The sequence below is a fragment of the Mustelus asterias genome, chromosome 18 (assembly GCF_964213995.1).
Source record: "Mustelus asterias chromosome 18, sMusAst1.hap1.1, whole genome shotgun sequence".
NCBI lineage: Eukaryota > Metazoa > Chordata > Chondrichthyes > Carcharhiniformes > Triakidae > Mustelus > Mustelus asterias.
The window spans coordinates 73,624,436-73,696,524 of record NC_135818.1 but is presented as its reverse complement, the minus strand read 5'-3'; the positions used below and the strand labels follow the sequence as shown (position 1 = coordinate 73,696,524).

The 72,089-nt window shown below is 42.6% G+C and overlaps 1 protein-coding gene and 1 pseudogene across 2 annotated transcripts; both read right to left on the bottom strand.

The window, feature by feature from the left end:
- Positions 1-5,765: 5,765 nt before the first annotated feature.
- On the bottom strand, positions 5,766-5,917 carry LOC144507428 (U2 spliceosomal RNA; annotated as a pseudogene).
- Positions 5,918-32,454: 26,537 nt separating this feature from the next.
- On the bottom strand, positions 32,455-69,660 carry sel1l (SEL1L adaptor subunit of SYVN1 ubiquitin ligase). Of its 2 annotated transcripts, none has more exons than XM_078234296.1 (22): positions 69,422-69,660; positions 62,628-62,665; positions 61,655-61,868; positions 58,222-58,389; positions 56,168-56,273; positions 55,301-55,463; positions 53,253-53,306; positions 52,779-52,838; positions 52,031-52,112; positions 49,599-49,753; positions 49,213-49,269; positions 47,570-47,638; positions 47,405-47,482; positions 46,435-46,497; positions 44,450-44,537; positions 43,071-43,219; positions 40,724-40,889; positions 39,469-39,543; positions 37,849-38,021; positions 35,518-35,646; positions 34,217-34,421; positions 32,455-33,076 (listed from the first exon to the last, which is right to left on the bottom strand). In XM_078234296.1, exons 1-21 carry the CDS (start codon positions 69,501-69,503, stop codon positions 34,239-34,241), a joined length of 2,352 nt encoding a protein of 783 aa, XP_078090422.1. In that variant the 5' UTR covers positions 69,504-69,660; the 3' UTR covers positions 32,455-33,076; positions 34,217-34,238. The 2 variants fall into 2 exon arrangements, with proteins under 2 accessions (XP_078090422.1, XP_078090421.1); XM_078234295.1 differs by having other exon boundaries at positions 34,253-34,421.
- Between the last annotated feature and the right edge of the window lie 2,429 nt (positions 69,661-72,089).

Here is a 72,089-nt window from a genome sequence, read left to right as displayed (position 1 = left end):
TTTCTAAACGAAAGACCTTTTGCCTCTGCACGATCCGTATTGCTCTATTCCCTGCCTATTCATGCATCGGTCAAGATGCCTCTTAAACGTTGCTATTGTATCTGATTCTACCATCTCCACTGGCAGCGCATTCCACGCACTTACCGCTCTTTGTGTAAAAATTTATTGCACATCTCCTTTAAACTTCCCCCCTTTTACCTTAAACTATGTTCCCTAGTATTTGACATTTCTACCCTGGGAAAAAAGACTCCAACTACCCATGCCGCTCATAATTTTGAAAACGTCTATCAGGTCGCCCCTCAGCCTGTGACGTTCAAGTGAAAACAAACCAAGTGTGTCTAATCTCTCATCATAGCTAATGCAGGTTTGATTTAAATTTGACCAATTCCACCAGCAGTCCTTTTACAGAGTAAAGGATGCTTTTTACAGTTAGACAAGAAGCGCTGGATAGGATGGGAAAAAATATATTTTGAGGCCTTGACCTGTGAGGCCCACTGTCATAAAAAGAGAGTCAAACAGAACTGACAACCACATTTCAAAACTGTATTATGTATTTCAGTTAAACCAGCCCTAATAAAGATATGTTTACTGAAATGCAAAAGTTAACTAGTGTGTGGGTCTCATTACAACATTTATGTTTCAATAGTTGAACGGGAGTCAAAAAGGGCTGCAGTATGAACAATGTTGTACATCATAGAATCATAGAATCATACAATGCAGAAGAATCCCTTTGGCCCATTGAGTCCGCACCAACATGCGAAAAACACCTGAACTCCCATCTAATCCCATCTATCAGCACTTGGCCCATAGCCTTGACTGTTATGACATGCCAAGTCCTCATCCATGTACTTTTTAAAGTGACAAATAATTTATAGTGTGACTAATAACTGACAACAATAACTACTAATGTGACAAATTGAACAACAAAAACCTTGAATGCTGGTTTGAAGGCCGGGGATGGGCGTTTACAAGACAGCCATAAATTCTGATGATAGGAGGCAGGGCAGGATGTAATAGGAGAACCCTAACTGATCGTGGTTTCAGAAACTTGTGGAATGTGGGTAATGTCAGGGCGGGCTTTCACCCCATGGTTTAAACAAAGAACCTGATGCTCCATTGCGTATGTATCAAGGAGAACTTTGATATGAAAATAAGGCCCCGTAATTGTGAGAATTCAGCTCCACCCATAAAAAAGGTATAAAAATGTTACAAAAATAGCATCGTTTACTGCAGTGAGAAGGAGGTGACTTGGCCAGTCACCTCATTTCTGAGAACTGACAATCAACAAGGATTGATCATTCATTGGTGACTGCATGTATGGTTATCTCTTGTAACATTATTGATAATTCTGCTCACATTGTAGTGTTTTAAACCCAGCTTTAGATAGTGTGGCGTGTTGGTTTTGAGCCTTTCTGGAAAAGATAATTAAATGTCTGGTCCTCATGTATAATTTCTCATGAATCTCAGGCACAAATCAGAAACCTACAGGCCTAGGCCTGAGGTCTTACAATGGGAAATGAACAGATGCACACCCACTATGAGGCTGTAAATTCTCCTGAATTTACAGATCTACTAGGCCACCAGGAAGCTAAGAGTTGCGTAACTATTGCAAGCTTGTTTTCTCCTCTTTCTGATAAAGAATCACAGATGAACACAATGCAAAACCACAGAGGCCTTGATTTGAATTTGACCAAATCTTACCAGCAAGCTATTCAATGCTAAGAAACCTTTAAAATTAAAGGCTACATTTTCACAGCTAGACAAGGACTGCTGGACTGGGGTGGGAAAAAAATATATTTTGAGGCTCATCCGAAGTATATCACTACATACGTGTATTTGATTTCATTTGATTTGATTTATTACTGTCACATGTATGTGTACACAGTGAAAAGTATTGTTTCTTGCACGCTATACAGACAAAACATTTTGATTTGATTCATTATTCTCACATGTATTAGCATACGGTGAAAAGTATTGTTTCTTGCGTGCTATACAGACAAAGCATAGCATAGAGAAGGAAAGGAGAGAGTGCAGAATGTAGTGTTACAGTCATAGCTAGGGTTTAGAGAAAAATCAGGGTAGGTCCATTCAAAAGTCTGATGGCAGCAGGGAAGAAGCTGTTCTTGAGTCAGTTGATATGTTTCCTCAGACTTTTGTATCTTATTCCCGACAGAAGAAGTTGGAAGAAAGTATGTCCGGGGTTCGTGGGGCCCTTAATTATGCTTAAATATACTCACTAAAGTCTAAAACTCCACTAATCACAAACAATAAAATGGTGTTTCAAAAAATAGATTTTGTTTTAATGCAACTTGTCAAGGCTCCAATGAGGAGCAGTTATTTGGGTGCTGGCATTATCATGGCAGAACTCAAATTAGCTGATTAGGATTGTGAAGTGCATATGAAACATTTGAGATTTTTATAAAGGAATTGCACTGTTAAGCAAAGTTGAATTCCATTTTGCGTCACAATACACTTCAATATTCATTCATACGAGCTTCTCTCTCTACAATTGACAGAAAGCAAAAGTTTAAAGTAAAGTTAAAGTTTATTTAACAGTCACAAGTAGGCTTACATTAACACTGCCATAAAGTCACTGCGAAAATCCACTAGTCACCACACTCTGGCACCTGTTCAGGTACACTGAGGGAGAATTTAGCATGGCCAATGCACCTAACCTGCACATCTTTCAGACTGTGGGAGGAAACCGGAGCACCCAGAGGAAATCCATGCAAACATGGGGAGAATGTGCAAACTCCACACAGACAGTGACCCAAGTCAGGGATCGAATCCAGGTCCTTGTGCTAACCAGCGTGCCACTGTGCCGCCCCTCCAGCAATGTGGGTTGGAACACAACTCCAACAAGTGACAATATGTGTGTTTCTGCCCAAATAATTGAAAACGACCATGGAAAAGTCACTTCCATAGCTGAACTCCAAACTTAGCACTATCTGCCATGCAAATAAGAACTGTTGTATTTCATATCGAACTGGATTTCATATTCGGCAGTAAAGCAAAGGTGTTCACAGCTGAGCTTGAAGAAAGCTGTTCACAAAGATCTAGCAACATATCGGGCATGGATTTCCCCTTTCTCAATGTCAGTTTTAATCTAGAGCTAAGTCAGGGCAATCTCCAGAGGCTGGATTTTCATTGTCCCAACAAAAACCAAACCAAGAAGGGCAAGAGAAAGAGTTGGCTGCTGAGTGACGTGCGCCAGGAAGGCCTGCCTCCGTTTCTGCCTTTTTGCAAAGGCGAAGGAGAGAGCAGGACCCAGAACAAGCCTGTCCCTATTAAGGGAGCGGTTAGCAACATTGTGGCTTAAGAACAGAAAATGCTGGAAAAATTCAGCAGGGCTGGCAGCGTCTGTGAAAAGCCGAATAAGGGGAATAGCATCCACCTGGTCCAAAAAGGGTGCAAAAAAGGCCTCGCGCCACAGTACAAACATGAACTGTCATTAAACGTATTGGTATTGCTGATGCAATAAACTGTTACTCGGTCACGCCTTTACGAGACAGACAGCCGGTGACAATGGAGGTGGATACTGGAGCTGCAGTTTCACTGGTACCAGAAACTGTTCACCAAGAAAATGTTTGACATATTGCCTTGAAACCCTCAACAATAGCGTAAAAAACCTACACTGGAGAAGTGGTTCCATTCAGAGGCCATATTGATGTGCAGCTGAATGGACAGTCTGCAGACTTGTTCTTACACATTGCGAAAGAAAATTATCTGGCACTAATGGGATGAACCTTGCTGCAAAAAATTAGATTAAATTGGGCCGAGGGAAATCTCAATAGATTCCAAAGTAGGTCTATCGAAGATCTTGAAGAAACATGCCGTTGTTTTCAATGGTTGAGTTAAAGATTAAGGACAGAAGTCAGGCAAAATGCTTAAAGGTTAGGTAAGTGTGGCTACATCATCAGGCCTAAGGCAGAGGCAGGATCAGTGCGGCTGGTCAAAATGAGAATCTTCGAGCCTATTACTGTGAGTGATTGGGCCACACCGATTGTGCCCGTGATGAAAAAAGACAATTGGTACACATTGTGGTGAACGTCACTATCTGTGCAGAGCAGTACCCACTGCCTCTGAGTGATGACATATTCATTGAGTTGGCTGAAAAAGTGCCACTGCTTATCATGATGAAAATGACACAACCAAAAAAAAAAGGCAAATTCTGCCCAAGATTTCATTTTGATGACCTTTCTCAGAATGAGGATTGTTGATTATTGCCAGCATTTTTTGCTTTTATTTCAAATCCTTGAAGTTTCTGTTTCTAATTTCAAAGGCAGTTTAATTTTTGATGTCATATTGCTGCCCCATGGTTCAATTAAAATTAATCACTTCCCATTCACACAACCGACAGATTCAAGAACAGCTTCTTCCCTGCTGCCATCAGACTTTTGAATGGACCTACCTTATATTAAGTTGATCTTTCTCTGCACCCTAGCTATGGCTGTAACACTATATTCTGCACTCTCTCCTTTCCTTCTCTATGAACAGTATGTTTTTTCTGTATAACGCACAAGAAACAATACTTTTCACTGTATACCCATACAATCATAAATTAAATCAAATCAAAATCCTGCCAAAGATATGAATATCAGACCAAAACGACAATTCTTATTTCATGGCTATTTTGGGGTCAGGGAAATGCAATTTGTTTCCTTTCATACTCACGGGAAATGTTCTCATTGTGTCGACCAGACGTCTTGCTTGATTAGGCAACTGGCTAGAGAAAAAGCAATGTTAAACTGAGTGTATGTGCAAGACTAAAACTCAAATTAATACACATGACTGTTTGGCCAAATGGGAACACTCTCCCCTCCAAATGGTGAACAGAAGTAGAGAAATCACAAAGATGGTTAAGAGCTATAGAGTGGTGAGAATGAGGGATATCTTTTGCCCAAATGTCAATTAGGATAATGTGAGAGAAAGGGAACGGGGAAGAATTCCTGAAAATCATTCAGGAGATCTTCCTTGACCATTATTTTCTCTGTCCAACTAGGAAGGAGTCATTCCTGGATCTGGGATGGCTCAAGTGTCTGTGGGAGAACACTTGGGTAAGAATGATCATCGGATCATAACATAATGGAGAAAAACAAGGAATGGCATACAATCGAATATTCAAATTGGGAGAAAGCTAACTTCAGTGGGATGAGAAGGGGTCTAGCCAGAACAAGATGGACAAAAGTTTGACATGAAAAACTGTGTTGAAACAATGGGCGACCTTTAAGGAAGAGGTGTTTCAGGTGCAGGCGAGGTACATTCCAACATGAAGGAAAGGTAGGGAAACTAAAGGCAGGGTTCCTTGGATGATGGGGGAGATGGAGAATTTCATGAAGCAAAAGAAGGTGTTTGGTACATGTCAGGTGAATTCTTCAAGGAAGAACCAGGTCAAAAAACGATAAGTAGCAAGGGAAAATGGAAGGGAATACAAACATGTTCTACTGGCAAGTAGAGACTTCTAATACAAACACATAAAACTACCTGAGGAATGTGGCAGTTGCCCCACCACCCCCTCCCCCTTTCAGGGCAACTGCCACATTCCTCAGGTAGTCCTTTAACAATCTGTATCGCTGTTCTGCCACTCACGCATTCTGGTCACTTTTTAAAATATTTTTCCAATTCAATCAAATCAAGTCCAATTCAGAGTCTCAACAAGTTGAGACATTTCCGATCCAAGTTGACAAGACAGGGCCTCCACTCCTGTCTTGGGCCTGATCTACATGAGCCAAGCTGATTGGAGTAGGCGCAGGTCTTCCTCCTCCAAGGCTTCATCTCATTTGCATCTTAGCCAAAAGGCCGAGATGCCGCTTTTAAAAAATCGCTTCAAATGAAGCTTAAATGTAACCTAATGACCTCAACCAAGTGCAGCCTGTCCATACTACACTTGATCTTAGCCAAAAGGCCAAGAAGCGATGAACACTTTCTTAGCCTTCTTCATCATCATTTACATTTCCTTTGTCCAATTACAGACCCTCCCCCCACCCCAATAGTATAAATCTCGTCTGATTTTCTTTGCTCTTAGCCTTGACGAAGGGTCATTCTGATTCAAAACATTGGCTCTATTTTCTCCCCACAGATGTTGTCAGACTTGCTGAGATTTTCCAACATTTTCAGTTTTTGTTTCAGATTCCAGCATCCACAGTATTTTGCCTTTATCTAAGACTTTGCCATGCTGTTACTTAGGCAAACACAAAGCGATGGTGGTGTCAGCACTAGATAGTCATAGAGTCATAGGGGTTTACAGCATGGAAACAGGCCCTTTGGCCCAACTTGTCCATGGCACCCTTTTTTTTAACCAGTAAGTTAGTCCCAATTATCCCTATATAGAAGGATATAGAGGCCATATCCCTCTATAGCCATTTTACCCATGTAACTGTCTAAACACTTTTTAAAAGACAAAATTATACCCGCCTCTACTACTATCTCTGGCAGCTTATTCCAGACACTCACCACCCTCTGTGTGAAAACATTGCTCCCCCTTGACCCTTTTGTATCTCTCCCTTCTCACTTTAAACCTATACCCTCTAGTTTTAAACTCCCCTATCTTTGGGAAAAGCTGTTGACTATCTAGCTGACCTATGCCCCTCATTATTTTATAGACCTCTATAAGATCACCCCTAAGCCTCCTACGCTCCAGAGGACAAAGTCCCAGTCAACCTCTCCTTATAACTCAAACCATCAAGTCCTGGTAGCATCCTCGTAAATCTTTTCTGCACTCTTTCTAGTTTAATAATCTCCTTTTTATTATAGGGTGAGGCAGGTACACATAGATGAATAAAAGCAAATTACTGCAGATGCTGGAATCTGAAACAAAACCAGAAAATGCTGGAAAATCTCAGCAGCTCTGACAACATCTGTGGAGAGAGGACAGAGTTAGCGTTTCGAGTCTGGATGATCCCGACTTGAAATGTTAGATCTGTTCTCTCTCTACACATAGATGGAACTACTCACAGATGAGGTAGCTTTACACTTGGATGGCCATGGTGATACGATTCATATTTCTTCAAGATATCATGTTACTTACTATGTGTTAGCTCCAGTCACTGCAAAGTTAAATCCCGTCTGTTCTAGTGTTGGTGGTATTTGGTGGAAGGTTTTCCTTTTGGAATAACCAGTGATGTTGGGATTGAAGAGTTTTAAGATATCTGGAAATGAAAAAATTCTTAGCTTACTTTTTGTCATATGAAGTTTAGTTTATTCATTAGTGTCACAAGTAGGCTTACGTTAACACTGCAATGAAGTTACTGTGGAAATCCTGTAAAAGAAAGTACAAAATCTCTGTTCATTGTAGGCAGAATCTAGTCTATCCATGCAATGCACCATAGGAATATACATAGAACAAATATTGCATATATTTTAAAAAACACATATCCAATTGCATTAATTAGCTCTTTCAGTACCAAGCTGTTAAGGTTCTTGCTCCAATTCCGTTTATTCTCATTCTTGCTGCAAAATAACCCTTCCTTAGGCAAACCCATATTTCCTCAAGTAAGAAGCTTATCATATACAGAACATGCCGTATAGGGAATATAGCTTGCTCCAGGATAAGCCCACTTCCCCTTCCTTGCAGACTGGATTGTTTTCAAGGTTCCACTATACACAACACAGTTCAAGAAGATGGATAATATTAAACATGCCAGACTCCTTCTTTAAAAGGTGAATCCACTAAAAAGCTTTAGTTATGAGTTTTTTACAGAATCAAACAATGAGCAAGATATTAAATAGCTCAAAATTGAAGGAGAAGCCTGCATGGAGCATTCACTGAATTAGCGAAACAAATCAGCAAAACAAGTGCTTTGCATTCTACTTTCAGATCATGATGTGAACTACTTCTCAGAAGTATAACGACTTTAATCAGGCAATTGAGGTGGGCCTGTTAGAATATGAACTCCCTGATGAAGGGCCAAATTGATGGGCCAATCAGGGAGCCTCTTGCTTTGTATTTAACCAGGAGTGTCAGTTCCTCTGGGACTGATTGCTAACTGAAAGCGCTCTGTATGCTGTTGTCAGACTTGTAAATAAAAGGATTTTGGTGAAGGGACTTCTGTCTCCGAGGACTTATTACAGAAGAAAATGACGATTTTGTTCCTCAGCTATTTACAACCCAACAGATCCCATCTAATAACTATGTGTCCCTCCAAGACAAACCAAATTCCAACGTGCAAAATGTGCTAATTGTGACACCAGCTAATCCAGTGAAGGGCAGGCACTTGCGTTGAAGGCCTGTTAGGTAAAGATGATCAGGTGAGCATTTTTGATGCCTCCCTCCAGGTATATCGGCATAGAAAGGACTAACTTTGGGTAACAATCAGGCACTTTTCAACATTTGATTGTGGAGCATAATTCTAACCTACAATGGACATTCAAAAATTATATTCTCTCTGGTTCAACGTAGTTTGATATAATCTAATATATTTTTGTGACCAAAAACAAGCCTTCTCCCTGAAGGGACAATCAGAATATTAGCAATATATATATTGGTACATAGAATCCCTACAGTGCAGAAAGAGGCCATTCGGCCCATCGAGTCTGCACCGACCACAATTCCACCCAGGATCTACTCCCATATCCCTACACATTTATCCGCTAATCCCTCTAACCTCAGGACACTAAGGGGCAATTTTAGCATGGCCAATCAACCTAACCCGCACATCTTTGGACTGTGGGAGGAAACCGGAGCACCCAGAGGAAACCCACGCAGACACGAGGAGAATGTGCAAACTCCACACAGACAGTGACCCAAGCCGGGAATCGAACCCAGGTCCCTGTTAGGAGCATAGAAACTAGAAGCAGGAATAAGCAATTTGGCCCTTCGAGCCTGCTACAGCATTCATGGCTGATCATCAAATTCAATATCCTGATCCCGCCTTCCCCCCATATCCCTTGATCCCTTTAGCCCCAAGAGCTGCATCTAATTCCTTCTTGTAATCACATGACATTTTGGCCTCAACTACCTTCTGTGGTAGCGACTTCCACACACTCACCACCCTCTGGGTGAAGAAATTTCTCCGCACCTCAGTCCTAAAAGGTTTACCCCTCATCCTCGAACTATGGCCCCTAGTTCGAGACTCCCCCATCATTCTGTTGATGAATTGAATTTGATAAGTTGGAAAATTCATATTTTAACAGGAATTCGGGTTAACTTCAGCAGAGGTTGGAGCTGCAAATCCTTTTCTTCACACTTACTTGGAAGAGTAATAACAGCCTTGAGTGTTCCATAGCCACCAATACTGTAAAAAAAAATCAAAAGGCTTAATCATTACTATTACACTCTTAAACATTGGTGAAGAAAATTCTCACTGGAATCACTTAACACCATCGTACATAGTTTTGTGAATATCAATTGAAACTTACCTCCAAGAAACATGCCTATATTCAATTGGTAGCTGCAACACATTTGTAGCATTTGCACCAATTGCAGTCTGAAAGAAAGAGATACCCTTTTATTCACTCATTTTCATGTATTCATTTTTGAATATGTATTATATAACAACTATGAGAGATTCCATTTGTGGATCAGTGCCTTCACAAAATCAGGCCTCCAAACTAAGAAAAAAACACTGCTAATAACACGAAAAGATAGATATGAAACAGAATACTTCTCTGTGCATTAGCTAATAGTTCTTTATGCTCTTTATGTTTTTATTCATAAGATTCAATATGTGTGAACGTAGCCCAGCCCATCACAGAAACCAACCACCCATCCATTGACTCCATCTACACTTCCCGCTGCCTCGGGAAAGCAGCCAGCATAATCAAGGACCCCACGCACCCCGGACATTCTCTCTTCCACCTTCTTCTGTTGGGAAAAAGATACAAAAGTCTGAAATCATGTACCAGCAAACTCGAGAACAGCTTCTTCCCTGCTGCCATCAGAATTTTGAATGGACCTACCACATATTAAGCTGATCTTTCTCTATACCCTAGCTATGACTGTAACACTACATTCTGCACCCTCTCCTTTCCTTCTCTCCTATGTACTCTATGGACAGTATGTTTTTGTCTGTAAAGTGCGCAGGAAACAATACTTTTCACTGTATACCAATACATGTGACAACGACAAATCAAATCAATATAGATTTTTAATACTGGAAATCAATTTAAATCAGCTCTCTTGTTGCCCAAACTAGTCGCTGGTGAATTTCAGCTGCAGTTTCTTTTTCCACTTCTCCTTAAAAAAAAATAAGCCGGGCAAGATTTTCTGGCCTCCCCACAGCGTGTTTCTCATGGCGGGTGGCAGTGCGCCATTTATCAGCAGTGGGATGTTCTGGGTCCACCGCTGTATGTGGGATTTCCCATTGAATCCATCCCACGTCACCGGGAAACCCATGGTGCGCCCTCAGCAGGACCAGAAGATCCCAGCAACACGAATGGCTGGAAAGTTCCAGCCTTTATGTTGATTGGAGATTCTACAGCCAGGATGGCTATGTTTTTGTTTGCTTTTTCAAGCGGATGTGGACACCACTGTCAAGGCCAGCATTCAATGTCCGTCCCTAATTGTCCTTGAACTGAGTGGCTTGCTAAGCCATTTCAGAGGATAATTAATAGTCAACCACATTGGCATGGACCTATAGTTGACATATATTTATTTAATTTATTTATTTTATTTATCTGTGTCACAAGTAGGCTTACATTAACACTGCAATGAAGTTACTGTGAAAATCCCCTAGTCGCCACACTCCAGCGCCTGCCTGGGTTCACTGAGGGAGAATTTAGCATGTACAATGCATCTAACCAGCATGTCTTTCTGACTGTGGGAGGAAACCAGAGTACCTGAAGGAAACTCACCCAGACACGGGGAAAATGTGCAATCTCCGCACAGACAGTGACCCAAGCCGTAAATCGAACCCAGGTTCCTGGTGCTGTGCCACCGTGCTGCCCCAAGGAAGGAAGGGTTTCCTCCCGAAAGTAAACCAGTTCCATTTGTTACGATAATCCAATGGCTTCATTATCATTTTTTTCCTCTTATCAGCTTTTTATTTCCAGAAATCAAATTGTTAACTGCCATGACAGAATTTGAACTCACATTCTTTGGATTACTCCCTCCGTAATGTAATCATTTCTCCAACTTACCCTAAATTTTTTTAGAAGGAAATAAACATTTTGAATATAAATAGTCTTAAATGATTCAAAATGTTGTTCTCCTGTTCTGCACGTTTTGTTTTGATTGACATTGATTCAGACTTAGTATTTAAAAGTCATCATCTTTGTTGCCCATCCATAGTCATTATGTAATAAAAATTAATGCATAATTTAATTTAAAGCCCTTTAAATTCCCTCATAATGCAGCTTTCCAGATAGAGCATACAAGGGGATGGTTTTCCCTTTAACGAGAGTCATTGCTTTATAGCAACTGAAGAAAACAAATGTCATTTTTACTAAAAAGGGGATTCTTGGATTTTTACCAAAGTTCTCAGGAGCCCACTCTGCATTTGATTTTGCCTGTTTTTCCAAGAAGAATTAAATGCAGTGGTCATGGCTACAGTAATGCCATTCACAATGAGGCAATATCATGGAAAGGCATTTCTTACAATAAAATAAATTAAAACCTATTTCTAGTTGGCAAACACATTTTTCATGGGGTTCTGGGCACAAGTCTTGTACAGGTGCCAAATGTCTATGTTAAACGGATCCTCAGAATACATGAAGAACACGTCCCATTAGTTGTGACACCAATACCTGCGCAGGTTGGATGCAGACCGTTGCATTGTTAAATTGGTATGTTTTGCACTCATTTTATGCCTGTATTGTGCAACCTCAGCCCCGACAACGACAAAGGCAGCAGACATCGCAGAATGTAACATCCAAGTTACTTCCAAATCACACACCACCCTAACTTGGAACTATATCAGCGTTCCTTCACTGTCACGGGATATAAGTCCTGGAACTCCCTTCCCAGCAGAACTGTGGATGTACCTGCACCGGGCGGACTGCGGCAGTTCAAGAAGTTGCCTCACCCACCACCTTCTCCAGGGCAATTAGTGAAGAGCAACAAATTCTGGCTTTGTCCGTGATGGCCACGTCCCACGAAAAAAATAAAAGAAAATGTCTCTTTGAGGCGACATATTGTCCTGGTCCTCAATGGTAAACTGTGATGACCATATTCCTCTCACCCACAATTAAACAATTATATATTTGCAACAGTGCAACTTTGAAATGTGGTGACTTACTGTTAGGGAGTCTCCCAGAGCAGCAACTATTTTAATATCTGCTGGCTTCAAAGTGTGAACTAAAACCAAAAAGAGGAAAACATTGAAATAAAAGTTCATTTGAAATAAAAAATATAATACAGTAATTTATTATAATCGCAACTTTCATTTTTCAGCTTTTATTTAGAGCTTCACTCTCCATCTGTTGTGCTATTTTGTTTAATTTATTCAATTCTTAAAGTTATGAAGGCAGTACACAGAGCGGAAAGTGAGAGCCCTTAATCCATCTCCTTGCTCGCTGCAAAAAACAACTTAAATTGAATCCTATTTGTGGTCCCCATGAGAAAGACAAACAAGATCCAAGCTGAAAAGAGAAGGCATTGCGCCCTTAAGCTTGATCTGACACTTGACCTGAACCAAAAGGCCAAGAAGCGATTTGCTATATCTGACCAATAAGTGTTCAGTTCCGACATTGGTGTCAATATTCAAAATGTCTCTTGTCCGAGACATATTTCACCTTTAAGTGGAAAAAGTAGATCTGGATAAAAATTTCCCAGTGAATCAATATACTACCAGTTATTGGGAATAAATATTAGGCTTTAGTGTGGAAAAGTGTATTCCACACTCCAGTGCAGGTGGAGATTTAAAATGGAAAAATCTGACAACCTCCTGCTCCCAGCTGCACATGTCACCATCAAAGGGTGGCACAATGGTTAGCACTGTTGCCTCACAGTGCCAGGGACCTGGGTTCGAATCCTGGCTTGTGTCACTGCTTGTGCGGAGTATGTACGTTCTCCCCGTATTTTCGTGCGTTTCCTCCGGGTGCTCCGGTTTCCTCCCACAGTCCGAAAGACGTGCTGGTTAGGTGCCCAGCCATGCTGAATTCTCCCTTAGTGTACCCGAATAGGTGCCAGAGTGTGGCGACTAGGGGATTTTCACAGTAACTTCATTGCAGTGTTAATGTAAGGCTACTTGTGACACTAATAAATAAACTTAAACTTATGCATTGAATTGCGGAAACCAAAAAATAATCTAAAATAAAAGCAAAATATTGCAGATGCTGGTAATCTGAAATGAAAACGGAAAGTGCTGGAAATACTCAACAGGTCTGGCAGTATCTGTGGAGAGAGAGAAAGAGTGAACCTTTCAAGGAAAATATGACCCTCAGAACTTCTTATTCAATCTACAACCATTACCGCTCCCTTTGCATTTTGGTCAATGATATCATTGTCATTTAATCTCTCTCACCCTTTATCCTATCCCAGAAGTTCCCTCTTATTCTTCCTTCCTTCCCCACTTTTATGGCATTAAACCCATCACATTTCTGCCTTCTTTTACTTCTGAAGATGTGCTACATTTGACGCCAAACATTAACTCTGACCAAAATTTTCCAGCCATTCCTGCCAATGGGATTTTCCAGTCCCGCTGATGGCAATGCCACCACCGCTGTTTCCCTAGCGGCGTCACATGCAATTAATGGAAAAAGTCGTTGACATCAGTGGGACAGGAAGATCCCACCACCGGTCAACGGCAGGCCACCTCCACAACAGCAAAACATGCCGAGAGAGGAGGGGGTGGAAAATCTCACCCTCTGTTTCTCTCTCCACAGATGCTGCCAGACATACAGAGTATTTCCAGAACTTTATGTTTTTTTACTACAAAATAACCAGGACATAATTAAACTGCTACAGTATTAAATTTGATGGTGTGTTCACCAAGGGGATAGTGTCAGTAAATCAATATCAAGGTACTTTTCTTTTATTTATTAGTATCACAAGCAGGCTTACATTAACACTGCAATGAAGTTACTGTTAACATCCCCTAGTCACCATACTCCAGAGCCTGTTTCGGTACACTGAGAATTTAGCATGGCTAATGCACCTAATCAGCACGTCTTTCAGACTGTGGGAGGAAACTGGAGCACCCGGAGGAAACCCACGCAGACACGGGGAGAACATGCAGACTCTGCACAATCAGTGACCTGAGCCGGGAATCGAATCCGGGTCCCTGGCGCTGTGAGGCAGCAGAGCTAACCACTGTGCCACCGTGCCGCAGAGATTCATATTTGTAAATGCCCATTAATATCACACACCTGGAGTCTGAATCACTACATAGTCAACCATTTTTCTTCTGCCCCAAATTATTCTGCAGTCCCTGTTCTCTCCAATGAATCATAGAATCCCTACAGCCCATCGAGTCGGCTCCAACTCTCCGACAGAATATCTTACCCAGACCCTCTTCCCCACGCTATCCTCGTAACCCCACACATGTAGCATGGCTAATCCATCTAATCTACACATCATGGGTCACTGAGGCTCAATTTAGCATGGCCAATCCACCTAATCTGCACATCTTTGGACTGTGGGAGGAAAGCGGAGCACCTGGAGGAAACACACGCAGATACAGGAAGCATGTGCAAAGTCCACACAGACAATTACCCACGGCTGGAATTGAACCCAATTCCCTGGTGCTGTGAGGCAGCAGTGCTAACCACTGTGCCATCGTGCCGCTCCAGCAGTGTTCCGATGTTTAAAAGAAGACTTCTCACTCCTGAACTTTTGACCTATCAGAATCAGGGAACACCACAGGAAGGCTGCCTTATTTCAAGTTCCCTCATATTCTGAAACCAATCCATGCTCAAGATTGCAGAGACTTGACATACGGTGCACTAATTCTTGCCAATGTCAAGCCCATGAATTTAGCAATAGGAGGACTGTCATGTCACTCAATGACAAGCACTTGAGTCCCACAAGCCCTGCCACATTATCACTCAGTAGCTTAGCATGTTTGTACACAAGCAGCTGTATTCCACAGTTCTGTGGCACGTATGTTGTTACGCAAACATCCAGGTTTCCTCACTCTGCCACAACGCACTGGCACTCAAACTGTGCTGCGTTGTCGACCCACAAAAGAATGTGCTGGATCCTAAACATTTGCGTGCTACCAGTCCGATACGCTGCTCTCGAAATCGATAACTGCTCCTGCCTAACTTTTCAGTGTCCTGATTTTAACTTGCATCATGACGAAGTCTGTTTTTATCCGAACGTGTTAAAGAAAAGCCATGCTTCACTTTACCTGAGATAGGTACCGTTTCTGATGGCTCCATATCGGGACAAAAAAATGGGGAACCTCGCGGATCCGTAATTTGCATGATGTTCCCATGGAAGCCCTTCGAAGTATACAAAGTAAGATAATTTACTTCTGGTGTTTATAGTAACTGTCAAGGTCGTCACAAAGTGCCACTGCTGAAGATATTTTTTTTTAATACTTTTCCAATTCAATCAAATCAAATCCAATTCAGAGTCTCAACAAGTTGAGACATTTCAGATCCAGGCTGACAAGACAGGGCGAGCGACCAAACCACCCTGTCCTGGGCCCGATCTACATGAGCCAAGCTGATTGGAGAAGGGGGAGGTTCCTCCTCCAAGACTTGAGCTCATTTGCATCTTAGCCAAAAGGCCGAGATGCCGCTTTTAAAAATTGCTTCATATGAAACATATGAAGCCTCAGCGTAACCTAATGACCTCGACCAAGTGCGGCCGACCATGGGCTGCCGACCATACTACACTTGATCTTAGCCAAAAGGCCGAGAAGCGAAAGTGCCACTACTGAAGATATACTGAACAGGAATATATCCCCTTAAACTGAATTTCGCATGTTCGATTGTGAATATCGTGTCAGGTTAATTGTGTGGATATCTGTTTGATGCACCTGGGTTTATTTATGCCTCAGTTGTGATTTATTTTGGTCCGATCTCGAATCTTTGCATTTGCAGCCATATTAATATTCATCAAGGAAAGTCAACAAAACATTTCAAACTAAGAACAATGCGTATGAATGAACTGAAAGCAACGGGGTTCGTCTCCATAGAATTGTATCCATCCTATCTGCATCCGACAATGCCACTGTTGACTAAGGCTGATGGTATTTGATTGTCACATAAGTCTTGCCATTGTGGCTACCTGACCTCCCATTGTTGAACAAACTACTCTGGGTAAAAATATCCCAATATCTGTAAATACAGATTCCCTTTGAAAGGCCTGTAAAATTAACATGCTGGTAAATAAAGGTAAGCGAAATCATCTTTTTGGAAAAAATGTGAGGGGAAGTTGGTTATAAACGCATGTGTTTGAATCTTGAGCTATTTTGCACCGTGGGCAGCACATTTTCAGTGTGTCCATTCCACTGCTTACTGCGATATTCAGGTTAAGCGACTTTACAGCAATGTGCTTGTGCAAGCTGGAGGAGTGATTGCCTCAGTCCAAAAGGCTAATCTATAAACCCTGAAACATGGGGAAATCTGCTACCCTGGCAAAGCCACATACCCACTCCTACTGTTTTGCTCTGCTTGGAGAGAGGACAATAATGTCCTTTTTGATTTGGTTTGATTTAATTTGATTTATTATTGTCACGTGCATTGGTATACAGTGAAAAGTATTATTCCTTGCGCACTATACAGACAAAGCATACTGATGCGCTATCAATAAGGCGAAAGACTACCGATATGCCAATATAAGTGTAGGCTTTTATTCACAACAGAATCAGGAGCAGATCCCAACAATTAACCGACCTGGACTGAACAAGGGGGAGGAGACAGCCACCTTTATACTAGGTGCTGAGGGGAGGAACCAAACTGGAAGGGGATGTGTCCAGGTATGACAAACACACACAACGGTGGTCCATATAGGACAAAGGCACAACTGAGGTCCACCACACATACCATACATAGAGAATGAAAGGGGAGAGTGCAGAAGGTAATGTTACAATCATAGCTAGGGTGTAGAGAAAGATCAACTTAGTGTGAGGTAGATCCATTCAAAAGTCTGATGACAGCAGGGAAGAAGCTGTCCTTGAGTCCGTTGGTATGTGACCTCAGACGTTTGTATCTTTTTCCCGACGGACGAAGGTGGAAGAGAGTATGTCCGGAGTGCGTGGGGACTGCAGTTATGCTGGTTGCTTTTCTGAGGCAGCAGGAAGTGTAGGCAGAGTCAATGGATGGGAGACTGGTTTGCGTGATGGACTGGGCTACGTTCACGAAACTTTGTAGTTTCTTGCGATCTTGGGCAGAGCAGAAGCCATACTGAGTTGTGATACAACCAGAAAGGATGCTCTCTATGGTGCATCTGTAAAAGTTGGTGAGAATCATAGCTGACATGCCAAATTTCCTCAGTCTTCTGAGAACGTAGAGGCGTTGGTGGGCTTTCTTAACTATATTGTTGGCATGGGGGGGGACCAGGACAGATTGTTGGTGACCTGGATACCTAAAAGCTTGAAGCTCTCGACCATTTCTACTTCGTCCCCATTGATGTAGACAGGGGCCTGAGGTACCACCCACTAATGTACAGTTAGTGTGCCAGACTACAACCCAAACATTAAGGTAGTGAATGCCTGTTGTCCTGGCAGCAGTTGAGATGCTTTCATTCTGTGCCAGTTCACACTGCCAGCCATCTTTGAGCCAGCACCTTGAATCAGAGGGTTGTTGCTTGGCGACAAGGACTATCTGTTGTACATGTGGCCAGAACTCCTACAATGAGGGCTATACTGCAATAGGAGTAGACAATAGGCTTACAGGAGCTGTTGTTCCATTACATAGACCACTCGATGAGAGCCCTCCAGAACTCACCAGAGTCTCTCAATTCAGGATCATTTGCTGTGTCCTCCACAGCCGTTAAGGGGTGTTTCAGGGGATTTTAGATGAGCTCATGAATATGTAAGGGATAGAGGGATATGGACCAAGGGCAGGCAGAAGGGAGCGGCACAGTGGCACAGTGGTTAGTACCAGGGACCCAGGTTTGATTCCCGGCTTGGGTCACTGTCTGTGTGGAGTTTGCACATTCTCCTCGTGTCTGCGTGGGTTTCATCTGGGTGCTACGGTTTCCTCCCACAATCCAAAGATGTGCGGGTTAGGTGGATTGGCCATGCTACATTGCAATTTAGTGCCGGGGGATTAGCAGGGTAAATACCTGGGGTTACGGGGATGAGGGCTGGGTGGGATTGTGGTCAGTGCAGCCTTGATGGGCTGAATGGCCTCCTTCTGCACTGTAGGGATTCTATGATTTGTTGAAGGGATTAGTTTAATTTGGCATCAGGTTTGGCATAACATCGGGGGCCGAAGGGCCTGTTCCTATGCTGTACTGTTCTAGGTTCTATGTTCTGACCTTGTCAACAGGGCTGTGATGACAATCTTGGAAGAAGGAAGAGGAATAGGAGGAAGAGAGGATGCAGCTGCTACACCTCCTGTCCGGATGGGCTGTCTGGGAGCAGCGCACTGCACTCTCATTCCCCCAGAGTATATCCGCAGATCCCTGTTACTCTACGTTTTCCCGATCAACCTGTACTCTGTCAGTGGTCTGTGCAATGGAGCAATGTCTTAGCCATAATCCTCAAACAAAAGACACCACAATGCAAGCATTCTATGCCAACACTATCCAATATCACTTTGAGTAATCTATACAATACTCAACTATTCACCCTTATGCATTCCAGGTGCATATCTGCGGCTGCCTTTCTCTGGCCTACTGCTCCGACACAGTGTTGTCCCAGGGACCCAGCACGGCTATTGGAAGGCTGCCAACTTTCAATGGGGGAGACTACAAATGGCCTTGTAGGACAACTCTGGGCCATGAGGGCCAATTTCAGACTGCACAATCTCAGCATGAGTGGCAGTAGTCTAGGCTGGCTAGCTGATGGGTTGAGGTGATAGCAGATTGGCAGTGTTAGGAGCATGAATGCTGTTATCCTGAGAGAGGACAGCAGGCTCATGCACCACGGAGCTACTGTCGCTCTCCCGAGCATGGATGTTTGGACTGATGTGAGACCCTGTAAGCTTGTATCTACAGCAATGAAGGCTGACCCTGACTGGCACCAAACAGTTTTTGCATATTAACAAGCATGGACCTCACCACCTCAGTCTGAGTTTCAACTGCAGCACGGAGACATAAGGTAACTTCAGCCAGTGCTGCAGTGGAAGCTGAGAGACCAGGCATCAGACGCTAAGCCACAGCTCGGTCACAAGTGTTTGCTTAGCGTTGGCCCCAACTGGAAAGGATGAATTCCAAGCGCTTCACGTCCTGTGCCATGCTGGTGCCATACCCCTCCGTGCTGCATGATATTGACAACAAGCTCCCTGGTGTTATGCTCCAGATAGCAAGCTGGTGATGGAAGAATCTAAAACTAGTCTTTACTTGGAATAGACTCATTCACAGAGTGAAATTTCGCCTGATTCCACTCTTCAATAAGTTAGTGTCTCTTTATATGTGCTCAAGTAACTATCCAGTCAATGTCCTCCACCTGTATGTACTTAACCTCAATTGATACAATTAGCCGTTGGCAGGCCAGTCAATGCAATAAACATTTCTGTCTGGGGTCGTGTCAAAACCCTTATCTGACTCCTCTATAGAATTTGTCAGTGACTTCGCCCTCTTGTAGACCAACACAAACCCTACACTTTGCCTGGCTGCATTCATGCCTGGTGACTCACCGCCTACAGATCCCACCTTAATATTACCCGTTAAGGCAGGGTGAGGGTCTTCAATCGAGGAACAGGTCTCTTCTTGAGGCTACTGCCTTTTTCGGTCTGGGTTGCTGACATCCTTCTCAATCTGGGCACTGAGGGGGTACTGGAGAGAGTGATATGGGTGTGCAGGACTGGTGTTGAATTTTTTTTCATTCATGGGACATGGGTGTCGCTGGCTGGCCAGCATTTATTGCCCATCCCTAGTTGCCTGAGGGCAGTTCAGAGTCAACCACATTGTTGTGGCTCTGGAGTCACATGTAGGTCAGACCAGGTAAGGATGGCAGATTTCCTTCCCAAAAGGACATTAGCGATCCAGGTGGGGTTTTCCAGCAATCAACAATGGTCATCAGTAGATTCTTAATTCCAGATATTTTTGATTGAATTCAAATTCCACCATTTGCCGTGGCAGGATTCGAACCCAGGTCCCTGGAGCATTGGCTGAGTGTCTGGATTAATAATCTAGCAATAATACCACTGGACCATCGCCTATAGAACTGGGACCTTCGATCCCATCAACTGATGGCAGCGGATGGATGAATCAGTGGCTGGCCTACCAAGTGACTTGGAGGGAAATGCGCTTGTGTATATTAATGAGCTTCCGAGGCAGAATTTGGCACAGGACCCCACCATTCTGGTCGGCGGGACAGGCACAGCCTGGGCCACCCGCCACCGCACCTTGTCTCAAAATGGGAGAATTCCACCCTCTATTTCTTGTCAAATGATCATATTTATGTTAAGTACATTAAGGAGTTATTTTTGTTTATATGTAAATTATAAATTTGAGTTGTAATAACAGTAAAAGAAAATGTAACCCAACCTGTAAAATTTCAGGCATTGTGATGTTGGTTAAGTCATCTTGTAAAATGTTCATGTAACATATATTTTAATGGTATAAGTTGTTTTTTTTTAAGTGGGGAGGAAATGTTTTATATTGCAAGAGCTGAGTATTTTATTATACTGCCCTCCTCTTGAAAAGGTGTCAATAAAGTTGGTTTGCTGTGAGTCCAAATGGTGGGTCTTCTCTCAGTTAAATACACAACTAAGTTCAATCACCAACGTGGCTCTTTTGGTCGAGATCAGCTAAGCCAACGTACATGCATCATAGGATATTGGTTCTTTATCTCTTAAGGCTACATTGGACATCTAAAGTACTGATTACTTTAAAACCCGGGTGAAAGAAGGCATTAGTATTAATTTTGTAATAATCAGCTAATTTATAGCCAATATGTCATTCCTTCATGCCCAAACTCCCCAGTGCAATGACTTCAATGAGGTCCATGAGCTTGACCTGTTGGAATATGAGCTCCCTAATTGAGGCCCGTTAAGGCTGCCCATTCAGGGAGCTTGACAGAGACATATAATGTGGAGTGTCTGGGTCGCTGGCACTTGGGGTGAATACCCTGTACTGGGAACTACCTGCCTGAGCATTGCAAACCATTGGTAAATAAATCAGTTTTGATGAAGGGACACTGGACTCTCTGAAGTTATTTCACCCATTCATTAGAAAGATAGGAGTAGGCCATTCAGCCCATAGAGCCTGCTCATGGCTGATCATCCAACTCAGTAACCTGTTTCCACTTTCCGCCCCATGTCCTTTGAACCCTTTAGCCCCAAGAGCTATATCCAACGCTCTCTTGAAAATATACAGTGTGTAGGCCTCAAATGCTTTCTGTGGTAGTGAATTCCACAGATTCACCACTCTCTGGGTGAAGACATTTCTCATCATCTGAGCCCTAAATGGTCTACCCCTTATCCTCAGACTGTGACCCCTGGTTCTGGACTCCCCCGCCATCGGGAACATCCTTCCTGCATCTACTCTATTAGAGTTTTATAACTGCTTCATCAAAATGTTTCGCTATCTACTGCTGGGCTATTTTGTTTATTTATTGTATTCATCACAAAAAAATGTGATATTTGGAGAGGGTTAAAGATTAATTTAATATCTACAATAATGGAAATGGGTTTGACAATTCTACCAAGGTCAAAACATGACCTGACAGTCCGTTCCAATCTATGTATTAATAATATTTCTGATCAATTCAAAAGAAACAACTAGGCTTGTGGCTCTCAATGTAATTACCGAACTAAACACATTTTTGCAAACAAATGCAATCCCTTTACACGATCCCAACTGTTGCGAAAAGTATTGGTCAAAAAGGACTAGTTATTGAAATGAAAATCTGATTTACAACTCAGCAAATGTAATTAAGTTATCTGTTGAAATTAATGATGTTGTGAAAGTTTCCAAATTGAATCTTTCTCAGCTGTTGCGACAGCATGAACCAGCTCTGAACACATTTGCACTGACATCGCAATGTTGCTCAGATTTGATAGTTTGTGTCTAACAGTGTAACACTCTACTGAATGTTAGGTTCGATTTCTGTGCTGTTACCAGTCCCCAACAGGCAGTGTGAAAGACAGAGCAGACATTGTCAATAATGAGGGCTTCACAATTGAAAACACAATGCGGAGCATTATACAATTCACAACACAACATACAGAAAGTCCTCAATGGGATAATTCAACATAAAAATTAAACGCAGCATCAGCTATTTTTAAGCTAAAGCAAAGACCTTTAAAGTCTGGATGCTGGACAGGCAAAACACACTTACCAGGGGTCCAAACTGTGAAATATAATCTTTGATCTCACTCTCATAATTGTCCCACCACTGGGAACCTGTAATAAAAATTGACACTTGGTAACTTGATAAGGTGTACACACTCAGCACGATCCAAGATGCTGAAGGAAGTGGCGGATGATGAATACCTTGTACATACGATCTGAGCAATGTACAGATGGACAGGAGCAGTGCTCTCTTTTCCATAGTGAAAGGCAGGCAGCAGCAGTCAGCAATTGTCTAGAGCTTATGGAAGAGAGAAACGATAGGACTGATTACTCACTCCTCTTTCATGCAAGTCCTCAGCACAAGCCTGGTGGTAAAGGAGAATGCAATTGATCACGAACTAGATTAACATCAGGATCAGATGGGGACCATGCACAGCTCTAGCATTTTTTAAAAGGGAATAAAGATAACAATCTGCTGACTGTTAAGTAGAGATGCAGTAGTTATTTGAATAAATGCACATTGCTTAACTCTTGGAGTACCAAGTTTCCTCTGCAGTCAACAAATATGAAAAAAAAGCCCCAAATTGAAATCAGCTTTTAATTCTGAAATTAAGAACTTGAAGGGTAGAATTACACATGACTCAATTCCTCCACTCCAAAGTGCGTCTTAAAACCCTCTTCTCTGTTCCCTTCAACACCACCATTACCAAAAATATGTGAGGGACCCATGGATTTCTTAGTTGTCAAGATAGGGAATGTATGTGGCACGGTGGCACAGTGTTTAGCACTGTCGCCTCACAGCACTAGGGACCCAGGTTTGATTCCCGGCTTGGGGTCACTGCCTGTTCCCGGCTTGGGTCACTGCCTGTGCAAAGTCTGTATGTTCTCCCTGTGTTTGCATGGGTTTTCTCCGGGTGCTCTGATTTCCTCCCACAGTCCAAAAGACATGCTGGTTAGAAGCATTGGCCATGCTAAATTCTCCCTTGGGTGTACCTGAACAGGTGCTAGAGTGTGGCGACTAGGAGATTTTCACAGTAACTTCATTGCAGTGTTAATATAATATACTTGTGACATTAATAAATAAATTTTATGCCTGACTTCCTTATTTTTGGATGCTGGCATCAGCTTTCTTGGACATTAGGTTAGAGTGTTCGTTCAGTCCTACAGGAGGTGCCAGTTACCTTTGGATCCTACATTTCCTGGGTAGACCCAGCCCACAAATCAATAAGTATGTTGGGACGAGACCCAGTTTAAATATTATTTCCCTTATACTGCCATACATCCAAATGAAACTCAAATGATCGCCTGTGTCTTTGCTTACAGGCTATAGCCTCAAATTCTGTAACACCTGATTGGCTTTATTAAGGAATCAAAGAACGGTCTTTAATTAGCTTTTTGTGCTAAAGTTTCATTCAAGCAACCTGAGTGACACGTGCCTGATAGCAAAAAGGATGAATGAACTCTTGTGGCATATTTTAGGTAAAATTTAACTCGATTTTGGAGAACTCTGAAGCATTTTTAGAGGAATATTCACCACACTATGACACCCTGCACCAAGTAGTGCGTGTCCATCACTTTATCATTATTGTACATAAGAACACAAGCAATAGGAGCAAGTGTAGGTCATCTGGCCCCTCATGACTATTCTTCCGTTCAATAAGATAATGGCTGATCTGATTGATTTGATTTGATTTATTATTGTCACATGTATTAGGATACAGTGAAAAGTATTGTTTCTTGCGCGCTATACAGACAAAGCATACCATTCATAGAGAAGGAAAGGAGAGAGTGCAGAATGTAGTGTTCCAGTCATAGCTAGGGTGTAGAGAAAGATCAACTTAGTGCGTGGTAGGTCCATTCAAAAGTCTGATGGCAGCAGGGAAGAAGCTGTTCTTGAGTTGGTTGGTACGTGATCTCAGACTTTTGTACCTTTTTCCAGATGGAAGAAGGTGGAAGAGAGAATGTCCGGGGTGTGTGAGGTCCTTAGTTATGCCGGCTGCTTTTCTGAGGCAATGGGAAGTATAGACAGAGCCATTGGATGGGAGGCTGGTTTGCTGATGGATTGGTTACATTCACAAACCTTTGTAGTTTCTTGCAGTCTTGGGCAGAGCAGGAACTATATCAAGCTGTGGCCTTAACTCCACTTCCCTCCCTGCATTCCTTCTCCATAACCTTTGACGCCCACACAGATAATAATAATAATGAAACATGTCCTCAGCCCGATTGCAGTGTCAGTAGTATCAAACAAATCATATATAGGCCAAGCAATTGGGGTAAGAGCATAGGCTAGAAATCGGTGTGGCCAGAAGTGGATGTAAAGTCCGCCATTGTTTGAGATCACGCTGTGAATGCAATCATATAGTGAGCCCAGCTGGTGAGAAACATGACTGCTGTTCGGTTTATTAAACACTGGGTCCAACGGGGACCCAGCAGGGAGCTCAGAAATGGAAGACACAGCTCTCTGAAGGCTGACAGCAGTTGTGGGGAGGCTGAGGGAGCTATTTTGAAGCCATCATTGTGGTGTGTTGTCATGGCCTCAGCACCTGGTGGCCATGGAAGGCAGGTGGGCACTCCACCCCCACTGTTTCTCAGACAAGTGCCTGGTACTGCTGTTCGAGGAGGGCAGTGCCAGGCAGCATATCTTATTGCCCAGTGGCAGCAAGAGAAGGCCACTCCACCTGGACAGGAAGGCCTGGAGAGAGAAGCCGCCGTCCAGGTCAGTGATCACGATGTGGTGCACCGCACGTGGCTTCAGTGCCTCAAAAGGTCCAATGGTCTTCTGCGGTTGGCAAGGGTGAGTGCAGAGAGAAAAAAAGAGAAATAAGTAAAAAGGAAGTTTTGTTGAAAGGAAAAAGCACTTTGTCTATAAATGAAGAAAAGAAGACAAATAGATGTTCTTGATTGGTAAGGAGGTCAAAGGTTACGGGGAAAAGGCCGGGGAATGGGTTTGAGAAACATATCAGCCATGATTGAACGGCGGAGCAGACTCAATGGGCCAAATGGCCTAATTCTGCTCCTATATCTTATGGTCTGATGGTTTCTTTAAACGCAAGAATAGGGGATAGGGCCTGGGTGAGATTGTGGTCCATACAGACTCGATGGGCCGAATGTCCTGCTTCTGTACTGTAGGGATTCGATGATACAATAACGACAATTTGATCTGTTCCCTGACAGCTCCCAGAATTGATACATGCGTTACCATCTCCTTGGAACATACATTACCAAGTCACTGAGTAACCCCAACAGGTGGGTGCTACGGTCAGTCACTCCGTTCCTGCCCCTGCATCCCGTCATCCGTGGTGACAATTCCACAACAGCTGTGGCAACGGATCGCTGAAACAATGTACGTTTGAAGGCACAATTCTGGCTACATTCAGCCTCTGGAGGCCTGCGGGGTAGCCTTTCCCAAAACAAATTTCAGCTCTTTTCTGTCCTTTTCACAGGGACATGCATACTTCGCAATATCCAAGTTGTTTAAACAGCTCATAATCACAGAATAATAGGATCCCTACAGTAGAGAAGGAGGCCATTCAGCCCATCAAGTCTGCACCGACCACAATCCCACCCAGGCCCTACTCCCGTAATCTCACACATTCACCCTGCCCTGACACTAGGTCAATTTAACATATCCAATCAACTTAACCCGCACATCTTTGGAATGTGGGAAGAAACCGGAGCACCTGGAGGAAACCCATGCAGATACGGGGAGAAAGTGCAAACTCCACACAGACAGTGACCCGAGGCCGGAATTGAACCCAGGTCCCTGGCGCTATGAGGCAGCAGTGCTAACCGCTGTGCCATCGTGCAATGATGGTGTCTCCTCATTTGCCATCAATCAGGTGTTATGTCCATTCATTAAGCTTTATTTTCCGCTGAGTCAGAAGACCACACCAAACAAGAATACTCAGCAACTTGGTCTGTAGTCCAGGAATCACCAAACAAAGGACAACGATCAGGATTCTCCGATCTCGGTCGCCCCATCCTGCCACCGTAGCCAGCGAGAATGGAGAAGTTCACGCTCAGCCAAATCTCCATTCATAGCAGCGGGACTGGAGAATCCCAGCCATGGGTGAGGTCAGAGAACTCTTGCCAACATGTTTTAGTATTCTAGCTTGAAAAAATGGAAAACAAAAACAATTTAGACTCAACACCAGCTTTTCAACCCAGCACGGAAAGAAAACAGGGTCTAGAAAAACAGGTCACTACTGATTATTATTGATTAATTAATCAAAGCACGATCATAGCTGGGATAAGCTCAATGTCTGTTGAGTATGAAAATACAAAATGACTTTCACATAGTCACACTAGGCTTAAAATCAAAGCAGAGCAAAAATAAAATGCAAAACATAATATTCCGCAGTTAGTGGTTGCATGTCTCAGGCATCAGGCATCCATAGTGACTATGATGATTGAATTGTCTGATCTTTTGCCTTTCTCCCCCTGATGTGCCATCCACAGGAGCTGCCAGCGACCCTGAGGACCCCTCCCCATCCTCTCTTTGTGATGAAGAAGACATCACATCTGCATCAGCATCACCCTGACTCACTCTGAGCTTGGCACCAGCGTGGGTACTCACATGTGGGTGGGCATTAGCTCTCAGCCCCATGGGTCATGCACAGTGGTGAGGGCACATCACACTTTTGTGATGAGCTGGCAGAGGCAGAGAGCCGACAGTGGGAGCATAGCTGGAGACCAGGACCATGCTGCCTCTGAGGAAGATGACGAACCTCTGGACTCATCCATGGGATCATAGAATCCTAACAGTGTAGATGGAGGCCATTCAGCCCTTTGAGCCTGCACCGACCACAATCCCACCCAGGCCCTACCCCTGTAACCCAGTGTTTACCATGCCTGATACTAATAGTTAATTTAGCATGGTCAATCCACCTAACCTGCTCATCTTTGGACTGTGGGGGGGAAACCAGAGCACCCGGAGGAAACCCACGCAGAAACGGGGAGGGCGTGCAAACTGCACACATATAGACACTCAAGGCCAGAATCAAACCCGGGTCACTAGCGCTGTGAGGCAGCAGTGCTAACCATTGTGCCACCATGCCACCCTAAATCCGAGATACAGCAGATGCTGTCTGCCCAGCAGAAGACCTGGCAGAGGGTTACCGTGAGGGTATGGGTGTCATGCTCCCACTCATGGAGGGGGTCCATGCGTAGCATGAGTAATGTGTTAATCCTTAACACTGAGCACATAGTCTCCACTGTGGAGAGAGAGTGGTGACTTTCATAGAGAGGCAGCTTCAGAAACAGACACAGGGGATCCAAGTGTTGCACACTCAACCCTACAAACCCATTGTCTCAGGAGGCCACTGCCAGATTGGGAGATGAATGAGGCACTGAGTCTCTCTGCTGGGTGCCCATCCATTAACGCTGAGCTGGGATGTCCAGACGCCCCCGCTCGGTGATTGACGAGTTGCTTGTCATCTCTGTTGGCTCCTCTCAGGGCCCTCCGGATGAGGTTACCAGCTCCCCCGCCCCTCTGCCAGCGGCCTCTGAATCTTACCACGCCGTGATGACTGAGGAGTGCCCAGCAATGGCGCTGGAATTGCCCTGCCAGGCGGAACCCATTCAGGCTCCAACAGCCAGAGGATGATCGTCAAGGTCATCAAGTCCACCAGGACATCAAAGTTAGCAGCTTATCTCTAATGGCACTGCTAGCGAGTGGAATGTGGGGGGGGGGTGGGGGAGGGGGAGTGGGAGTTGGAGGGGAGGGGTGGTGAATCACCATGGTTCATCACTCACAGATGCAAGTTGAAGGCAACTTGAACACAATGGGGGCGTGTCACAGGTAACATTATCTGCATTAATTATTCTGATTAGTGTTAGGAATGAATTTTATTTGATTTGATTTATTATTGCCACATGTATTAGTATAGTGAAAAGTATTGTTTCTTGCGCACTATACAGACAAAGCATACCGTTCATAGAGAAGGAAAGGAGAGAGTGCAGAATGTAGTGTTCCAGTCATAGCTAGGGTGTAGAGAAAGATCAACTTAATGTGAGGTAAGTCCATTCAAAAGTCTAATGGCAGCAGGGAAGAAGCTCTTCTTGAATCGATTGGTACGTGATCTCAGACTTTTTCCCGATGGTAGAAGTGGAAGAGAGAATGCCCGGGGTGTGTGGGGTCCTTAATTATGCTGGCTGCTTTTCTGAAGCAGCAGGAAGTGTAGACAGAGTCAATGGATGGGATGGACTGTGTGTGTTCATGTGCAGCAACATGAACATTTATTTAACTTAAATAGGCTGAGTCTTTTGGAGGGTTTTAGTAAGTGTTAGATGCAGCAGAGGTTTGCAAATGTATAGCATTGTGTGGTGTTGGCGTGCTGAGTTGAGTTCTTATTTATTATCAGCAAAGCAGACAGTGCCATTGCTTGATGAGGCATCAATGCCTTGGTTGCCTAGCTGAAGGCTCATTGGATCTAAGCATCTCTGTTGTTCCTGCCTCAATGAGGACTCCTGCCCATTGACTAGAGGTCCTCACACTTCCTCTGAGCCATCACTGGAGTCACGCGCCCTGGCCTGTGAAGCTGCTTTGCTTTCCTCAGCCTCCAGTGAGTCTCCCCTTGCCAGAGCCAGATATTCGCTGTATGCTGCCCCTTGCACTATGAGGGAGACACACACTGGAGAAAGCTGCAATGTTCCCCGATAGCTCCAAGTTTCGGAAGCGCATCTTGAGCAGCCCAATGATCCTCTCCACCACTGCTCTTGTAAGAGGCATGACTCCTGTTGTATTTCTCCTTGGGGGTTGGAATGGGGGCACCAGCCACATCTTCGAGAGATTGACTGTCACCCAGGAGCCATCCATCTACTCATTCAGGAGCCTTGGTACCGGCGAGGGCTGCAAGATGTAAGCATCAAGGCTATGGACCAAGTGCTGGTAAATGGGATTAGGTCGGAGGTCAGGTATTTCACAGGTATTGGGGCAGACTTGATGGGCCAAAGGGCCTCTTCTGCACTGTATGAGCTCTGAGGGTAACAGGCACAAACTTGGAGAATGTGTTCTGCAGTCACAATCAGAACATTCATTGAGTGCAAACCCTTTTGTTTACAAAATCTCCTGGCTCGCCTGCTGGGGCCCTGATGGCGACGTGAGTAAAAGCTATTAGGACAAAGGACGATTTAGGGGATGTTTTAAAGAACGAGAGAGGTGGTGTGTCGGTGGAGCAGAGGTTTGGGAAGGGAATTTGAGAGCATGGGAACAGGCACAAGGCTACAGTTGGAATATCCTATTCCCAATTGCTTGGTTTTACATTGTTCAACACTGGAGGGAGCTAATGAACAGACATCATTGAAATGTGCCAATAGTTGTAAAGTTTAAATTTAGTTTATTAGTGTCACAAGTAGTCTTACATTAACAATGCAATGAAATTAGTGAAAATCCCGACAAGCAATTGAAATAGCTTCAAAATGGAATGCACCTATCTTAATTTAGATGAAACTCTGCGGAAATTTCAATAACATTACGTTGAATATTAGAATTAGAAAAATTTCAATACAAAAAAGCCAGTTTGCTGCATTCTCATAAGATAATTTGCAAGGCAGAGGATGCTACCAAAATACAATATTTGATTTACGATTGTCACATGCATTGGGATAGTGAAAAGTATTGTTGCTTGCGTGCCAAAGCATTCTGTGCATAGAGTACATAGGGGAGAAGGAAATGAGGATGCAGAATGTAGTGTTACAGTCATAGATAGGGTGAAGAGAAAGATCAGCTTAAAGATCAGGTTGGTCCATTCAAAAGTCTGATGGCAACAGGGAAGAAGCTGTTCTTGAGTCGGCTGGTACGTGTTCTCAGACTTTTGTATCTTTTTCCCAATGGAAGAAGTTGGAAGAGATACAATGTTGACAAACTAAAACACTTGGATTTACATCGCACCTCAGGACATTCCAAAACTCCATACAGCCAATGAAGCACTTTTTGAAATGTAATAATTGTTGGAATGTAGGAAATATAGCAGCTGAATTGCCCAAGGCAAACTTCAATAAATGCTGATAACAACCAGATCATTTGTCTTTGTGATGTTGTGAGGGATAACTATCTCTCAGAAGACCAAGGATAATTCTTTGAAGTAGTGTTCTGAGTTTTTAAAAAAAATGTCCATCTGAAGGGACAGGACCTCAGATTAACACCTCAGCTCAAAGACAGCACCTCCAATAAAACAGCACTCCCTCAGCACTGCACTTCCATTTCTGTGTTTAAACCTTCAGCTTGCTGGTATTCAGAACCCACAGCCTTCTAACTCAGGTGAGAATGATACCAATTTGAGGCACAGCTGAGACATATGAAAGTGACAAAGGAAATAAATGGGTAGGTCAAAGTGTAACATAGTAGTAATCTGACTGAAGTAATCATATGTATTATAAATGCCACTCGAGAGTCTGCACTCTTAGAAAGAGCATCTTACCCAGGCCCATCCACTCAATTCCTGTAACCCCATGCATTTTCCATGGCTAATCCACCTAACCTACACATCTTTGGACTGTGGGAGGAAACTGGGGCAGACTTGAGGAAACCCACACAGGTATGGGGAGAACAGTCACCCAAGGCCAGAATGGAACTCGGGTCCCTGCTGCTGTCGGGCAGCAGTGAATTAAGATGGCAAATGAACAGAAGTGAATTGTTCAACCATCATCCAATCTACCTTTGATCTCCTCAAATGTAGGAGCAATCACATTGCAATCGTGAATATACTTTCAGCTACGTAAATTGTTGTTTCATCTGGAAGGTGTTTGTCGTCCTGTAGTGGGATAGGTGGTGGTGAAAGGGTAAATAGTGTGCCTCCTGCATAATTTAGTGTGCCGATGACAACAGGAATCAAATTCTGTACCTGCACCATCTTGGAGGGCTGCCCTGAACGCACACTAAAAATAAAACCTTGTGCAGATTTTGTCCCAAGTACATCCTCTTTATAAATAAGCATGATATAAAAAGCCTAAAAGATATCCTGATTCAAGATTTGAATCCACAAAAACAAATGCAACAGAAATATTCTCATCCAAAGTACATTAATCCTTGTTCGAATGGTCAATATACGCGAAATAGATTTGTACAGCCACCTTAAATACTAAACTGGTATATTTATTACAGCATAGTTAGGGCAAATGTCCACAACTTAGCTTTAACGATCCTTGTTGCATCCTGCCGCAAGTAGAAATCCCCTATACAACTGCAGTAAATCAAAAGCAACTGAAATTTAAGTTCCTCTCCTTAGATTCCAAACATGAAACTATTTAGCCAATCTAGTTACATCTGATTATAACCACATTTTCTAAGTTCAGGTGGGAGGTGGTCATTCATGGAGAACATAAACAAGGTGGCTCATATTAAAATGAGAATCCACTGCATTGAAGTTGTTTGCACATTGATTTAAGAGGTTTTCTGGTCCAGTGGGTAGTGCCTCTAGAGTCCCACCCCAGGACCTGATGGCCAAGGAAGGTGGGTTCATAATGCTGTCAAGTTTGTGTGTCAAATCTGCAAAACATTCTTCTAACATGCCAATGGCTGACAGTAAGAGTGGGAGAGATTCCTGGTCAGCCACACTTGATGCAGAGTGGCACCCCTCAAGTCAAGCCTCTGATGACAGACTGTTCCAGCAAGAACTAGCTCTGGAAATAGACAAAAGTCTGCCACTAGATGCAGGAAGGGAACTGGAATACATTGATTGATTCCACTTGAAAACCTGACGACTCAAAAAAATTCTATCCCAGCTCCCAAAAGAAAGTACAAGTTTCAAAGCAACCGCAAGTGTGGAATTACAAGTCATTACTGCGACTTCTGTTCCAAGGTTTAAAGTTAATAAATTGCTGAGTGAAGATCTGTAGACATACGATAAAAGTTCAGAAATATTTTGTAAGCTATTGACATTGAAAGACACCTCTCGTTCCTCATTTTCTCAAATTTATTTGGACACAACTTTCGAGCTCATTGACCAAGGACTAAAACAAGCCTGATGCAGTTTACAAATGTTCTGACAGATAGTACACAAGTGGGGAAGATGTAGGAACTAATGGCCTATAGGCCACACCCCATTCGACACTGCAATCTTTTTGATCTTAAAGGATAAAATGGTGGACTCTTCTTGTAGAATATTACCTTTGATTGTAGTCTGCATACACCCTGTTGTCTTTCAACAGAATCAGAACGCTATCAACATTCAAGGCTAGAGTACATTCAGAGCACTATTAAAATGAAAATAGAGTCTACAGCAGCTGGACGCTTTATTAAAATGTAAGCATAAATATACAGTTTGCTGGTTAAGGGGCTGGAATTTTCAATTCACAAAAGGTTACCATACATTAAAAAAGTCTGTACACCTTATTAACATTTTTTAAAACAATTTTACACAGCTTTTCTTATTGCATTTACAGTATAGTACATTTACAATACAACTAAGAATCCCGCTGCCAGTTTTAAAGGGGAACTTGTATTTTCAAAACGGAGCTCAAATGACTCAAAACAACCAAAGTGCAGCCAGCCATTCTAAGCTATCGCTCTCCCAAAGACATGGGGTGGGAGGGTGGGGATGGAAGAGGGGAGTGGGAATTAGTCTTTACTTGGGCTATTAGTCTGGCTTTTGACTAGACAGACGATCATGTTCAATCAGGCTGCTTAAACTATAAAAGAGGGAGCCCACCCCCACACCAACATCTGCATCTTGATAGCATCACACCATCAAAATAGGCATCATGAGTCAAACTGCGATTCGGATCTTCTGCTCGGCTATTGTCAATTATTCAAATCCATCATTAAACATCAGCGCTAGCCCACCAAGTTAAAACAGGCTTCACGAAAGCCCATTGCACATCTGCTTGCATTTCTACTTCCAGCTGTTAATAAAATTGAAACAAAATTAAATGCTGGAAACATGCATTTCAGACCGAGAGAGGGGAGGAGTTAATGTTTTGGTTCGAGATGCTGCCCAAGTGCTTCCAGCATTTATGTTATCTCAGATTTCTGGCATCCACACTATTTTTTGTACTGAGGTGATTTACCTTGTCCCAGGCTAAAGGTCAAACTGACTGCAAGCTGTTTCAGGTTTGGTTCCACACATTTAATCTTTCCAACAAAATAAAATCATCCAATGTAACAGAAGTCATCAGATTGCAAATCCAATATTTTCATGCTAGTTTCAGAATCTTTTGATCCTTTCTTTGCAAAATAAAAGTCAAACCCATGGACGTACTAATGGAGAGGAACTAAAATGAACCTCAAGATTTTATCTTCTAACGAGGAACTGAAACATCTTTGGACTGAAGTCAGATTTTAAAATATCCCTTTTAATTAATAACTGCTCCCAGATTTGGTAAACTAATCCCCAAATAGATAAATGCACCATTGCATTTATCGATTCTCCTCAGCATCTTTCTGAAACCAAAAAAAACACACCTTCCTACAAATGTATCCAGTAAAGCTCCACAAGGACATGTGGCTGTTGAGCAATGGTCTTCAAAACGGGGTCAGCTGGTTGATAAAATCAACTAAAAGGATGCAAGGTACAAGTTCTTCACAGAAGAGCTGAAGTACAGGCGAAGTTCTATTGGCAATTAACTGCAATGCTTTATTTATGTGACTGTGCAATATCATACTATGTAGTGGCATCTCTAGAAAACTAACCCTCATGAAGGATTTGTTAAGTTATGTACGTCCTCTAATGAAAAACAAATCAGCTTTATGCTCAAAACAGACAAATTTAATACATAACTGCTGGAAAATGCCAAGTAAATCAACAGTGTTTTTGTTTTAAAGTTCAAAAGACCAGAAGTTTTTTTTTTAAAAAAACTTCATATAAAACTATTCTTCTGATGCTGATCAAAATAGCTTAAAAACTCAGTAAGCCTGAAAATAGGCCTGGTTTTATTAAGAAAATGTGCACTTCATACAAGTCAAGAGTCCAACTTTTTTCTTGCGGCATCAACAAAACAGGTTCTGGGGGATGGGGGAGATGCTGGATGTGAGGGGAAAGACACCTGTACTGATCGCATCTCTGTGCTATTGTTGCTCACGTTGAGGTTCTGGCTGCTGGGGGCCTGGTGCCCGTAGCTCAGGCTGTTGCTGTCTTTGCCTGTAAGCGATCACAGTACCCAACAGCAGAGCAAGTATGGTCATGAGGTAAAGATCCCACTCGGGGCCCAGCAGCATGTCCAAGTCAATCTGCATCCACATCTCTTGGAACTGCAACCAGAAATCAGGACCATAGTAAATATTCTCACAAAGGAAAAGACTGTACTGGCATCCAACTAAATCAAGAAAATCCATTATCTGCACAAATATCAAATTCCAACAACATCTGTGCGTTTTTCTTCCCCCCCCCCTTCTCCAATGCACAGTTTGCAGATATAAACTTGTTACCCAAACTATAGCGATTGCAGATTTAAAACTTCCTGGCCAGTGCAAAAATCCTGCAGTAGGATTTTTCCTCCCTTTAATAGACCTTTGGTGGCAATAATGAAGCATAAAACCTCAACGGCAGTCAGAAATTTATTGGAACTCACTCAGTTGGAGTAAAGTCAGGATCTGGCAAGGAAACCTTGAGCTCAATGTTAAGAAACAGAAGGTGGTGAAGGCCACTTGGCCTTATTGACCAATAATCCCATGAATCTCAATCTTGACTGCACTTGATGGCCTCTGGGCAGGAGAATTCCCAAGATTTACAATCCTCAGGTTCTGTAGCAGCTTACAGGCTCCATCATCAAAAGAGGGGGCTTAGGGCAGGACAGACATCCCCAACAACAGGGTTATGGCTTTAACTACAGTTTGGAAGGGTTAGTCCCTTTACATTCTCATTTGAAACATATGGTTCCAAGGGCACCTTCATATCGAGGCACCCGCTCAACCCCTACCTAGCTCATTAGTGCCCAACTCTAATTGCTGCCAACAGCAGCAGTCTGCTTGCTGCCCTTATTTGGACGATGAGCTTGGAGGCAATCAAGGGGCCGTCTCCTGAAATATCCCTTCGCTGGTCTTGCTGCCAGCAAGCAAGAGCTCAGGAAGCCCATTTGGTAAACTAATTGGGATTAGTTTAGGGGTTAAAAACAAAAGGGCGGCATGGACAAGTTGGGCCGAAGGGCCCGTTTCCATGTTGTAAACCTCTGACTATGGTGCTGGATGGAGGCATGTAGATAAATGCAGCTGTAAATGTTACTCCGGGCTGTATCAGGGACGGCCATGCAAGATTCCTTGTAATGAGTGATAACTGGATAGAGCAGGACACCAAGAGAAAAAAAAATCAATCAAGTTCTGCCACCCTTTCACTTTTTTGTTTACTTACTTTGGTTTCACTCAAGTAGTCCAGTGAATACATCATGCCTAGTTTACAAAGTGCAAGGAAGACAGGGACTTGAGCATCAGGACTCGTCTCTGCAGCCATGTCATAAAACCGCTTTGCAAGATAAATGTCCTTTAAAAAGAAAAAAGGTAAGACTTTTCATAATACAATGTGACCAACTACATGAATTTAATTGGGAATACTATAGCAGACTGATGTTGTACAGAAATTAAACTCAGTACAAAGCTAGTGCCAGCCAGGCAATATCCCGTTTTCACCAATTCAATGTAGACGCCAAGTTCTGATGAAGGGCCTGAAACATCAACTGTTTCTCTCCATAGATGCTGCCTGACCGGCTGAGTATCTCCAATATTTTCTGCATTAATCATCACACTATTTGGTTAAAAAACACATTTCCTCTGCCTAAAGGAAATACATTAGTACATGCATGGTTACACATATGCAAAACACATCCCCTGGGGTTAAAATGTACGTGAGCAAAAGATTGAGGGAATTGCTGTCTGAAGCTTGAGACTTACTTTGGAAGCTGACTCACTTGTTAATTTTGACTTCACACAAAATGTTACTACAGTGCAGTGTCAAAACCTGGCTAATAAATTTTGCCCCTCTCGCACATAAATCTTCCCACATTTCGCCTGAAAACTAAGGGTGTAGGTATCTCCCACAATGTTAGCAGTTCAACCACATGCACCAGTGTATATATAAAATAACAGACAGGAGGAAACAAGTTCAAAGAGTGAAAAAGACAAAAGTAGTGAGAGCTGCCTTACATGTTCACCATTACCCATATGCTTGTTGACTTACTGGTTGTTGGTTAACACCTTAACTTTAAAACACTCATCCTCGATTTCAAATTCCTACATGATCCCACCTCCCCCCATCTATAATCCCCTCCGTAAGCCTCATAACCCAAATATCAGTGATCCTCTAATTCCAGCCTCTTGAGCATCTCAACTGTGCAACCATTGGCCTTCAGTTGCCCAATCCCCAAGATCCAAATTTCCCTCTCTAAAGATCTGCAGCTCTCTTTAATCCTTTAAAAAACTTTGATCAAAAACTTGTGGTCATCTGCCCCAATGTTGTTGTATTTTGTTTTATACCATCACTATGGAGTACACGGGAATGTTTTATTACATTAGGGATCAATGTAAGCAAATAGTTGGTCACGTGACAGAAACAAGTAGGCGTAGGCCATTTGGCCCTTTAAGCCTGCTCCACCATTCATTTTGTTTATAGCTGATCGAATCCAATATCCTGATCTCTCTTTCCCCCATATCCCTTTAGCCCCAAGGAGGTGTATCTAATTTCTTTTTGAAATCAGATAACGTTTTGGCCTCAATTACTTTGTGGTCGTGAATTCCACACAATCACAACCATCTGGGTGAAGAAATTTCTCCTGACCTCAGTTCTAAAAGGTTTATCTCTTATCCTCAAACTATGACCCCTAGTTCTGGACTCCCCCACCATTGGGAACATTCTTTCTCGATCTACCCTGTCTAACCCTATTGGAATTTTATAAGTTTCTATGAGATTCCCCCTCCCTCCTCTAAACTCCACTGAATACAATCTTAACTAACAGTCTCTTCTGAAGCCTGCCGACAAACCTGTTTTCTTTTTGTCTAACGCGCAACTGAAAGGGCCATCACGATTCCGGCCAGGGTCTTAACGGCCCCAAAGAATTGCCCCCAAAGAGTCTTCAAAGAAATTTGGACAATTACAATCCATCTAGCTAGTGTAGTATAATGCGAATGTGTTGCCCTGATATCATTCCAAACAGCTTATGTATAGAGCACGGAAATACAAAGGTGCGGTTGCTGGAGATTGAAAATAAAAACAGAAAATGCTGCACGTATTCAGCAGGTTTGGAGAGAGAAAGCTTTTCCAATTTGTGACCCTTCAGTACAGTTCAAGAATTTTCTGTTTTTATTGTGCATTTATATAGCACCTTATCACATCAAAATGCCCCAGCATGCTTCATCAGAACATCATCTCAAAATCTGACACCAAGTTACCCAGGGAGATGTTACAACTGAAACCTGGTCACAGCTGTCACTTTTAGGGAGTGTCTGAATGAAGGAAAGTGAGGTAAAGAGATGGAGAGGAACAGAGGAAACTCCAGAGCTAATTATGGATCATTAGCTCTACAGAGTGGCAACTACACTGCAAAACCAACAGCAGTGATCAAAATGGCACTTGATGCAAAACGTTGGCATATTCAAGGCAGCAGAGTCAAAGGAAGAATCAGTTTTCCTCTTCAATTTAAAAAGACAAACATTGAAAAATACAATTGACATGTCATTTTCGAACTCATACCTGTTTGATGCCCAGGCCCTTTTCGTGCATGTAGCCCAAGTTAAACATGGCCTGGGCACTATGCTGTTGCTCAGAGGCGAGTCTATAATGAATCACCGCAGTTTCATAGTCAATGTCTGTGCCGTAACCATAGAAATGATAATCTCCAAGTTTGATTCTTGCAACTGTATAACCTAAAACACAAAATATTTAAATGCATACAGAACTTGACATTCATTATGGATAGCAATTATATTTCCGTCATATGAGTCTTATTCTCCTAGTCTCTTCAGGAAAGTAATTAATGATCCCACAATAGACAGTTGAACACTAGACTTCTGGTGAGCTGAATTTGAAATGCAGGCTTTTCTATTGCAATTTACTATTCAGTCTCCTAGATGGCAGCATCTTTTCAGTTCAAGCTTCTGAATCATATCCTTGTCTCCAAGGCTATCGTAGTTGTTTTCCTTAATATTGTTCAAAACGCAAGTAAATGAGAATCAGCTCAGATCTATAATTCCATTTTTAAATAAGACTGGCTTAATTTTCAGTAATTTAGAAACTTGCTGTAACACTCACATAGGATGAGCAAGTATCATTTTACAGGAGTTTGAGAATGTTTTAAATTGGAGCAACTAGCTGTATAGTCAGTGGGAGAAAAAAGTAGCAGGAAAAAGGGCCATCTGAAAGATGGCTTTAAACGACACAGCATCCTCTCATTACTGTACTGAAGGAGAATAAAACCAGCTGTGCTTACCGCAAGTGTTTTGAAATGAAATTATTAATGATCTTTCATGATTATGAGTCACTGAGCACTGATCTGTTCTCCTATTCACACATTTTGCTATCATGCCCTGTATGTCACTATCAGCACTTCTTAAGTCCTTAATGCCACCAATAACACTTATTTTCCCTTGTGTCTTGATCAATCTCTCCTTAGCTCCGAGCTATCGCTGACTACCTATTCTGCCCCAGCTCCTTCAGCCCTGTCTCCAATTATATATAATTCATTACATTTCTATCCAGTTCTGTAGAAGAATCATAAGCATAAACTGTTTCTTTCTTCACAGACACACCTGCTGAGTCTATCCAACATTTCCTGCTTTTATTTCGTAATGATTTAAGTCTGGAAGCTTGCTTTAAGCATGAGTATCATTTTATGCAAGACCTACTTTTATCAAGCAAGTAAACCTCAACTTGAAATCTATATTTAAGTTTTATACACATTTCACAAAAGGAAGGCTCTTCCTTCACAGCAGTTTTGCAAAGCTATTTTACAGCCATGGAAAAAGAAGCGCAGAAGTGTATTCTTAATTGAATTATCTGTGGCAGAACAGTCACCCTATGTAGTTTGACTATGTTAATATTGTTTACGTGCAGAAGTTGATGGGGCATAACCACTTGCTTTGAATGAATGGTAACTGCTTCAAAAAAATTATGGATGCACACCACTGTCCCGACTAGCATTTAAAAGACAAATCAAACTGTACATGAATTTTTCTTTTAATTCATTCGTGGGACATGGGCGTCACTTGCTGGCCAGCGTTTATCACCCATCCCTAGTTGCCCTTAAGGTGGTGGTGAGCTGCTTTCTTGAAATGCACAAGATTTCTCTTTTCTTTATTAATCTTGAAATCTCACCTTGTGCTGCCGCTCTGTTCCAGTGCAATAGTGCTCGTGGATAAGTTTCATTCTCGCCAAATATTTTAGCCTCTTCTGCAAATAGAATAGAAAATGTAAATTAAGGATTTATTGGTCGTAACTGACCTTGGAGAAACTTTGTCCAACAGGTACATTGGAAAAACATTTTCATAACTGACCAACTGAACCATTTAAATTCAGTAAAATAGACTCATTTGATCTTAAAGAATTTCCAAAAATCCTCCTCTTGCCAGTAATTTTCATATCAGCTCACTGAACTGTACTGCAAACATGTTCATTAAATCCAATTCCCCACTGGATATTATGACGATGTTAACAATGCGCCCTCAATACCTAGGATTGTGAAATGTTTTGTTATAAAATGTTATAGTCTGAAATATAACATTTCACAACTCCTAACTTTGTTTCTTTCCGAATTTTGATTTATTGTTGCATGCATTGGGATACAGTAGAAAGTTGTGTTTCTTGCGCGCTATACAAAGCATACCATTCGCAGAGGAGGGTGCAGAATGTGTTACAGTCATAGCTAGAGTGTACAGAAGATCAACTTAATATAAGGAAGGTCAATTTGAAGAGTCTGATGGCAACAGGGAAAGAGCTGTTCTTGAGTAGGTTTGTGTGTGACCTTAGACTTGTATCTTTTTCCCGACGGAAGAAGGTGGAAGAGAGAATGTCCAGGGTGCGTGGGGTCCTTAATTATGCTGGCTGCCTTTCCGAGGCAGCGGGAAGTGTAGACGGAGTCAACGGATGGGAGGCTGGTTTGCGTGATGGACTGGGCTACGTTCACAACGCTTTGTAGTTTCTTGCGGGTCTTGGTCAGAGCAGGAGCCGTACCAAGCTGTGATACAACCGAAAAGGATGCTTTCTATGAAGTGAGATTTGAACTAATTTAACATTGGTGGCCAATACATTTTAACCAAATGTTTGCTGGTGCCAGTTATCAGCTTGTAAAAATGTCAGGTATGAGCAGCTCCACCACCAGGCGCACCACGGCATTGCAATTCAGCATGCTTCAAATTAGATTCAATTTAGTTTCCATTAAAATGTGCAAGCTAGAGTATTAATAATCCTTCCCTATCTAAATCTGTGTGGCTCACTTGTTTTATAACAGTATAATTTTAAGTCGTATGACAGGTCACGGAAAAAAGCCAATTAAAATATTGTACATTTTTAAAACGAGAACTAAGGTTGAACAAGTCAGCTGAAATAATGCTAGACTGGTCTTTCTTCTCACTTTGATCCAGAATGAATGCGGCATTGCTCTGGGCCACCTCGTAGCCTTGTTCAGCCAATAATAAATACTGTACTAATGCCGAGTCAGTGTCTCCCTCCTTGTAGCTGTTGTATGCAGACATTAGTCGCTCTGACCAACGACCGCGCTCACAGACATTTTTAAATAACTGCAAAAACAAAAGAGAATGTTTCACAAAGTTAGCCAAAGCAAACTCAAAACACAAAAAGTTACATCAAATTAGTTTGACAAGAAATCTGCGCTCTTATAATTGCCTCAAGTCTTTTCCTGAAAGCAAAACACTGCAGTTGCAATCTGAAACAAAAGCAGAAAACACTGGGGAAACTCAGCAGGTCTGACAGCACCTGAGAAGAGAGAATAGAGCCAACGTTGAGTCTGGATGACCCTTCTCTCCTGGAGCGACCTTCCGACCTTGGGGCAGCACAGTGAATAGCACTGCAGCCTCACAGCGCCAGGGACCTGGGTTCAATTCCCGGCTTGTGTCACTGTCTGTGTGCAGTTTGCACATTCTCCCAGTGTCTGTGTGGGTGTCCTCCGGGTGCTCCGGTTTCCTTCCAAAGTCCAAAGGTGTGCGGGTTAGGTGGACTGGCCATGCTAAAGTGCCCCTTAGTTGTCAAGGGACTAGCTAGGGTAAATGCATGGGGTTGTGGGAATAGGGCCCGGGTGGGATTGTGGTCGGTGCAGACTCTATGGGTAGAATGGCCTCCTTCGGCGTTGTAGGGATTCTATGATTCTCTCTCCACAGTTGTCAGGCCTGCTGAGATTTTCCAGCATTTTCTGTATTTGTTCAAGTCTCTTCCTGCTGCCTTGATAGAACTGCTGAGAGGCAACATGAAAAGATCTAACAATCCCTCTCCGATCGATATTATGAGCTGCTAGGTGCTTAGAGCCTTCTTTCAAGTCACGTAGTAACTGGAAATCAGCAGAAAAGGGAATTCTAAATAAATGTTAATTCACTGTCTGCCTTTTAACAGCAAGATTGAAAGAATCAGAGAACAAAAGTACATGAGCATCATTTAAGATTGCTTCCAAATTCAGTGGAATAATTTACTATTTGAGAGCTCAAAGTGCTAATTACAAATACAAAGCAGAATGACAACTCTTCATGTCTTTTTACTTTAAAAATATTTCTTGAGCAGCTTGGTTATTATATAACGAGGCAAGAATTAAGCCGCAAGGTTTCAGATGTAATTCTCAGCTCTGCCAAGTTAAGAGGTTTTCAGTTAAGCCAGTGGTACAATTGATGGCACAGGCAACAGTAGTTTTTTTAAATATTTGTTGCTCACAAGTAGGCTTACATTAACACTGCAATGAAGTTACTGTGAAAATCCCCTAGTCGCCACACTCCGGCACCTGTTTGGGTGCACAGAGAATTTAGAATGGCCAATGCATCTAACCAACACATCTTTCAGACTGTGGGAGGAAACCAGAGCGCCCAGAAGAAACCCACAGGGGGAGAAGGTGCAAACATCACACAGACAGTGACCCAAGTCAGAAATCGAACCCAGGTTCCTGGTGCTTTGAGGCAGCAGTGCTAACCTCTGTGCCACCGTTCCTCCATGGCAGTGGTTAGCACGGCTGCCTCAGTGTCAGGGACCTAGACTCAATTCCAGTCTTGGGTGATGGTGTGGAGTTTGCACGTTCTCCGTGCCTGCATGGATTTCCACCAGGTGCTCTGATGTCTTCCACAGTCCAAAGATGTGCAGGTTAGATTGACTGACCGTGCTAAATTGCCTTAGTGTCGACAGATTAGCAGGGTAAATATGTGGAGCTATGGGGAAAGGGCCTGGGTGGGATTTTTTTCGATGCAGGCTCAATGGGCCGAAAGGCCTCCTTCTGCACTGTAGGGATTCTATGACTTCAGTGTTCAAACTTGGAGAGAAGGCAGAGATCTTGTATTGTCAAAATCCATTAACCAGAAGTGGAAAATGCACATACAGTTGCCCCTTATAGGATTGGACTTAGTTGTACCAAAGTCTGGCAATGCTCAAATATTAAGTCTCATGGACAAAGATTCTAAAAGGATTTTAACACTTGGGAAGAGGAGAAAAAGTTGCAGCAGTAGGAATCATTGAATTAAAAAAACAAAGATATGGAGTCAGATGCCTTGCAAGGGGAAAACTGAAGGTTTAGTAACATACTGCCAACTACATCAGTGTCCAATGAATCAGATTTGTGCTGTCACATAACCACAGTGTGCTTGCAAACCAAAGATGTGTAATCATGTGGACTGAACCTCAGATTTTCTAAGTGTAACCACTGCACAGCACTTTAAATTCTTACATTCAAAGGCAGTTATTGAAGAATATTTCCGATTGTAGATTCTTACCTCAACAGCTGTGTGACAAGATCGAATCACACCACTGCCGACTGCATGCATTTGAGCCAAGTTATAAAAAGCCAGTATGTGTCCACCTTGTGAGGCGAGGTTAAAGTACTTCAAGGCTTGTTTGTAATCTCTCTTCACACCCACGCCATCTACACAGACAAATAAATAGCCACTATTGTAAAAACATACCTCCAATATCAAATTTAGGCCTCAATGAGCCATAGGGTACCCTGGGTGAAATTCATTTTCAGTGGAAAGAAAGCCAGTGATAACCAAAAACAGAAGCGAGAGAGCAGAGAACAAAAGAAGAAAATCACAGCACAGGAACAGGCCCTTTGGCCCTCCAAGCCTGTATCGACCATGCTGCCTGACTGAACTAAAACCCCTACCCTTCCGGGGACCATATCCCTCTAAAGGAGGGAAGGGAGGTTTGTAATGTTGATAGCCCAAGTGAGGTGTTGAAATCACCGGCTTACTGGTTCCAGCACATGAACATTGGCTGACATATCCCGAGGTTCTTCCTGTTCCGTGTTATTGTTTCATTGTTTGGAGGTCCTAAAATGTTGAGGTCAGCCCCAGTTGGCTATACATTATCCCACAAGACATCTCATATATTGCGCAGTTCTGTCTGTTATCCTCTGGAGAAGGGTGTGCACGATGGGGCCATGTGCTCATGATTATATCCTGTTATCCCCCACTCTCCTTAGTATCCTTTATCTGTACGAGAGGAAGCGCTGACTACAACGACTGATAATTGGAATGATTTGTACGAATATTCGTTAGTCTTTTCTATATGCTGATGTAGGATGGTCACTCTACACTGGTATTAGACTTTGGGGATTTGTGGTGTTTTGTGGCAAATGGAAAACCGCTAATAAAAATATTCTTTAAAAAGAACTTGGAATAGATAAAACAGCCACTTGCTCAGAGTTCCAACAGTTAATCTGAAAAGTACACTGAAGCGGAAAAATCTGACAATGCAACTGCTCGAGAAGATAGTGCAGCAAAAGCTGAAAACACAGTAGCATAATTTTTCATCTATTGATCCTAATGCACACAAAGACAGATGGACAGGACTAAATCAATCCCAACATCCTGCACCCCTGCATATTCATAGCACCAGTCACTGAAATAAACAGCAGTTGCGTTTCTCATCATTTGGCTCATCAATACCATTCAATTCATTAACTTTTATTGGGCCATATTCAAACAAGATACTGCACTCCTGGCAAGCGACGTGAGGAGGAGCAGGAGCAAGTGCATGATGTATTGTCACGCTTCAGAAAAACATCAGCCAGGGGTTATATATCTGGTATAGAAAAGATCAGGGAACATCTAGCAAGTACATAATGAGTAAAAGATATGCAACCATGGCTTACTGTAATACATGGAACCCAACTGGAGCTGTCCATCCACCCAACCCTGTTCAGCAGCTTTCTGAAAGTACTTCAGTGCCAATTCATGATTCTATTAGAGGAGGAAAAATGGTTACCTACACTTGCATTGAATCACACATGCACTACATCATATTTATCATTAATACAACAAAAATTAAAAGGAAAGCGACTTGGTTCAACAATCACCCAACATGGTGCTTATCTGTATTTGAGGAACCCTCTTATTACATTGCTCGAATGCATCCCAGTGACTTATTGTGCAAATGCAAACAATTAAAAGGGTGGAATGCAACATTTTTAGTGGGATCAATCCCCATTCTGAAAAACTCGATTAATTGATTTTTGCGCTAGTTATTTATTTTTCACACGCGAGATGTCAGAGCTAAAAATCATCACTAGATCTGTAACATTACTTGGGATCAAATTGGACACCGAGGTTGTAAACAGTCTGCTTCCAGAGGACAACATGGAAAAGGACAGAATCAGTGAAGGGGAAACAATGTTTGACTTCTGCTTTCCCCAATTTGTAGCTGGAGCGAATTGGACCTCACCCAGGGCTGAAGTCGGACAAGCTTCCTGACATTGGAGGGATTAAAACACATGAGGGAAGGCAGAGATGAGCTTCATTAACGTTCATTTGGAATCCAGCATTAAATGTGGTCTGACCAGTATATTCAACGGTTACCTATTACTTGTATACAGGAATTTGATTGGGCACTTTAAGAATCACCACTGTTGGGTTTTGGAAGCGGGTATCGTGTCAATAAACAGACTTGTGGAACTTGTCACGAATTATGAATTTTGCTAAATAACTATGTTTTAAAATGTCCCTTTTAACTCAGGGTGACACAGAACGTTATGTAAAGGGATGGTTATGTCATGATAAACATCTCAAGCTCAATAGTTAATGGGGGAGCGAAACACAAAAATAAATCCACTGAAGTGTTGCGTGCCAGTTTTAACACCTTTCACAGTATAACAGAGATAAAGGACGGCTGCTGTGTGAGACGCAGAAGCTACTGCTGTGGGGAAGCAGGTGAATGGTTTTGTGATGTTACGCTGGATGCTTGAGAGTTCAGTTTCTGTTCAAAATGAAAGGAACAGAAGAGTGGACTTGAAGATTTAGGGAACAGGTCATTGCTGATGTGTGCCTTGCTGGTGATAATTGGATCGCGTAAGATCAAACGGAGTACAACGAATGTTGGAGGAGACTGGAAGTTGACCAAGGACGGCAGATAGAAGTGAACGTGCTGGGGATTTGGGAGTTGCTGTGGGATGGTTCTGTGATTTATAAGACATTTTGGTTGCGCGAGTTAATACTAAAGTATATTTTCATCAGTTCAATGTGCTAGTGGCTTGTTAGGCAATATTTAATCTATGTTGAATTTAATTTGTTACAGTAAAGTCTTAAAACTTGAAATCTTGCCCTTTAATTCTTTCCATCAGTTGTTGGAAAGTTCATCAAATTATCAGCATCGACAGGGATTATTGGGTGTTAGGAATGGGTTAACTGCAACCTTCCACTTCAGACCTAATTTGTATGTTAATTGTTTAATAGTACTCATGGGGATATATATATATATATAATATATATATATATATATATATAAAAAAGGGTGGCACTGGGTGTTGGATGTGTATGTGGAGTTGTAAAGAGAATAAAGTGAGTTTTTGAAGGAGCTGGACTTGCATCATCTTTTATTACTGGACTGCAATTGAGGGGCTTAATATGGGGGATTGCTTGTTACAGCATAGCAGGCTATAACCAATTGCTTTTCCACGTTTGTCCTTGTTAGCTTTCTTCAGCTTAGAGGTCCACATAGTCTCTCCACAAGATCTCTCAAGATGTTGCAAAATGACTGACCAAATGCAAAATTTTGGCTCTCCCCACCCCCACCATTTTCGACCACGATTATTCATTCCGTAAGTAGCTATAGCAATCAGATTTGGAAAACAGTAACACTCACCACTGGGACACCCTTTCCATACAAGTAAGCCATTCCAAGGCCGCTCTGTCCAACGGGATTACCCTGATAATCAACAAAGTTACTGCCTGTTACATAATGTTTTTCAATCTTCACATATTATAAATGGCATGAAACAAGCTGAGGCCCAACCTCTACTGCATACACACAGGGAATTGGATCAGTGAAAATAAATGTAGACTTGCTGACATTCAGTATGATCACCAATTCATGGAAGGGTACTTCCAAGTAAAATATGCCAAATTGTACTCTTACAAACATTAAACCACCATTCAGAATCTCCAAACCAAACTACTTGTTTGGATTGCGATTACTGGATGGAGGATTTCGATAGTGATCGACCACATCCTCTCCAATCCCATCAACAATCCGCCGTGTTCTGGGCTTTTGCTGGAGCTGGATGTTGCTCAACAATTAAGAACACACTTTAAGGCATTGGTTTGCTGATTAATTAGCCACCTCCACCCATTGCATGTGATGCAGCGAATAGAACAAACCAATTGATCAGTGTAATGGAATCCATATTGTGACATTGGACACAGGCTAAAGTTTATCATTAACAGTTGACCTGGTTTTAATCTTCCATCGAGGATGCAACTGAATGAATATATGAACCCATTTATCTTCCTTAGGCAAAAGGGAGGGAAAAAGTATTGATTGACAATTTCACCCAAATCAACAGTCAAACTGCTGGTACAATAATTGGGACAGTAGAGACAACCACAGCGCTCATCTATAACTCAGTTATCTCACTAAGAAGATTATAGTTTGTCCAGAGGCTTGGAGAGAGAACACTTCCATTCAACAAGTATATTCATGGAGTAAGTAACAATTCAGGATATTTACATCACACATTTAAACATTTTCAGGCTTTGAAAGGTTAATCAGTTTGGATGGGATAAGTGAAAATCCAAAGCAAAATTTTTTGACAGCTATTTAAAGAAAGACTTACCATGTCTGCAGATTTCTTGAAGTAATGAAAAGCAGTATCATTGTTCTGGGGCACAACATTACTACCTTCCGAGTACATCTGTTTTTGTAAAAAAAAAGTTCCGTTTTAAAGTTTTCAATTATAACCGGTCTCTATTTTGCAAAGTGTATTATTTTAAGCATTTACCTTTCCAAGGAATGCCATTGCTTGGGAGTTCCCAGTTCCTGCTGCTTGATTAAAGTAATCAAAGGCTCTCTGTAAAAGATAAATAAAGAAACTCAAGCTGTTATGAATTAATTTGTCTACTTCAGTTGTACTGTAGGTTGTGCACTTGAACTGTCTGGTTGCCCAAAATATTCTATGTTCACACACCCAAGTTAGAAACGTTAAAGTTTAGAACAGGGAGTGAAGAATTCCTGCTACTGAAAATAGAAGTTGGAAAGGTGAAATGTGGAGAACTTGTTTTTATTCATTTTTGGGACATGGGTGTCGTTGGCTAGGCCAGCAGTTAATGCCCATTCCTGGTTGCCCTTGAGAAGGTGAGCTGCCTTCTTGCATCGCTGGAGCGAGGCGACTTCTTGCAAGCTGCGCCCAGCATACCTTCTAATTCTATCTTTTACTCTCTCCCTGTGCTTCTAAAACTTTATACTAACTCTTTTAACTCTAACAATGCTTTACAACAGCTTCTTCCTTGCTGCTGTCAGACTTTTGAATGGGCTTACTTTGCACTATGGTCTTTCTCTACACCCTAGCTTTGACTGTAACACCACATTCTGCACTCTCGTTCCCTTCTCTATGAATGGAATGCTTTATCTGTATAGCACACAAGAAACAATACTTTTCACTGTATACTAATAACGTGATGATAATAAATCAAATCAAAAGCCCACCTGCTGTGGGTCGACCCACTGACGTTAGGGAGAAAATTCCAGGATTTTGACCCAGCGACCGAGAAGGAACGGCGACATATTTCCAAGTCAGGATGGTGAGTGGCTTGGTGGGAGCTTGCAAGGGATGGTGCTCTTGCATTGAAAAATATGTATACTTTCAACCCTTTCCCTTTACCCACCAACCCAATGGGCACAGGTATCTGCTGCCCTTGTCGTTCTAGATGGAAGTGGTTGTGGGTTTGGAAGGTGCTGTCTCAGGGTCTTTGGTGAATTGCTGCAGTGTAATAATATTTAGAATACTAAACTTTGAGCAGTTGGCCAGCATCAGTTTATAATAATAAAATTTTATTTGTGAAACACAGCCCGAAGGCAGAGTTGCAGTGCATATTACATTAACATGCAAGCATAAAAACATTACATGTCATAGGATACCAGACAGAAATGCTGTGAGTACAGTGATTCTAGGAAGTGTGTGCTTCCACTCCTTGCATCTTTTGGGATAAGCTATAAGTGTTTAGATAGTTATATGGGTAAGATGGGTATAGAGGGATATGGGCCAAATGGGACTAGCTTAGGGGTTTAAAAAAAAAGGGCGGCATGGACAAGTTGGGCCAAAGGGCCTGCTTCCATGCTGTAAACCTCTATGACTCTATGGCTGTGAGTTAAGACTCATTATTTCTCAGTTGATAACAGCACAATCTTTACCACAAGACAAGGTGGCTTTATCCCTTTTGAAGAGATCTCAAACTTACCATTGAAGTAACCTTTCTAGAAAGTAAACTAGCAATAAATCATAGGAAAACACATTCTCTATAAAGAAATACTCAAGACTAAGGCTTTAAAAAGAAAAGCTACCTCTAAAATGCAACAGAATCTACTCACTCCTTGCAACACCAAGAAAAACATTCCAACTTCTCAAGTGCCCTTGCAAATAATTACCTGAAAATTTTGTTCCACACCTCGTCCTCCATGCAAATGCAATTGACCAAGTCCAACCTAAAAAAGACAGATAACTATTTTGCAACTTTACTGGAGTCTTTGCTCAGTTCAGAATTCCATTTAAAGGTCTTGTCACGTTTGCAAGTTTTAAATCAGCAGGAATTAAAATACAAAAGGAGCATTGTTATATAGATAGGCAACACTTGTGGGGTAATGCTGTGAAAGGGCAACAAAGGACAGCACAGGAACAGGCCCTTCGGCCCTCCAAGCCAGCGCTGATAAGCCCAAGATTTTTACATTTTAGCTATAATGACAAATTCAGATCTAGAACCAAACAATTATTTTAACTTTTATTCAGATTATTTCCGAGATCATTTCTACAATACCTGTGCTTGGACATCTCCCTTTTCAGCCAGGAACTGGTAATACTGGATTAAGTCATCTTCCAGCATTCCACTGCCAACACCCGAGTTTTCAGCTTCATCAAGAAGACGTATTCTCTGAACAACGTTACCACCAGTCAGAGATATATCATTGGCAACTGGGGAAGAAATTTAATCATTCAAAAATTAATGAAATATTTAACCAGCACAAGATGATCCATACGAAGGACAGCTGCCAGAAATAGCATTTTTGTTTTACTGTCAAACTAGAACTAGTAATTATATAAAAAAATCATTCATTCTAAAGCACTCGTGGGCAGCATGGTGGCACAGTGGCTAGCACTGCTGCTTCATAGCCTTAGGGACCTGGGTTTGATTCCCGACTTGGGTCACTGTCCATGTGCAGTTTGCACGTTCTCCCCATGTCTGTGGGGGTTTCCTCCGGGTGCTCCAGTTTCCTCCCACATTCTGAAAGACGCGATTAGGTGCATAGACTTGAACAGGCGCCAGGCTAGGGGAATTTCACAGCAACTTCATTGCAATGCTAATGTAAGTCTTACTTGTGACTATTCTAACTATAACTCAAGTGCCAAACTATTGAGCAAGGTGAAAATAATTCATTGTGCTATCCATCACATTGTGGAAAACTTTCACTTAAAATACTAGATACCTCAAGCCTCACTCACACAGCAATAGTGCTACTGCATTTGTAATAAAATAATTGCTGACACAGATCTGGATGCAACCTTAATGACTAAATGTGAAAAAAAGATTAGAGCAGAGGGCAGAGCAAATATGAGAGTTGTGTGGAAATCATTTCCAGGTTAGTGGTGGAGGTAAAAACTAGGCCAATTAGTTTCTTTCAGTTTATTAATTAGTGTCACAAGTAAGCGTACATTAACACTGCAATGAAGTTACTGTGAAAATCCCCTAGGCGCCACACCCTGGCACCTGTTCCAATACACTGAGGGAGAACTTAGCATGGCCAATGCACCTAACCAGCACGTCTTTCAGACTGTGGGAGGAAACTGGAGCACCCGGAGGAAACCCAGGGAGAACGTACAGACTCCACACTGACAATGACCCAAGTAGGGAATCAAACCCTGCGGCGCTGTGAGGCCGCAGTGCTAACCACTGTGACACCGTGTCCATTGGGCTGGTGGGCAAGTGGAAAGGGTTGAAAGCATACCTATTTTTAAATGCAAGATTCTAATGGGTCTTGACTGGGTAGATGTTGAAAGGATGTTTCCCCTTGTGGGAGAGACTAGAACTTAGAACCACAGCTTGAAAACAAGAGCTCCCCCATTTATGACAGAAGTGAGGAGAATTTCTTACCAAGAGTCAAATGTGCTCGGAATTCTATTAACTCAGGGTAGTTCGAGGTGGAGGTCATTAAATATTTTAAGGTGGAGAGATCCTTGACCAACAAAGGAGTCAGTTTACCAGGGATGTGACATTTGAGGCCACAGTCAGATCTGCCATGACCTTAGTGGATGGTGGAACATGCTCGAGGGGCTGAACGTTTGTAAGCATGTACAATACAAGTTTAGGATGCAAATAGAATGATTTGCGCCCATGTAAGCAAGTGCTGAAGTGGACTGGTTAGGCCAAACAGCCAGTTGCTGTGTTGCAACTTCAACACACATGCATTTTTATGTTTTTAAACAGAAAGTTAAACAGGTATATCTTTAGGGAAAGAAATCACTCATGCACGGTGGGCACAGTGGTAAGCATTGCTGCCTCAGCACCAGGGATCTGGGTTTAATTCCAGCCATGAGTGACTGTGTGGAATTTTCACGTTCTCCCAGTGTCTGCATGGGTTTCCTCCGGGTGCTCCAGTTTCCTCCCAGAATCCAAAGATGTGCGGGTTAGGTGTATTGTCCATGCTAAATTGCCCTGTAGTGTTCCTAGATGTGTAGGTTAGGAGGATTAGTGGGGTACATGCGCATGGTTATGGGGGATAGAGTGGGGAGCCTGGGTATGATGGTCTGTCAGTGTCGGTGCAGACTTGTTGGGCCAAATGGCCTCCTCCTTCTGCACTGTAGGAACTCTATAATTCTGTGACTATTTACTTGGGACCCTAGGAAGAGTATATAATGCAAAAGTAAAATACTACAGATGGAGTCTTTTGTTTCTTTACCTGTCCCATTATCACTCCCTTGGAACTTGCACCATCAACCCTTTTGTTACTTAATCTCTCCTGTCTTTCACCCCATCACAGACCCTCCTTTTTGTTCTTTTTCCAATTCTCTGCCTTTGCGGCTGCTTCAAAACCTATTTCAAACTATTCAGTGAAGACAGGTCATCAACCTGTAATGTTCTCTCTCCAGACCTGCTGAGTATTTCCCAGCATTTCCCATTTTTAAGTATCAGTAATGCTCCTCATTTCTATAGTTTACAACACTCACACAATCCGACAATAGTTGATTGCTTACCATAGTTTGCCACCAGTTTGTAATGAGTTAGTGCAGATTCACAGCTCTGAGGGACTCCAATGCCAGCCCAATATCTATAACCCTGAAGGATGAAAAATAGATGCATTATTGAAAAACACTGATTGTAACTATGCCCATTGAACGTGGGCTATGGAAATTCACTGTGTGGAGTTTGCACGTTCTCCCCGTGTCTGCATGGGTTTCCTCCGGGTGCTCCGGTTTCCTCCCACTGCATGATTTGCAAAATGAAGCACAAAACTGAACAGAAGACGATTCCGTCAACTCTTTTGATCCAGCTGTTAACTTTAATTTTTTTTTCTCCTGTTGTTGGGCTGAGAACATAAGAACTAGGAGCAGGAGTAGGCCATCTGACCCCTCAAGCCTGTTCCGCCATTCAATAAAATCATGGCTGATGTTTTTGTGGACTCAGCTCCACTTACCCACCCGCTCACCATAACCCTTAATTCTTTTACTGTTCAAAAATCTATCTTTGCCTTAAAGATATTCAACGAAGTAGCTTCAACTGCCCATTGAAAGTGGATTATAGAAATGCACATTCCATAGCATGATTTGTAAAATGAAGCACAAAACTGAACAGAAGACAATTCTGCCCACTCTTTCGATCCAGCTGTTAACTTTAATTTTTTTTTCTCCTGTTGTTGGGCTGGTAAACAAAAGCATTTAGTGTGATTTTTTTGCATATTGTAGTTGTGCGCACAGTTTACAACTCATAGGCAAAGTTACATACCAAAATCATGTGTGACAACAAGTTTCCTCCAAGTGCTCCAAAGGTGTAAAATACCAATGCCTTTACAAATGAAAACAAAGTCTATGTTAGGAAGTTTGCTGCATGTAAGCTTACAAGACCACATTCAGCGAGGAGGGGGCGACAGGACGGCCTGACAAAAAACTGGAGGGAAGTGAAACAAATATAGTGAGCCGAGTTACCGACACTACTAACCAGAATTCTCTAATAACAGGAATTTCTGATGTGCCCCTAATATGAATCATCACTTTGCCAACCAGAAGCAATTGGAAAGTTATCAGGAACATGTTTAATGTACTGTTGAAGATCAAAAGAACACTACTTTACTTCCCCAGTACTTGCATATTAGTTTATGCTACAAGTATTGTTGTGCTGTATTTCATTGGTAAATGGAACTCTCCATCAGCCAGCACCACCCATTCCCGTGCATGCCAGATAATAAAGAATTTGTAGTACCTTCGCTTGACTTGAGTGGACTCCCACTCCAGATGCATAAAGGAAGCCAAGGGCCTAGAAACAGAACACAAGCCAGTTGGTAAGTTGAAAAGTTGTCAAAATAGTATATCCATATGTTATTTTCCCTTCACAAAAAGGTAAGCTACATAAAAGAAAAATAAATGATTTAAAGCTTCCAAATACTTAAATAACTTAAAGCAGTTAACACATGAGAAGACAATCAGTCTGCTTTAAATGTTTTAAAATCAAGTGAGAACTATTTACCTGTTTGTCTTACACAAAATTTGATGCCATAGGTTGTTAAAAAGTGGGAATCTTGAGAGGCACGACTCAGACTTTTATTCATTATTGTGTCACACACTTCTATTGTACATAAACAGAGCCGAAGGAGGAAAGACTAGGCATGACCAGCTTGTCCAAAGACAAGAGCTTTGATTGAGGGGATCAAGAGATGAAAATAGAGGGGCAGAGGAGTTTAAGCTCAGAATTCCAGAGCCTAGGTTAAATGAAAGCATGACAAACAGAGTTTGTAGGGGAAAAAAGTGCACAAGAACCTGAAGTCAGTGGAACAAAGTTCATGGTGGGCTGGATATTATAGAATCCATAAAGTGCAGAAGGCGGCCATTAGGTCCTTTGGGCAGCGCAGTGGCACACTGGTTAGCACTGCTGCCTCTCAGATCCAGGCACCTGGGTTTGATTCCTGGCTTGGGTCACTGTCTATGTGGAGTTTGCACGTTCTCCACGTGTCTGTGTGGGTTTGCTCCAGGTGCTCCGGTTTCCTCCCACAGTCCAAAGATGTGTGGGCTAGGTCGATTGGCCATGCTAAATTGACCATAGTGTCCCAGGATGTGTAGGTTAGAAGGATCAATAGGGTAAGTTTGTGGGGATGGGGCCTGTGGTGGGATTGTTGTCAGTGCAGATTCGGTCTTCTGCACTGTAGGGTTTTTATGATTCTATGAAGTATGCACCAACAACAATCCCACCCAGGCCCTATCCCTGTAACTCCATGTATTTATCCTGCTATTCCTGACACTAAGGGGCAATTTATCACAGCGAATCCACCTAACCTGCACATTTTTGGACTGTTGAGACAGAAAATGAAACAAAAAAATGAAGGGATACAAACACAAAAATTAGAACTTGTGTACAAGAAAGCAGGAACTAAATAAAAGTCAATGAGGACTGTGAGATGAAATAGCACACGGGAAGAGCTTGGAATGAGTAGAAAGTTACATGGTGGATGATTGGAGGAAGGGCAGAAGCAGTTGGGTGTATTGGAAGCACAAGGAAATACTTTTTAAGTTTCAAATGGAGTACAGAAGTCCAGCCTGAAACAGTGGTCAAGGAAAGACAGTTTTGCAGGAGCCAGACAGTGGCTGAGAGGAGACAATGGAGAGGGTTGACCGAGATGGAGAAGAGCACCAAGTATCACAAACATGCATGTAGAAACTGACCCCAACTGCAGATGTTGCTGCTGGGATCAGCCTCAATACAAGTCCATTAGAACTGAAAATAAGGCGTTTTATTCTGTTCCCAATCAGAAAGGTAGTTACAGTAATTGGCTTCCTACATGAGGAATGCTCAGATGACTCAATCCAAATGTTCATACACATTTCCTTAATTTAAGCCAGTTATTGGGAAACTATTTATGCTGAAGAATGGATCTGGATCAATAATAAGCATTCCAAAAATTAGATAGAACACAAAAGTTGTCAAGAACAAGAACTTGAACGATAATGTTTCTGTTCATACTAACCTATCTAAAAATATTTAAGAACTTAGTCATAGAACATTTCAGATGTACTGAATTACACAAAATATTTGACTTTTTAATCTCACCATTATATAATAAAACCTGAAATTTAAATGTACAAATTGTAGCACCGAGAGAGGATCTAATATAATACTAAACATTTGCATTACCGTTCAGAGATTCTGAAGCTCAGATCATGTTCTTCAAATCATTCAGTCGATGCCAATATTACTTGAGGCAATGCCCAATGATCAGTAAAGATTGTGTAGTTATGATGTAGTTAAAGCACACCTACTGTTTGACCTTTTGGAGACCCCTGCTCTGCAAGTGTCTCAAAGAAGTTCTTAGCAGCTCCAATGTTCAACTTCAGGTAATCACCCAACAGCATGGCATAGCCCACTTTCTCCATGGCCTTGGTATTTCCCATATCAGCAGCTTTCACAAGTATTTTATAGCCTCTAAATCAAAATAAAAATGTAGTAAATGGAACCAATAAGAGGATTATGATCTGTGTCAATTGGGGGACAGTTAAGCAGCTGGAATGTCACATTAATCCAGTAATTGTTAGTGCTAGGGTTTGCACGACACCCCGTCCAAGGACAAGCACATTCCAAGCTGATAAATTTGACATTGTGTACTCAGTCCCACCTTTGTACAGGTTCCCTTACCAACAAAGATGCCATATTTTCCTTTGAATATTTAACAGTCCCTGGAAGTTGCCTATATTCTTAATGACCTCTGGTTCTACTTCCAATATTTAAAAATAAAGAAAAACAAAATAATTACTTACAGCAAGTTTTGGTACTTCTAAAGGGCCACAAATGGCAAGACAACACTCAATAGCTCTAGCAAGAGGTCTAAGTCAGGACATTAAAGGTTATGGCTGCGATTGTATCTATTAATTAGTAAACAATCAATCGCAACTGGAACACAAATACAAAAAGGGCATGTAGCACAATCCATTTCAGTGGGACTGAAGGACAATAGGAAAGTCCACCCTCCAAGGATTTTTGTTATGCTATGCCTGAATCCCTATTAAGTGGGCATAGAAGGCGCATCCTTAAATTCCTAATGACTGCTGGACATCAAACCTTTAAGATAGGAGAATGGCACCAAGGAAAAGCGAGGGGGGAGGAATTTATAATTGAACGAGGATGCTTACTCTTTTTTCTGATTCTTTTTACTTGTACTGTTTATTATTTTCATTCCAGTGTGATAAAGTCTCTCTGCTTCCTGTGCAAGTTTTCTTTGACTGGCTTCTTCATCAGCTGCAATACACACATACAAACAAAATCATTCAGTTCTTTAGAAACAGAGATAACATTAATTAGAAATGAACCAAATCAAAGATTGCAAAACTTTAAAAAACTTTATAAATATATGGTTATACACTAATTAAGAATGACTTCATCATATTTATCCAATAGAACAGAACATTAGAAGCTTCTAAACGATGGCACAGTGGTTAGCACTGCTGCCTCACAGCACCAGGGACCTGGGTTCGAGTTGGGTTTGGGATCAATGTCTGTGCGGAATCTGCACCTTCTCCCCGTGTCTGCGTGGGTTTCCTCCCACAGTCCGAAAGACATGCTAGTTAGCTGCATTGGCCATGCTAATTCTCCTTCAATGTACCCGAACAGGCGCCGGAGAGTGGCGACTCGGGGATTTTCACAGTCACTTCGGTGCAGTATTAATGCAAGCCTAATTGTGACACTAATAAATAAAACACCATTATAATAATGTCACACAGTTACCAAACCTTTTCTACAAGTCAATTCACTTCCAAACATGGAAGATACTTTGCACAAGTGGAATCGAAGGAACTGATCATTTAGATAGTTGTGCACTGGGCCTATATTAGAGCAACTGTAGATCTCAAATAAAAGCCAAAACATAGTAACCTAATTCATAGAATTTAAAATCCAGGTAATGAAAGACTGGGGGAAGGGCAAAAAAAAAATCAGAAGATGCAATGTAGCTCATGTAAAAGCTAACCATTTAATGCATTTCAACAAAACGCTTTCATGGTTGATGCGCATTTTAGTGGATAAACATTCATCAGTACCAGGAATGCTCTGCATGCCAAAAAACAATCACTGGTACTAGAAGGCAAGAAAGCTGTCCTGCTTAGAAAAACAGGTCAACTGTTCACTTGGAACTACTAGTAGTCAGTGTGCTATTATTTCAAATGGGTACACGATTCAAACAGTATTTTATAAACCACAGACCCAGAGTATAGCTGCATGCTTATACATTCTAATGTTATTTTACACTGTGGCCAAGTGTTCTCAGGAGAAAAGGAAAGTAGTTTAGTCACAGGAGAGGCAAAAATACTGACCACGATTGTTCCAAAATATTGTCAAGATAATAGGAGGGGGGAAAATAAATAATCACTATGTAAACTGTGCATTTTTAGTGAACACAACGGGTGGGATTTTCCAGCCGCACTCACCCCAAAAATGGGAAAACCCCCTCGAGGTCAACAGACCTTTGCATGGTCCGCTCCCTCCCCGACCCTCTACAATTCCTATGATGGATGGGAGAATTCCCCCCAAAACACCTGCCCCAAAATATCGCCATGTTTCAGCCTTTTAACCCAGACAAAACTTAAAATATTGACTCAAGCCACACGATTGTGGTTTGTCATTACCTATGCCAACAATGTAATTTCCATCCCCCCTGCAAACAAATAATCCATTTTGCCTTCACAATTAAATTACAGCCAAATATCAACATGCTTTTTAAAAATAAAATCGGTGAACTCAGTTTTGTGCCATAAAAATAAAGCCTCGGGGCATTGTCTGTGTGGAGCTTGCACATTCTCCCCATGTCTGCGTGGGTTTCCTCCGGGCGCTCCGGTTTCCTCCCACAGTCCAAAGCTGTGCGGGTTAGGTTGATTGGCCATGCTAAATTGACCTTAGTGTCGGGGGATTAGCAGGGGAAGTATGTGGGGTGACGGGAATAGGACCTGGGTGGAATTGTGGTCGGTGCAGACTTGATGAGCCGAATGGCCTCCTCCTGCACTATAGGGATCCTATGATTCTATGTACTATTACACCAAGTTCCTGATTTCACCCGATCCTAGCATTGCACTTCACAATTTAGAAAAAGTCTTGAAGTTAACATTCAAGCTTTTAATATATTCAGATTTTCCAACTACAGTTTAAAATTCCTGTATCGAAAGATGCATAAATTACACTTGAGCAAAATCCTCACTTTCACAAAATCCCCACTTGCGATCCTGATTGTAGTTGTATGTTGTTGCACACCAGAATCGGTCATCATCTCGTCCGTCAGTAGTGCAGCTAAAATATTCCTGGTCCATGAACAGGAAAGGAAATAGGCAGGGCTCACCATCAGCAGTGCCACCAATTGCTGTTTGTTCTGAAATTGACCACAAAATAAATACTTATTTTCATTTAAACCAGAAAATAAAATATCTCAGAAGCCAAGGAATGCAACAAATAACCTAGTTTTTTAATTCATTCCTGGGACATGGGTGTCGCTGGCTGGGCCAGCATTTATTGTCTATCCCTAGCTGTCCTTGGTGGGCAGTTGAGTCTCAACCACATTGTCAACAAAACAAAGGAGATTGTCATTGACTTCAAGAAGTGTAAAGGAGAACATGCCCGTCTACATCAATGGGGACGAAGTAGAAAGGGTCAAGAACTTCAAGTTTTTAAGTGTCCAGATCACCAACAACCTGTCCTGGTCCCCCCATGCCGACACTATAATTAAGAAAGCCCACCAATGCCTCTACTTTCTGAGATCACTAAGGAAATTTGGCATGTCAGCTACGACTCTCACCAACTTTTACAGATGCACTATAGAAAACATTCTGTTTGTATCACAGCTTGGTATGGCTCCTGCTCTGCCCAAGACCACAAGGAACTACAAAAGATTGTGAATGTAGCCCAATCCATCATGCAAACCAGCCTCCCATCCATTAACTGTCGACACTTCCCGCTGCCTTGGTAAAACAGCCAGCATAATTAAGGACCCCATGCACCCAGGACATTCTCTCTTCCACCTTCTTCTGTCAGGAAAAAGATACAAAAGTCTGAGGCCACGTACCAACCAACTCAAAAACAGCTTCTTCCCTGCTGCTGTCAGACTTTTGAATGGACTTACCTTGCATTAAGTTGATCTTTATCTACACCCTAGCTATGACTGTAATGCTACATTCTGCACTCTCTCATTTCCTTCTCTATGAACAATGTTTTGTCTGTATAGCACGCAAGAAACAGTACTTTTCACTGTATGTTAATACATGTGACAATAATAAATCAAATCAAAATCAAATATTGCTGTGGCTCTTGGAGTCACATGTAGGCCAGACCAGGTAAGGATGGCGGATTTCCTTTCCTAAAGGACATTAGTGAACCAGATCGGTTTTTCGACAATGGTTTCATGATCAGTAGATTCTTAATTCCAGATTTCAGTTTTGAAAAACTGAATTCAAATTACACCATCTGCTGTGGCAGGATTCGAACCCAGATTCCCAGAACATTAGCTGTGTTTCCAGATTAATAGTCTAGCCATAATACCGCTAGGCCACTGCCTCTCCCAATTCTGTAGCAAGTCAATACTTTTATTATACATGCCAAACTGCATATACTATTTGGAACTAACAGCCTTCAAATATTCTTAGATGTTGTACGAAAAGCTGAACTACGGATTAAAGAATACAAGTTTCAACTTCTGGTGCGTTGGTTATCAGCAGTGAAAAGCAAAGGAGGCGAGAAATCAAAACAAGATGAACTATACAAATTAAAATTTAACCAATTACAGAAGTGAACATAGAACATTACAGCACAGAACAGGCCCTTCGGCCCACGATGTTGTGCCGAGCTTTATCTGAAACCAAGATCAAGCTATCCCACTCCCCATCATCCTGGTGTGCTCCATGTGCCTATCCAATAACCGCTTAAATGTTCCTAAAGTGTCTGACTCCACTATCACTGCAGGCAGTCCATTCCACACCCCAACCACTCTCTGCATAAAGAACCTACCTCTGATATCCTTCCTATATCTCCCACCACGAACCCAATAGTTATGCCCCCTTGTATGCCGATGATTTGTGAACGAAAACACACGTCAAACAAGTCCAGTGAAATAAAGCTACCGGCCTTTTAAACAAAAAAATTGCCACCTTAAAATTAAAACCCAAATCGTTTGTGTAATTCAAAAGCAATCTTTTCAGATTGCTGCCTACTTCAAGATGGATAAATGTCAAGAGGCGGCGGCAAATTATATTTAGCAAAATGTAGATGGCCCAGAAAGGTTATTCAAAAGGTTGTTTGCTGAACTAGACTAGCGCCAAAATCAATCCTATATCGAAAAAACGAAAGAGTGAATCAAAGTTACATTTTGCTAGTTAAAATAATAGTGTACAAAAATGTATTCATGATTCACATTTGATAATAAATGTATGACTTAAAAATCTTTAATCAATATAAAAGGTTATGTGACACCATAACTTTGAACTTATATATATGCTGTTGCACAAATATACCAAAAATGCAAAGTCTAAATCATAGTATCATAGAATTCCTACAGGCCCGAGTCTGCACCGACAACAATCCCACTCAAGCCCTGTTCCCATCCGCCCACCTATTTACTCTGCTAGTTCCCCCCCCTTGTACTAAAGTACAATTGAGCATGGCCAATCAACCTAATCTAATCAAATGCATAGGTGAAGTTCACTGCAGATTCTCAGCTGGTTGCACCTCATTTCAGCTTTTCCACAACTTCAAGCTAATTCCACATTAAGTCAAGATTTCAGAGAGTTTGCAGATACACAAGAGCACGATGAAATTCTTCACGAGAAACCAAGGTGCACCTTTCACAAACAACACATTGGCATTTGGCCAGTTGCTCACACTTTCCCATACTGGATAGGCACCCGACAAATTATCCTATTTAAAATAGGAAGTCTAACTAATTAAGATTTAATGTCTTGGAAACATACATTCTGACAAAGAGTAAACCAAGTTTATTTTCTGCCTTTCCTTTCTGACCTTTGTACTACATGACAAAAGCTTTTTCTTGTTCGACGTGGCACAATAGCAATCGTGGGGGAGGGAAGGGAAAAAAAGCACCTGCACAAGCCACTGCTGACTTGGTCCCATTACAGTTACGATTGATATGATCGACTATTCTATTTTTAGATGCAAAAGTTTCAGAAGGGAGTCCAATACAAACATGTAGCAGCAAACTTTAACTTGGTAAGCAACTAAGACAAGTACAATATTTTTTACAAAGCCACTAGAAGTAAATCTGTAGTTTTACACTTATTGGTAGAATCATAGATCTGCGAAAACGGCCTGTACATCACAACCCCAATTTGTAATTGAGCAATTTCATACTTTACTGTATTCCACTGAACTTTAAAATTGAATTATCAGAGACTGAATATTCAAATAATAATCAATTTAATCACTTCCCCAGTCAAAATCGCTCATCCATGTTGGTGCATTATTATCTGAGATTTCTCTGACATTTAAGTTAATCCTCCCCTCAACTTATGCTTTTTCACTCATGTGGCTTACCCTGACACCAAGTAATACATTAAGACACTGGGTCCTCCAGGTCACCGAGGAGCCACCTGGAGTTAAGGCTGGCCAAATGGATGATTTTTCACTCTTACCTTTAATATCGTCCACATTGTCCTTGGCTGAACTTTCTTCTTCACCAGTCGTATGCTGGAGTTCTTCCTCAGTAGTGGTATGCTGGAGTTCTTCCTCAGTATTCGTATGCTGGTGTTCTTCATCTTTATCTTCCCAGAGATCTTCTTTGGATTCTATGATCTGGCCAGCAACTACACGCACTCCAGCTGGATGATCTTCCTTCTGTTCATCTGTCTAAAAGATGTATACAAGAGGTAAAATTCAAATCAATTTGAATTCTCCATCGCTCACAATTTTCTTCAAATAAATGCAGGAGCAGAGTTCTCTCCAGAGAGGAAAAAAAACACATTATTATCTAAAGATTCTAACAGCTGCATGTTGCAACAAAGCATACTAGGACAATATGAAAAGAAATCATATGAACTTTACTGCTCTACAAATGGTAGAAACACATTAAAAATTAAACTAATGCGAGAAAGTAGAGTGCTGGATATTAGATTTGTCAGCGAGAGAGTGACCACACACACGAACTTGAATCTTCACAGCTCCAGAGCATCACTGACAAAAGTCTGGTAGATGATCAAGATTAAGGAGCAGTACGTTAAACGGCTAGTGTGGAAACAAACCATTCAGCTCAATCTATGCTGGCATTTATGCCCCACATGAGCCTTCTCGAACCACTATCCAACACTATCAGCACATGTGTCTGCTCCTTTCTCCGCGATGTTCTTTTGTAGGTTGTTTAAATGCATCTATATTATTTGCCTCAACCACTTGAGGTAGCACCTTCCATGATTTTCCCATTCTTTGGGCAAAGACGTTTCTTCCAAATACCTCACTGGGTTGATCAGTGGCTATAAAACAGCAAACCAGTTTGAAAACAGCACTTGCAAAACTCTCAGTTCTAGCACTCCTCTAAGGTCACAAGGCCCTACACTAATGGTGCCCCTTTGCAATTCCTTTGGTGTGATTGGCTACAAAATGAAAGATTACCTTTGAGTCCAGTGATTCACTGTCAATTTCTTGTACATCTGTGGAAGCAGCAGAAGGAAAATTGTCACTAGCCAAGGTAATGATAGTTTTACAATTACATAAACTAAATGCAGACATAATTTTAAACAGAACAATCACACTGTAATAATGCCACATTTAAACTATGTAGCAGAACAGCATCATATCTCAGACTGATGAAAAGAACTAGTCAATTTTTACCAGAAGTATTTTCCATTCATTTAAAAACGCAAAACATTTTCAAAAAATACAACATGCATAAAGATAGATGGTTCAATTGTATATGCTTATCTACAGCACAGACATTTTTCCACTGTTCATTCAGCCTATCCAGGAAGTCCAATATCCATCTTCTAGAAAGGTTTGTCACAATATAGAAAAACAAACATTACACAGAAATATACAAATGAAAGGTGCATGACTGATTATATTCCTGCTCACTAAGCTGATATATTTTCCTAACCAGGCCAGTTATCAGCAAAATACTGTGGATGCTGGAATCTGAAACAACAGAAAATACTGGAAAATCTCAGTGGGTCTGACAGCATTAGTGGAGAGCGAGTAGAGCCAATGTTTCAAGTCTGGATGACCCTTCGTCAGAGCTCTGGGTTGGGTCATGAGCCCTGACGAAGGGTCATCCAGACTCGAAACGTTTGCTCTATTTTCTCTCCACAGATGCTGTCAGACCTGTTGAGATTTTCCAGCACTTTCTGCTTTTGTTATACCACATACCACCATGCACCGCACCCCCCCACACCTTTTCCAGAAACGGAGACAGCCCGCTATTGCCCAAGGTAGGTCCTTCTCATCCCACCGATGTCTACAGGGTATTGCATGCCCTGCACCCTCCACTGCCAGGGAACACGCCATGCAGAGTCACCATGGGCAGGGCCAGAGGATCCTGCCGGCATGAAGGGCCGGAAAATTTCAGCCCACATGTTTCTGTAATCATGAATTTAGAAGAATGACTTGCCCCATTATGAAGGTATATAGAGCCAATTAACTGTCTATCTGACCTGCACTACCAAAAATATTTAATCTTGCATTTATATATTTAGTTCAATTGAAAATGTATAGATCTGTTTGGGAACATTTAAAAGTTACCAGGTTAAAAGTCAGAGCTTGGATCAAGTAGAGATCGTTTACATTGTGGGGGGCTTTGACAGGGACAGGGATGTTTCCATAAATAAAAGCAAATTACTGTGAATGTTGGAATCTGAAACTAAGAGAGAAAACTTTGACAAAGGGTCATCTGGACTCGAAACATCAGCTCTTTTCTCTCCTTACAGATGCTGCCAGACCTGCTGAGATTTTCCAGCGTTTTCTCTTTTGGTTAGAGATGTTTCCACTTATTGAGGAGACCAAAATAGAGGTTATAAATATAAAAGATTCAGATCATTAATAAATCCAATGGGAAATTCAGCAGAAATTTTACCCACCCACCCCAGAACATGATGCAAATTGAACAGATATTTTAAGGGGAAGTTAGGCAAACAAAGAGGAAGGAATAGAAGATTATACTAATGTACAAGTGGTAGAGGAAGCTCATAATGTATAGAGATTGACACAAACCAATTAGCAAATTGCCTGTTATTGTGCGTACATTCTATCGAACTAAAGAGTCGACTTGAACGGGATAAGGAGATCTCTGGTTGAAAGATGCAATCTCAACAGGTGAGGGTGGGTTCTGCTCATTCCAAATCAACTAGTTTATCAATGCAGGGTATTACTTTGTCAGAATCTCTACATACTGTATTGAAATGACTGGGGAAATAGTCCATTTAAATTCCACACAACTCTTGTCTAGACCATAAAGTTCCACAAAATTCTGTTACCTGGGGCTTCAGGTTTATAAAAACCAGCTGCACTAAACATGAAAATTGCTCTTCAAGGTGAGCTGTCTAATTAAAATGTAATGTTTACCTCCTATTCAATGATTGCTAAATCCGTAATCCTCAGGCACACTGTAAACATTGTACAGCAGTATCAGTGCTCCCTCTGCAGCAAGACCATACATTTCACAATTACTAAACAAGAAAACAGAAAAATTCCCACCAACTACAACTAACACCAAGTTACATTTTCACACTAATTAGCAGTCTGAGTACTTACTGTCAGTCAAACCTCCTTTCCATCTTGTACTCCCCAAACCAGCTTCACACACACCCTTGCAGTAGTTCTACAATTGCTTTGCAGTCTCAGTCTACTTCTCTGCTGCAACCCATTGGTACACTCGCACCTGATAGGTAGCAGGCAAAGAAGTCAAGAGGAGGAGGAAAGCTTCTGTGCAATGGATATTTGATGTGCAATAAAATTCATCACATTTGGATTTATCCACTTCACTGTAGGAGAAATCCACCTACAGAGTTGCTAGTCACTCAATGAAGTACACACTATGGCCCTTTAGAGATAAAGTTAAAAGTTTATTTATGAGTCACAAGTAAGGCTTACATTAACACTGCAGTGAAGTTACTGCGAAATTCCCTGAGTCACCACAGTCCGGCGCTGTTCGGGTCAATGCACCAAACCAGCACATCTTTCAGAATGTGGGAGGAAACCGGAGCACCTGGAGGAAACCCACGCAGACACGGGGAGAACGTGCAAACTCCACACAGACAGTGACCCAAGTTGGGAATCGAACCTGGGTCCCTGACGCTGTGAGGCAGCAGTGCTAATCACTGTGCTACAGTGCCACCCATCTAGTTGGATGGATGAGAGACGCATCTCACGTCCATCCAGCAAGTATCAATTCAGGCTTCGGCCTGCAGGATTACCCAAAGCAGACTCAAAAGAATCCCTTGCCCATGTTACCTCAGTAACAGGCTTCCTTGTCCAGTTGCATCAGCGAGCAACCCTGGATTTGTGCAATCAGCAACACAACTGGTTTACTCATCTATCACAAAGCGTTGAATTGATTCCCATCTGTTGCCAGGCAAATCATCACGATCTACTTCAACCCAAGGATAAATGAAGCATGCCCCTCCAGTAAAGGACAATGACCAACTTGTCATTAGCCAGCTTGGATTTGGATCTCAAGTTCACTGCAACATTTTATGGTGAATTGTGTTGCTTTCATGGTCATCACTCTCCACAGTATACTCTCCCACCAGAAAAAGTCTGGGCAAAGGATACAAACTGCTGGATCTTTAAGGCCCAACATGACAGGTGCCAAACTCCAGGCAAGAACACATCACACCAGCATCTGCCAGCAGTGATCAGCACAACATTTCATAGAACCTGCAGAGGGGGGCTTTCGGCCCTCGGGTCTGCAAGGACTCTGACAGAGTATTTTATCCAGGCTCTGTCCCCTGCCCTATCCCCGTAACCCCATACATTTCCCCTGGCTAATCTCCCTAACCTACACCTCTTTGGACACTAAGGGGCAACTTAGCATGGCCAATCCACCTAACCTGCGTATCTTTGGACTATGGGAGGAAACCCACATAGACACAAGGAGAATACACAAAATCCACAGTCACCCAAGGCTGGAATTGAACCCGAGTCCAGCTGTGAGGCTCCAGGGCTAACCACTGTGCCACTGTTTTCTTAACAAGATAAACAGCTCCCTTTACAGAGTATCTTGCATTTTGCCAGTCCCCTCAAGATCTCCAACTGCTACGTAGCAGGTGCTTTCTAATCAACTACTACTGATTTCAAATCATCAGCCATTGGAATAGGACTTGCCAACTGTTTGGCTGACTGCTCCCTCTATGGAACATGACGAGACACATACTCCTCGTAAACGCAGTGGATGCCTGTACAGCACATTCCCAGTAGGAAGAATTATTCAGTCACACAAGAAATAGAAGCAGAAGCCACCCCTCGAGCCTGCTCCACCATTTAGTAAGATCACAGCTGAACTTTAACCTCAACTCCACTCTCCCATCACGTCCCAGAAAATAATTCATCCATCTAAGCCTCGAATATATTGTCAGGTTTATCAGGATGTTGCCTGGCCTGGAGGGTTTTAGATATGAGATGAGGTTGGATAAACTTGGATTGTTTTCACTGGAATGACGGAGGCTGAGGGGCAATCTGATAGAGGTCTGCAGAATTGTAAGGGTAATAGTTAGGGTGGATAGTCAGGGGCTTTTGCCCAGGGTGGAAAGGTCAACCACAAGAGGGCACAGGTTTAAGATGAGAGGAGGAAAGTTTAGGGGGAGATGTGTGGGGAATGTTTTTCTAGTAAGAAGTCTCACAACACCAGGTTAAAGTCCAACAGGTTTATTTGGTAGCAAATACCATAAGCTTTCGGAGCACTGCTCCTTCGTCAGATGGAGTGGATATCTGCTGTTCTATGCAGAGAGTGCTGGGTGCCTGGAACACACTGCCAGTGGAGGTGGTGGAAGTAGGCATGCTAGTAACGTTCAGGGTATGTCCTGATAGACACATGAACAGGGGGCAAACTGAGGGACAGAAACTGCGTATGCAAAATAAGTAGCGAGTCTAAATCAGGAATCAATGTACGCTTGGTGGGCCGAAGGAAAATTTCTCATCTCCATCCTAAAACCCCTTATCCTGAGACTAAGGCTCTCGTTCTTGGTTGAGTTGCCTGACGAGACAACTTTGCAGCAAGTACCCTGTGGTGTATCATCGACAACACATGCTTAGCTTACATTTAAGACATTATAGTTACCGATTTGTACCCTTTGCCTCTTCTCAATAAAGTCCTGTATCCAGACCGGTACCAATATCCACTATGACTCAAGTCTTTATGCACATCAACAATTCCGAAAGGCTTCTCCCAGAAGTCGGAGCAAACGTTCTCACCCACTCCTGCCCACCATTGATTATATTTTACAGTACTCTAAATTCTCTTTCAAATAAAAGTTAGAAAAGCAAAATGAAAAGTTTGGCATCAACTGTTTGTAATGCAAAACTTACAGATAAAGGGGTGTGTTATTTTGTTTGGCCTCTTAGGTCAAACCGAATAAACAAACTCAAATTAAGTCAGGACAAAGTAAAAGGGGCAGCTCCCCAAAAGGAGGGGGAACAGCCCGAACACAAATCAAAGTACAAAGGAAACTTGAAAACATCAAATTAAAATGCGATTATCAGGGTCAGTAACGCACCCCAACCCCTGCGGTGCCCAACGGGCACGAAAGGCGTCAACCGTGCCCGTGGACACCGCATGCTCCCTCTCCAGGGACACCTGGCCGCGAACATAGCCGCGGTAAAGGGGCAGACAGTCAGGATGGACGGCCCCCTCAATCGCCCGCTGCCTGGACCTGTAAACGGCAGGTTCACAAAACAATTTTCTTCTTCTTATTAATAGCCATAAGGCATGCCACTATCATTTTATAAACAAAGCTAAGATAACACCTTCTTAAAAACTCAAAACGAATGGAATGAATGGTGCATGGAAGACAATCAGTATTTTTCAGATGGGAGAGAAGGATGAACATGTCCATTTGCATAAAACATTGCCTTATCTCATTCTTCTTTCATCAGCAAGCTTGATGTGCAACATGAACAAACTGCAACATGTGACTGCTGCTGTATCCACACCCTGCAAGACCCAATCACCAAGTGCTGCGGTGCATTCTTATGGACCAGCGCTGGTATAGTGGGCCCTTTCTGACATCCAAAGTCTCAAGCAGATTGAAAATGCAGTGACTTTATAAAATTGACTCTTGGGGCGTGAGCATCACAGACAAGTGAGGATGTTCATGGACCAACTGCAGCTTATGACAGACACACACCCTTTTCAATTGCATGCCATAGGTGGGATCCAAATAGGCTCCCTGTCAGCAGCCCAAGATTACGAGACGAATAACACATTGCACCAGGAGGGGCGATGGCCTCATAGTATTATCGCTAGATTATTAATCCAGAAACTCAGCTAACGTTCCAGAGACTCCGGTTCGAATCCTGCCGTGGCGGGTGGTAGAATTTGAATACAATAAAAATATCAGGGATTAAGAATCTACTGATGACCATGAAAACAGATTGTCAAAAAAACCCATCTGGGTCACCAATGCCCTTCAGGGAAGGAAATCTACCATCCTTACCCTGTCTGGCCTACATGTGATTCCAGAGCCAAAACTGCCCTCTGAAATGGCCTAGCAAACCACTTAATTCAAGGGCAACTAGGGATGGGGCAATAAATGCCAGTTAGCCAGCGACGCTCATGTCCCACGAATGAACTATCGGTTAGGGAGTTAGTGGAATAAACGTGAAGGGGTTAAGGGAATGGTGCAGGTGTGGGTCACAGAATCATGAAATCTCTAACAGTGCAGGAGGCCGTACGGCCCATCAAGTCTGCACCAACAACAATCCCACCCAGGCCCGTCCCCATAACTCCACGGTAAATATTAATCCCCCTGACAGAAAGGGGCAATTTAGCATGGCCAATCCACCTAAATCGCACATCCTTGGGCCTGGGTAAGATGCTCTGTCAGAGGGTCAGCACAGACTCAATGGGCTGAATGGCCTCCTTCTGCACTGTTAGGGGAGGTTCTATGATTCTATAATACCCGTGGTGATGGTGGGATAATAAATAATAAGTAGAAATGCAGTACAAACGCAACACAATTAGTGCTGGCAACGTGTGAGAGTTTATGGGGGTGGGGGTGGGGGTGGGGGTGGGGGTGCCAGTGCCCCCCCCCCCCCGCCCAGTGACAGGTCAATTAAATCAGCAACAGGAGAAGGGGGGTGAGGGGGAGGCACTGATCACTGAAGCTCGGCCGCAGAATCATGGAGAGACAGAGGGCTAGGGACAGGCCTTCAGGACAGAGAGAGAAGCGGTTCTCTGGCAGGGGACCCAGGTTACTCACCCCCAGAAGCGGCCTTCAGCCCCGTCAGCAGCAGCAGCAAGAGAGGCCAAATGCGGACCTTCCTGATCTGATTTCCACTCATATCTCTGCGTGTCTACCCCCTCCCTTTCTCTCTCTCCAGCCCCAGAGCTGCGGCCTCTTCCTCCTGCCGCCTCCTTACTTGCACCGACACAACTTCCTCGCGCAAACCTCCCCGGCCATGGCGGCGCCGCGCCTTTATATCCTTCCTCCCACACGTCAGCCGCCGCGCCGACCAATCAGCCGCTCCCACACATCCCTGCGGCGGGTCACGTCTCGCGCAACATGGCTCTTCCCCATTGGACGTTTCTCCCCCCGCCCCCCCCGCCCCCCCCCCCCCCCCTCTCGTGCAGAGCGGCGCGCCGGCCAGCCTATGGAGATCACGCAGGGTAGGGTTGGAAGGGACAAGCGCGACTCTGCGCAGCCGCCGGAGGGGAGGGTGGCTCCGCGCAGCCGCCGGAGGGGAGGGTGGTTAAGGCGCGCGGCTCTACGCAGCCGCCGAGGGAAGGACGGCATTGGGGCGCGGTTCTGAGCAGCCGCCGGAGGGAGGGTAAACCCTGGTGGCTGCTCTGCGAAGCCGCGAAAGGGTTCTCCTTCCCTGGCTGTGTTTCCGCAGGGAGCGTGGGGGCGGGTGCGTTTGTAGCCCCGCCCTCCGTGGGAGGCAGGACTGGAGCTGTCCCCGAGATTGGTACCGTCCCCACGCTGGAGCCGTGGTGGTGCGCATGCGTTGGGAGGCAGGGACACAAAGGATAACATGTGCTTGAGTTGCAGGGGCAAATTGCTACACCCATTGTGGTGACTACCCAGGGGCAGCTCAGCCACAGACATAGAGAATAGAAGCAGGTGGAGGCCATTCGGCCCTTCCAGTTTGCGACACCATTCATTTTGATCATGGGCGGTCATCAAATTCAATATCTTTTCCAGATGTATCACAGCTTGGTATGGCTCCTGCTCTGACCACAAGAAACTACAAAGGGTTGTGAACGTAGCCCAGTCCATCACGCAAACCAGCCTCCCATCCAATGACTCCATCTACACTTCCCACTGTCTCGGGAAAGCAGCCAGCATAATTATGGACCCCACGCACCCCAGGCATACTCTCCTGCACCTGCTTCCGTCGGGAAAAAGATACAAATGTATGAGATCACGTACCAACCGACTCAAGAACAGCTTTTTCCCTGGTGCCATCAGACCTTTGAATGGACCTACCTCATATCAAGCTGATCTTCCTCTACACCCTAGCTTTGACTGCAACACAATATTCTGCACTCTCTCCTTCTCCCCTATGTACTCTTTGAACAGTATAATGCACAAGAAACAATACTTTTTACTGTATCCCAATACACATCACAATAATAAATCAAATCAAGTACCCTGATCCCACCTTCCCCACATCCCTGGATCCATTGAGCCCCAAGAGCTAAATCTAATTTATTCTTGAAAAATCACGCAAAGTTTTGGCCTCAACTATTTTCTGTGGTAGTAAATTCCACACATTAACCATTCTCTGGGTGAAGAAATTTCTCCTCCCCTCAGTTCCAAAAGGTTTACCCCTTATCTTCAAACTATGATCCTTAGTTCTGGACTCCCATACCATCGGGAACATTCTGAATCTACCCTGCCTAATCATGTTTTAAATATAAAAGTTTCTATGAGATCCCTTCTCACTTTTCTAAACTCCAATGATTATCATCCTAGCCGATTTAGTTTTTCCTCATATGACAGACTTGCCATCCAGGAATCAGCCTGGTAAATCTTCACTGCACTCCCTCAATGGAAAATCAGATTTCACTCCCTCTGCTCTTTAGAATCATGGCAGTTATAGCACAGAATCCATGAAGAAAGATATCATTACCCTCATCTACATGCAAAAGCGGGGAAGGGAAGAAATTAAAAATTGGTGACCCATTTCACTGTTGCACTTGCAGAGGCCCTGGCAGACATATTTAAAATGTCAGTATTCACGGGAGAGGTGCCGGATGATTGGAGGGTGGCTCATGTTGTTCCGTTGTTTAAAAAAGGTTCCAAAAGAAATCCGGGAAATTATCGGCCAGTAAGTTTGACGTCGGTGGTGGGCAAGTTATTGGAAGGTGTGATAAGGGATAGGATCTACAAATATTTGGATAGACAGGGACTTATTAGGGAGAGTCAACATGGCTTTGTGCGCGGTAGGTCATGTTTGACCAATCTATTAGAGTTTTTCGAGGAGGTTACCAGGAAAGTGGATGAAGGGAAGGCGGTGGATGGTGTCTACCTAGATTTCAGCAAAGCCTTTGACAAGGTCCCTCATGGGAAGTTAGTTAGGAAGGTTCAGTCGCTAGGTATACATGGGGAGGTAGTAAATTGGATTAGACACTGGCTCAATGGAAGAAGCCAGAGAGTGGTTGTGGAGGATTGCTTCTGTGAGTGGAGGCCTGTGACTAGTGGTGTGCCGCAGGAATCGGTGTTGGGTCCATTGTTGTTTGTCATCTATATCAATGATCTGGATGATAATGTGGTAAATTGGATCAGCAAGTTTGCTGATGATACAAAGATTGGAGGTGTAGTGGACAGTGAGGAAGGTTTTCAAAGCTTGCAGAGGGATTTGGACCAACTAGAAAAATGGGCTGAAAAATGGCAAATGGAATTTAACGCAGACAAGTGTGAGATA

Bases quoted from the DNA above. Each gene is read 5' to 3' on its own strand.
- sel1l (XM_078234295.1), bottom strand. From the start codon at position 69,503: ATGAGTGGAAATCAGATCAGGAAGGTCCGCATTTGGCCTCTCTTGCTG. The intron at 52,113-52,778 runs GTATGTAACTTT...TTCATCCTTCAG, and splicing joins TGTTGTCACACATGATTTTG to GGTTATAGATATTGGGCTGG. The intron at 40,890-43,070 runs GTAAGAATCTAC...TTGTTTTTGCAG, and splicing joins CTTGTCACACAGCTGTTGAG to TTATTTAAAAATGTCTGTGA.